This window comes from Pseudorca crassidens, chromosome 10 (genome assembly GCF_039906515.1).
Source record: "Pseudorca crassidens isolate mPseCra1 chromosome 10, mPseCra1.hap1, whole genome shotgun sequence".
NCBI classification, from domain to species: Eukaryota; Metazoa; Chordata; class Mammalia; order Artiodactyla; family Delphinidae; genus Pseudorca; species Pseudorca crassidens.
The window spans coordinates 41,564,937-41,625,884 of NC_090305.1; the positions used below are offsets into that span (position 1 = coordinate 41,564,937).

General features: G+C 41.2%; 1 protein-coding gene and 1 long non-coding RNA gene across 3 annotated transcripts; one reads left to right on the forward strand and one right to left on the reverse strand.

Moving 5' to 3' along the window:
* The first annotated feature begins 22,282 nt into the window (after positions 1 to 22,282).
* LOC137232152 (uncharacterized) lies at positions 22,283 to 30,739 on the forward strand. Of its 2 annotated transcripts, XR_010946886.1 has the most exons (4): positions 22,283 to 22,374; positions 23,170 to 23,334; positions 29,562 to 29,680; positions 30,608 to 30,739. It is a non-coding gene; the product is annotated as an uncharacterized lncRNA (long non-coding RNA). The 2 variants fall into 2 exon arrangements; XR_010946885.1 differs by lacking the exon at positions 22,283 to 22,374 and having other exon boundaries at positions 22,969 to 23,334.
* Positions 30,740 to 41,429: 10,690 nt separating this feature from the next.
* Positions 41,430 to 59,249, reverse strand: KLHL31 (kelch like family member 31). The gene is made up of 3 exons (XM_067753433.1): positions 59,082 to 59,249; positions 47,781 to 48,985; positions 41,430 to 46,070 (listed from the first exon to the last, which is right to left on the reverse strand). The coding sequence occupies exons 2-3, from the start codon at positions 48,950 to 48,952 to the stop codon at positions 45,338 to 45,340; spliced, it is 1,905 nt and encodes a 634-aa protein (XP_067609534.1). The 5' UTR covers positions 48,953 to 48,985; positions 59,082 to 59,249; the 3' UTR covers positions 41,430 to 45,337.
* Positions 59,250 to 60,948: the final 1,699 nt, after the last annotated feature.

Consider the following 60,948-nt stretch of genomic DNA (forward strand, 5'->3'; position numbering starts at 1 on the left):
TTTCCCCTTGTGATGAGAACTCTTAAGATTTACTCTTGTAATTTTCATATACAACATACAGCAGTGTTAATTATGTTTATTGTGTGGTACATTGCATCCCTAGTACATACTTATAACTGAAAGTTTGTAACTTTTAAACACCTTCATCCAATCCAGCTTCCCCCATATTACCCACCCCACCTCCGGTAACCACAAATCTGATCCCTTTTTCTACCAGTTTGTTTGTTCGTTTTTGAAGTATAATTGATAAACAACATAGTACACAACATAGTGATTCAATATTTCTATATCATTACAAAATGATCAGCACAGGACCAGTGTTTGATGTAGCCTTCCCCTGTTGACTCTGGGGCAGGCTCAGCTCACCTGTTCGGACCTCTGCTAGCCTAGAGTTAATTTAATTTCAGAGGCATCCTGGTCCACCTTGACAGCTTCCTATCTTCACATATCAGGGAACTGGGGATGGTTAAAACTTCAGTTTCTTGCCTCCCAGAAGACCCTGAACTCACCCAGGTCGACCCACTGTCTCCTCCCTGTCTCCCCAGTTTTATATAACAAAGCTCTCAGCCTTGACTGAGACACAAAATTTGGGTTCCATCCTAATCCCAGGACAATGCCTGCTTTCTTGCCCTGTGTTTGCCAAAAATGTTCACCCATGTGACTACCCCAGGGCAGAAGCAGGCTCACCTCTCTGGTTTACAAATTATTTGAAAACTATTCATTAGTGCACACTTTCAACCCTGGACAAAGCTTTGTGCCAGCTTCTGTGTTAAGGAGATACTGTTTTCCTTGGAAGCTCTGATTTCAAAACAATAACAGATAAAGATGGAGAAAGGTTTTCCCCCTCTGTGAGCCTGGAAAGGAACATGAAGTATTCTATTCCCCCTTCTCCCAGCCTCTGGTAACCATCATGCTACTCTCTGTCCCTGTGAATTTGACTACTTGAGGTACCACATATAAGAGGAATCATACAATATATGTTCTTTTGTGACTGGCTTATTTTGCTTAGCATAATGTCCCCAAGGTTCATCCATGTTGTAGTATGTGTCAGAATTTGCTTCCTTTTAAAGGCTGAATTATATCCTACTGTATGTGTATATCACATTTTGTTTATCCATTCATCCATTGATTGGACGATGCTTGGGTTGCTTCCACCTTTTGGCTATTGTGAATAATGGTGCTATGAATGTGGTTGTACAAACATCTCTTTGAGACACTGCTTTCAGTTCTTTGAGGTATATTCCCAGAAGTGGAATTACTGGGTGATAATTCTATTTTTGATTTTTTGAGGAACTGCCATACTGTTTTCTATAGCAGCTGCATCATTTTACATTTCCAACAATAGTGCACAAGGGGTTTTTTAATATTATTGATACAAACTTTTATGTACATCTATTTGATTTTTAAATATTATAATTTATATGAATTAAGCTAATTCATATAAATTAATTCTAATTCACTGTACATTATATTTACTTGATTCAAACCTTGTATTGATTAAAAATATACTATAAAAAATAAAAATATACTATAATTTATACTAAAAATTAATTTTCAGAAATATGGCATCTAAAAAGCCAAATGGTACAGTGTTTAGGAAAAGAAGAAAGAATGCATGCAGAAATGGATTAAATTATACTTGTTACAAGTTTGGCTAGAAAACAGCTTTTCAACCATTGAAAGCAATCAAGTCTCTAAATATCGACATTATTAGAACAATCATCAAATTCAGAGTTAACTAAAGAATCTCTTTTGAAATATGAAGACAAACCCGGAAATGCTAGACGTTTCATAAACTGGTAAACCAGAAAGTGAGCATGAAAGTGTCATTTGTAATAAATTTTGATAGTGCTCTGAATTGGCCACCAATTTCCAGTAAAAGAAGAATGATTTTAATAGGACTTGTATTTTGGGGATGATGGTAGCATTCGGTATCTTGCTTGTGGTTGTGGTTATGCAACCATATGCTTTCATGAAAACCTATGGAATTGTACACTCAAAAGACTGAGCATTTCCTTATCTCTCTGAGCCTTAGACTTTGCAACAGAGCAGCACGTAAAAAATTCTCTTTGGAGAGGATGACTGTGGTTAAGAAACAGAAATTGGTATGAAAAGATTATGGAGACAAGGAGACCAGTTGAAATCCAGTATAAGAGCCCTGTAGAAATTATTCACTCTGAATTCCTTTCAGTCCTTAGTTATTATGGACTTCTCCACTCTGCTCGACTTCTATTATGGCCTATTATCTAGCTGACATCTTGTTTCTTTATGGGGTCTTAAATGTTCCTCGCAAGTAATAGACCTAAGAAGTTAACTGGGTCCTCCAGAATTGCCTAACTTCACTGGAGGCTGGGAATTCCAGAGACTCGTAAGAACACATGTTTTCTCAAGGTTGGGCTTAATTACCTTTGAGTAAGACCTTGGCACAGGGACAGCCATATTCAGGGTGCATGTCAGAGCAAAGGCTTCTAGTCTTCGGAGATTTTCGCCCCCATCTCAGTGATGTTTTTCATTATACTCTTGGCAAGCTGGCTTGATTTCTAAATCACATGGAGTTCCCCTAAGACTTTGTAGATTCTGAGATGCATGTTTTCCTCCAAAGCAACTAACAGTAGTCAACTATTATTATTATCACCCTATGTTTCCATAGTACAGTTCACAGGTGGAGTATAGGAATCCTTGTTTAGAGGATTATGATAACCCAGGGTTGGAAGAAGCTTTAGGGCCTTGTTATTGAAAATGTGGTGCACAATTCAGTAGCTGTGTCACCTGGAGGTCTGGGAGAAATGCAGAATCTCAGGCCCAACCCCAGGCCTACTAAATCAGAATGCATGTTGTAACACTGCCCCCGCCCCTCCCCCATCTGTGTGCTCATTAAAATTGGAGAAGCATGATTGTGGTGGTCGCCTGGCCTAGTCACTTACCTGGTACCCAGCTCTGCCTCAGCAGCCCTGCAAAGAGCTCAAGCGAGGTTAATTCATTGTATTCTTTACCTTACAATAGTATTTATATAATACTTGTATAATATAGCGCTTGTACAATATAATATGGATATTGAACAAGGTAAAACACTGACTAGTTTGGCTGTCAGTTATCATGTCAATAAATGTGTTTTAGCAGAAGTTTGATAAGCACTTAAAGTATTCGTTGGGAATGATTAGATGTCAATTGTATTGCATTGCTAGGAAGCATCTGCTTAAGCATTTTCAGGTGGAGGATAATCTCAGCGTAACAAACAAGAGCGAAGACTTCTTGTGCAGTTGCTTTACCTTTTACCCTTGTGAATCCTGTGGTCATGTAGGGAGGCAAATATTAACAATGAGTCATACTTGTCAGTGATATTCCTGAGACTAGTCCTAGGACTTGTACGTAATGTTTAGATGTACGTAATGTACGTAATATTTAGAGTTTTAGAAATATGTAATTCTTGATGCCTTCATCCTAAGTGACTATATAAATGGTTCAAATTACTCAAATTTAAGCAACATATTAATTTGACCTTATTCCAGTTTCTCAAAATTTCAGGATTTTTTTTTTTTTCATTTCTGCCTGCCTTAATTTAAAGTTATTTATGCCATTCCCCTGACAAGCTGTGTATTTATATTGAGGTCATCTTTCTAAGTATGGTTCCACAATCCCCAATTCAAACCACTGAATAGAGGTGTTAGGAACTCAGAACTTTTCAAACTTAGATGATACTGTTTATTATGTAATATTCCAAGCAGGGTCTGGGGCAGCACCCCTTAATCAAACATTAATATTTCTGCAATATATGAAATAAACAGTCACACTAATTCATATAAATAAAGGCTCTAAATATCTTCACCTCAGGTCAGATAAAGTTTCTGCCACAGAATTGGCTACATTTTTTTTTCCTGTTTTCATAGTTTTTAGTTGTTTGTCTTGTTTTTACATTTTGCAATTGTGGATAAAGAAAGACGGATCTGTTTATAATAACAAAATGAGAGGAAATTTTAGGAGTACTTTAGTTCACCTTTTGCCTGCAAGTAGGAAGGACTTAGCAAAAATTGATGTGAATAGGTGTTTATCAAAACTAAGATTTCTTAGAATAGTCTATAACTTTCTCAGTGTTTAATAATCAACATAGTCATAATATCATGAGGCCAGGGCTGACCCTCTAACTGTTGATGTCAATTCTCATCCCTCTCTCTTTCTAAAAGAGCCTTAATTTTATCCAGTGTGCCAAACTAAAATTACTTGCTTTACTAGACTATCTATGTTGCAGTTACAGGAGCCATGGGACCCTGTAGTGTTCCATGAGATATAAGCGGAGGGTTTCTGCGGAAGCTTTTGTTTTCCTGACTGTTTTCCAGCCCCTTCCTACTTCCCCTTTCCTTCTTCTCCTTGTCTAGAATACAGGTGTAATACCTGGAGGTACAGCAGCCATAGTGCAACAAAGGGGTGACAGCATGAAGACAAGTAAAAAACAGAAAAAGCCTGTTGAGCCTGCGTAGCAGCCTTGGCCTGCCCCAGACTTCTTGTTGCATGCGGCAAACTTAGTATTTAAGCTGCTGTTTTTGAGTTTCTGTTATTTGTAGCTAAACACATTTCTAAATGCTACATTATATCGCTATCTTTTTCTCCTCCTATTTTTATGTCAAATTATTTATTATAATTATTATATTATTATATAAAATCATATATTATTATAAGTAATAATATTATTTATTTTATATAAAATTGACTCTACGTGCACTTGAGGCATGATAATTATAGCTCTGTAATATGTCCATATCCATTATTACTTACCTTACCAAGTAGAAACACCTTTAATTTGTGTTGGTTTTCAAGGTTCCTTTAATCTATGAAGAAGTACACACAATGCTTTTCTCATCAGTAGCTTTTGTGCCATTCCTTATCTTAAGCTTGTGTTTACTCAGGTAAAATGATGCCCCTCTTCTAATATAAATCACTATCAAATGAATAACTGTAGAAGTTGAGACAAAAAGTTTAGAATGATTTTTTTAAAATAATTTTTCTAAATAACTTTAGAATATTAAAAAAAATTTTTGATAGGCAAATTCATATTTGTTTCCCTTCATTTTTTTTTCTCTTCTTAGGCAATATTTACAACAAATCTTAGTTAATAATTGGTCAGTTTAGTATTCGATTCAGGTCAAATCAGTACATTATAATTCAATCCATTCCATTCGACTCCCTTTCAGACTTTCAGGTTCTTTTCTTAAAATGTTCTGTTCTTATCTTAGAGATTCTCTTCCTGCTACCATCTCTTTGACATTTGAAACGTTTATTTTAAGGTGCCTTTCAGATGTCCTATTGTGTGAAGTTTACTGAGTGTGATTCCTCATATCTGTGTGGCTGCTGACTCTCTTCTTGTCTGTTCATTTCCTATGAGTCTATCTTCAGAGGTAATCGTGACCTCTGTTTGGGTCCTATTTGATCTTAGGAATGTAGAAGAATCTTCACAGATTGGTCTCTTGTCGCCTTAGCTGTAATTCTGCTACAGACTGAATGTTTGTGTCCCCCTAAAATTCAAATGTTGAAATCCTAATCCCCAATGTGATGGTATTTGGAGGTGGAGCCTTTGGAAGGTGATTAGGTCATGAGGGTAGAGTCCTCATGAATGGAATTAGTGCCCTTATAAAAAAAGACCCCATCGTGTGAGGTTCTAGTGAGAAGACAGCTGTCTATGAACCAGGAAGTGGGTTCTCACCAGACACTGAATCTCTTGGTGCCTTGATCTTGGACTTCCCAGAACTGTGAGAAATAAATTTCTGTTGTTTATAAGCCACCCAGTCTATGGTATTCTGTTCTAGCAGTCTGAACAGACTAAGACAGTTTCCATGGTGTTCGTTGTTTCAATGTAAGTTTTCCCCTTTGTCTCTTGGTTGGAGGCTTTCATATTGTGGAGAGAGAGATTCAGAGAACTTGGGTCAGCACCTGTGCAGTAATTCAGGCTGGGAACTCTAATTGTAAGACTCTTTCTGCTCGTGGGCTGGAGCAGGCTGCTGCTTCCATTCCATACTCAGGGGCTGGTGGGCAATTCAGTCTTTAAAAAGAATTGAATTTGTTGTCACTGTTTCAGCCTCAGACTACTTCACTTGAAATATGGACTTCTAACAGCTCTGAAAATTAAAAACCTGCACACTGGGCCCATAGTGCTGCATGACAACCATTCGCTGGATTTGCTGGAAAGCTCCCTTTCCAGTTTGCAAATGTCTCTCTACTCTCTTTTTGACTCCAACTGCCAGAGCCTTCATTTGTCACTGACCATGTGTGTGGGTGTGTTCTTCTCATGGTCAACTTCAGAAGAGAGTAAACTGTTTCTTGCAACTCCATCTCTATCAGTAGTTGGAAACCAAAGGTAGCTGAAGACAATGGCATGTTTAACAAGAAGTGATAGGATAATGATTAATGGAAATAAAGAATATTTTATGCACTTAATTTTCAGACAAAATGTGTCTCTTTCAAAAGAATACAACTGGACCAGTTGACTTTTTTTTTTTTTTTTTTTTGCCACACAGCATGGCATGCGGATATCGATATGTGGGATCTCAGTTCCCTGACCAGGGGTGGAACCCGAGCCCTCTGCAGTGGAAGTGCAGATTCTCAACCACTGGACTGCCAGGGCAGTCCCAGTTAACTCATTTTGATTATCATCCTGGCTCCTGTGGACACTTGAGTTTTTCTGCCTCGGGCAAGGTGGACCTTAGAGGAACTGTGTGGCCTTGAGCAACTTAGAATCCATCTGAGCCTCAATCTCATCATCTGGGAAACCAGAACAATAAAACTGTCTCGTGTAGAAACGAAAATCAGCTGAGATTGGGGAGGAAAGCATTGTGTGAACCATAAAGTGTTATTGAAGCATATCATTTATATGTAGGGTTAACCATTTCCCTTCTCTAATTTTCTATTTTCTATCACAGAAGTTCTTTCTTAGCACTTCTAAATGAATGAAAAATTCTCTTTGCCTAAAAGTTATTTAAGAACATGAGCCAAATAAATAAACTCTTCTCCACAGACCCCATTCATGTTGTCATTCTCCGTAAATATGGAAGCTTGACTTCAAAAACAGCCCTTAGTCACACTTTTGTGTAGTCCCCTCCATTTCGATACCTGTAGCTTATTTTGATATATAGGACATGGGAGAAGTGACACTGTGTGACTTCTGAACCCTGGTCATGAGAAGCCCGGAAGCTTTTGCCTGTCTCTTGGAATTCTTGGGTTGGGAGAAGCCTTAGTAGCCATGTAGGAAGTCTGACTCCTGTGATCCTACCATGCTGTGAGGAAGCCCAACCGGCCATGTGGAAAGGCTCTTGGAGAAAGAGAGATGCTTGGCCAGCCCCCAGCTGTTCTAGCTGTCCTAACTCAGGCACCAGACATGTGAGGGAAGACATCTTCATCTGACTACAAGCCTCTGAGACACCCCAAGTGAAAATTTTCCTGAGGGGCTTAGTTTATCAATATGCTATAAGAAATAATAAGAAGTTTTTAAACCACTAAGTTTTGGTGGTAGTCTGTTAGATAATAATAGGTAACATGAACACTACATTAATCTACAAATTTAATGAGATCCAAATAAAAGGACCAACAAGATATTTGGAGCTAGACAAGCTGATTCCAAAGTTTACATGGAAAAATCAGTTAGTAAGAATACCAGGATAGGGACTTCCCTGGTTAAGTGGTTAAGAATCCGCCTGCCAATGCAGGGGACACGGGTTTGAGCCCTTGTCTGGGAGGATCCCACATGCCGCGGAGCAACTAAGCTGGTGCACCACAACTGCTGAACCTGCACTCTAGAGCCTGCGAGCCACAACTACTGAGTCCGCGTGCCACAACTACTGAAACCTGCGTGCCTAGAGCCCGTGCTCCACAACAAGAGAAGCCACTGCAATGAGAAGCCCGCTCACTGCAGTGAAGAGTAGGCCCCGCTCTCCGCAACTAGAGAAAGCCCGCGTGCAGCAACAAAGACCCAACACAGCCCAAAATAAATAAATAAATACATGAAATTAAAAAAAAGAATAACCAAGATAATTCTGAAAAAGACAAAACAATAAAACAATGAAGGGGGAGGGCAGAGTGGAGGTGGTTAGCCCTATCAGATGTTATAACATTTTAAAATGTAATAATTAAAGCAGTTTGGTACTAAAAACTGCTGAGAGGTAGGAACTCTAGATCAACGATGGGAGACAGAAACTCTAGGACACGTAGAATTTAGGATGTGATAACAACAATACTTCAAATCAAGAGGGAAAAGGCAGTTATTTAATAAATGGTGTCTGTAAACCTGAATGGTCATCTGGAAAAAGATAAAGTTATATCCATACCTTACATCGTATACCCAAATAAATTCCAGATGAATCAGACATTTAAACATAAAGAAAAAACAAACTATTAAAACACCAAAAGATTCCATGGGAGAATCTTCTTTTATATTCTTTGAGTGGAAAGGTCAGAAGCTATACAATAAAATTCAACTACATAAAAAATCTGTACGGCAGATGCTACCATAAAGAAAAACAAATGATAATAAGCTAGGGAAAAATATTTGCAAGACGTTTCCCAATTAAAGGCTGAATTCCCTAATATGTAAGACACATCTTCAAAGAAATACACCAACAATTAAATAAGAATGAACAAAAAGAGAGTGCACAGAAAAGGAAATACAAATGGCTCTTAGGTCCATGAAAATAGGCTCAGCCTCACCATGAGAGAAATGCGAATTCGATCTACCTAGAGAAACCATTTTTCCTTATCAGATTGGCTTAGATCCAAAAGTTCAATAGCACCCTGTGTTGGCAAAGGTGTGAGCAAATAGGATCTTGGAGTTTAAATGGGAACAACTTCTATATCATGGGATGAATTTTGCAAATCTATAAAAATTGCAAATGTATATGTCCTTTGACCCAGAACTGTACTTTTACTTCCGTGTAAGTAAATCTACTTCATAGATTTACTTCCGTGTATGTTTATCACAGCAAAAAATGGGAAATAACCTAAATGTTTATCAATAGGGGACTGATTCAATAATGGAATACTCTGTGGCACAGTAAAAATAGGGAAAGTCTTGAATAGGGAACAATATCCCCGATATTGTGTGTGTGTGTGTGTGTGTGTGTGTGTGTGTGTGTAAAATGCAAGGTATAGAACGTTGTGTATTCTACAGAACTTGTATGAAGGGAGGAAAACTATGTATACACACATGCATTTGCATGCATATGAGTAAATGTTTCTGTAGACATGCTCAAGAAGCTGATATCATTGGGTGCCTTTGGGTAGAGGAACTGAGTTCCTGCAGGTCAGAGCTGGGAGAGAAACATCACTTTTGTACCTTTTGAATGTATCACACTTTATAAAATTAAATAAAATTAAAAGTATCTATCTTAAAGATTTAAATTACATAAAGTTCAAGAACAGAAATTGTGATGATAGAGGTCAGAATAGTTTCATTCTGGGGAGATATTTACTGGGAAGGGTCAATGAGCAGAGATGTCCTCTATCTTGAATTGGATGGTGGTTATATAGGTCAGCGCAGGTGGAAAAATTCATCCACCCCACATTTAATATCTGTGCACTTTACAGTATGTATATTATACCTCACTACATTTAAAAAATGTATAATTGGAATAATGGGAAAGGAAATGGAAATATACAACCAAATTGTAATCTGTAGAGTCCCTTGTTACTCTAGTCTTAGTTTGAGTTACAGGTATTTCCACTCACTTGGCTTTTAGTTTTGTAGAGTTTCATGTGAGAATGTATATATATGCATAGAAACATCAACGCAGAGGGAGGTTGTGGCCATTTGTAGTCTTATTTCCTATTAAAAATAACCCTCATTGACCTCACTTGAGTGGCCGGTTATTCCATTTTCCTACAATCATGTTGAGTGGCGAGTGACTCACGGCTAAGTGTATGTTCAGGTGTGAATAGACCAAGTCACATGCTTTTAAGAATTTGATATTGGACTTTGCTTCCATATAGAATGAATTTCTAAACATTAGCTCGGTGCAGCTTTGAGTAGTTTACAATGAGTCAGCAAGAGCTTAAATGGGAGAGTGTGAACCAATGACAAATGCCTTTTGAAAGGCAGCTTTGGTCTGGATCAGATCACTACCTGCTTCTGCCCTGCAATCTTTATCTTTGCTTTTAGTGTAACAAATACATTTTCCTGCATTGAATATGTTTTCCTAGTAACAGTGGTGAGGTGTGACAAGGCAACACGTTTGGAGCAATGTTTGGGTCCTATCAGGCACCAGTGACAAAAATGTCTGATGGTGCTGAGTCACTGTGATCAGGTGATTCTCTGTGAAAAGGATATTGAGAGCTTGACTTTCACTTCCTTTCCTTTGCTGAAGGAAGCATTGTCACATGATCACTTTCATTCACTAAAACTCACTTTTCCAGGTGCTTCTCCCTCTTATGTAATAAAACAGCAAAGCACCTCCCCTCAAACCCCTTCTCGCCCCCGAGACTGTGCCCCTGGGGAAAACCGATTGGCCTTGCTACCTAGAAGCCTCTGGACTAGATGTGCCTGGGAACCTTAAGCAGGGATGATGTGTAAGAGTTGGGATTGATGTTCAGGCATCGAAGCACAGACATAGAGAACAGACTTGTGGTTGCCAAGGGGGAGGGGACGGGGGGGCGGGAAGGACTGGGAGTTTGGGATTAGCAGATGCAAACTAGTATATATAGGATGGATAAACAACAAGGTCCTACTGTATAGCATAGGGAACTCTATTCAATATCCTGGGATAAACCATAATGGAAAAGAATATGAAAAAGAATATTATGTATAACGAGTCACTTTGCTGTACAGCAGAAATTAACACAACATTGTAAATCAACTATACTTCAATAAAATTAAAAAAAAACAGATTTAGATTACTGAGCAAAGGAGAGAGAGAGAGAGAGAGAGAGAGTGTGTGTGTGTGTGTGTGTTGTGTGTGTGTGTTTGTGTATCTGTGTGTTCTTAACCTCACTAGAAGGTGGTTAAGAAGCTTATTCAAGGTTCAGCACAGTAGAGGTATTTCAAGTTGCATTAGAGAGAAAATTACAAAAAATAATCTTTAGGAGCCAGACAACCTTTTGGAACACCAGTAAGAGAGCTCCAGTATAGGTGAGGTGAAGTTCCTCTTTGTGATAACATCAAGGTCCACTCCGCAAGGTTGGTTATTTGCGGTAGAAGTGAGGTGACAACGGGGCTGGAAGGATCAATAGAGACCATCTTTCTTGGGGCAGGGTTAGTAGTCATCCTGCAGGAGGCAACGCTAAGAACACCAAAGAACATCCTGAGTGATGGGCATCCTCTCAGGATAAAAGAGGGGCTCATGGGAGTCCACTGAGTGGAACCCCACGTCTCAGTGGAACACTTGTGTTTGTCACTCTGTCCTTGGTGGCCGCTGTTGCACTGGACTGTCCTTATCTGCCTGTTCCATTGGATTGGGAGCTCCTTGACTGAGGGGGTCGTAGTGAATTCATCTCTGTACCCCTAGTGTTCACAGTAAATGTTTTATTGAATTAGTGAATGCATCCATCTATCCTCTACTTTTTATCAAAACTCTGAGATGTGATGAAAAACATCAGTGTCTCTCCTTGGGTTTTGGATCCCTCTGTAGGGTCTTTGCTTCTACACTCACATGATCCTACACAGAGTAAGCACAACATAAGTGTAAACTAGGCCTGCCACAATTACTACTATTTCTAGGTTTGCCTTCAATCTTTGCATGTAAAATTTTAACTGATTCTGGTGTTTTTCTCTCATCACGTGCCCCTGGTTCCTCCCTTTCCACTGTAAGCATATACAGGTGGCCGTTTGCATAATAGTATGAAGTTTTTTTTCTATGATTCCCCTCTATTTTCTGCTCAAAGGTTTATGTTTCTCAGTTTTCCTGTTTCTCCTGCACATTTTTCTAATGACTGAGGTCATGAAAGCAGACATTGGGAGCTGATTTCATATCTGTAGCTCTGGTTAGACACAATCTCAGGGAATTTGTAGCCAGTTTATATTCTCTTCTTACTTAAAAAAAATCCCTCCCTTGACCTCACTTCCGTGTCCAGTTGCCATTTCATTTTCCACAACCATTTTGACAATATGTCTGGGGTGAAGAAATTTACATTTCCACCCTCTTTTCCTCTCTGCCCACCACTTATCAGAACACATTGCTTTCTCTAAAGCCCTGATGTTTTTCTTCTGACCTTGATCCAGTGGGCTGTTTTCATACCCCTCTTTCACGCTTACTTAATCGGTTTCACATTGTTAAAAAAAACAAACAAAATAAAACAAAACCCCCAAACCCAAAGTCTTCCCGCTCTTGAGACAGTCTCCCCATCCTGACATCTGTAACCCTGAGCCCATGTGCATTATTTGGACCTGTCTGGAGATTTTTATGGTCACGCTTGCTGTTAGCATCCTTCCACATCCCAGGTGAGTCCACCACTCTCCTCTCTCTATAGGTCCACGTGTGTGTGATCTCCTCCCAGCTCTGCATCTTTATCCCACTCAAGACACTCTTAACGCCACATAGTTCCTTGGTTTTCTAAACCTATGTTATTTTTTTCTCTTATTGATTTTTTTAATTGAAGTATACTTGATTTACAATGTTATGGTAGTTTCTGCTGTACAGCAAAGTGATTCAGTTATACATATACATATTCTTTTTTTATATTCTTTTCCATTATGGTTTATTACAGCGTATTGAATATGAGAGCAAGGTCTTGAACAGATATTTGTATACATTATTTATTCACAATAGGCAAAAGGTGGAAGCAACCCAGATGTCCATCAACAGATAAATGGATGAAACAAACCGTGGTCTAGCCATAAAATGGAATATTATTCAGTCCAGAAAGGAAAGAAACTCTGATACGTTCTACAACACGGATGAATCTTGAGGACATCATGCTACTTGAAATCAGTCAGCCACAGAAAGACAAAAACAAATGCTGTATGATTCCATTTACCTGCGGTACCTAATGCAGTCAATTTCAGAGGCTGAAAGTAGCATGGTGGTTGCCATGCAAGTTATGCTTTAACAGGGACAGAGTTTCAGTTTTGCAAGATGAAAACGTTGCCGAGAAGGATGGTGGTGATGACTGTACAACAGTATGAATGTGCTTAATGCCACTGAACTGTACACTTTAAAATGGTTAAGATGTTAAATTTCATTGTTATGTGTATTTTACCACAATAAAAAAAAATTGAAAGAAAAATAAAGGTCTGGTCTAAAATGACTAATGTTGCCTGAGGCCCCACCAAACAGAAGGCCTCCCTCTGTAGCCTCTTGGGATCTGACTCCTGGACCAAGCTGCCCTATTAAGCAGTTAATTATTTCTGGCTTTTTCATCTTTTAATACAACAGTTTTACTGTCTCTGATAATTACTCTGTCTCGATAACTTTTTTTTTATTGGAATATAGTTGCTTTACAATGTTGTGTTAGTTTCTACTGTACAGCAAAATGAATCAGCTATACGTATACATATACTCCCTCTTTTTTGGATTTCTTTCCCATTTCGGTCACCACAGAGCATTGAGTAGAGTTCCCTGTGCTATACAACAGGTTCTCATTAGTTATCTATTTTATACATAGTATCAGTAGTGTATATGTGTCAATCCCAATCTCCCAGTTCATCCCACCCCACCCCCCTTTCCCCCTTGGTATCCATACGTTTGTTCTCTATGTCTTCTAAACCTATTTTAAAACCTACACCTTCAAGGAGAAATTTACCTCCATAAAGTTTCCCTTCTCTGATGGCTCCCTCAGGGTCTGTGTGAACACTGTTTTCTTTGTATAATACTAACTTATCAATACGTGTATACTTTTGGATAAATATTTGTAGGCTTTTGTTTTTTCATGAATGCATATTGCTCCCTTAGACCCTTTTTTCTATTTGTGTTTTTTCCAAAATGCATAGTATGGTCTCCCATACACAGTGGACACAAGCTAAATGTTGGTTAAAGTGGATAATAATTAAAAATGTAATATTTACTCGTGTCAGAGGGAGTAAATATTTAACTTAATATGACTCTGTGACAATTTGTCCAGACACTGCCACTTCTTGCTTGCAAAGAATTTATGTCTGTTGCTAACTTATTGCTTCTCTGGTCTTCTTTTCCTGCCTGGCTTAGATGTAGAGTATGGGGCTTATGAAGTAGACCAAGACATAGTTCCTGAGGGTTTTGTTACCCAGATCATATGCCAACCTATCATCAGGGCCAAGTACTCACTCACCAGGCTGGATGCTTGTGAAAGAGGTGATGAGGTTTATCTGGGAGAGACAGAACCCATAGAAGCCTCTAGTGCCAGATTTATGGGGTTGAAGTTCAGGTTTTGCTGTATTCTAGCTGTGTGGTTTAGGCCAAGCTACTTAACTTCTCTGTGCCTCAGTTTCCTGTGCCATAAAATTGGGGTGATGATAATTGTATTGATCTCCTAGGGTTGTTACGAGGATTAAGTGACAATATATGTGATGGTGTAAGCGCTGTAAGTACTAGCTACCACTGCCACAACTGTTTTATAAGTTTGCCTTGAATCTTTGTATGTGTATGTGGATTCAGATTCTGCACATATAGATTCATGAAAATGAGTTGTTAGGTTTATTCACCCTTAAGAAATAGATTCTGGAAGGTCAGGATAGCACACAGCAAGTTTTACTGCCAAGGCAACACCAACTCCAGAAGGGGCTGAGAAGAGCGAACACTAGTTCCTGTTCTACAAGTGCTCTGCACTCTTCAAGACTGTCGACGTCAAGATCGAGAAAGGCTAAAGAACCAGTCCAGATTAAAGGGACCAAAGAGGTGTGACACCTACAAGCAATTCACGATCCATGTTGGCTCCTGAATTGCTATAAAGGATATTACTAGGAAAATTGGAAGAATCTGAATACAAGCTGAATGATAGATAATTAGTATTGTATCAATGTCAGATTTCTAATTTTGATAAATGTAATGTGTGTGTGTGTGTAAGTGTGTGGACACATGGGGAAAGAGAAAAAAGAGAGTGAGATGAGGAGAGAGAGACTGGGAAAGTGAATGTGGCAAAATATTAACATTTGATGAATCTGGATTATATAGCCTTTTTGTCCAATTTTTGCAACTTTTCCATAAATTTGAAATTATTTCAAACAAAAAAGTGAAAAAAAATTAGTTCTATGATTTGGAGACCCAGTTTTCTGATTTGAAAGATGGATGAATTTTACTTTATGCTCTTTGGGAATGATGATAATATTTTCTGAGCTGCATATTGGGAAATTTTGCTGGAGAAATCTCTTTAAAAGTTTTATAAGAAGAACAAAAAAAATCCCCCAAAGTTAGCAGAAGAAAAGAAATCATAAAGATTAGATCAGAAATAAATGAAAAATAACTGAAGGAAATAATAGGAAAGATCAATACAGCTGAAAGCTGGTTCTTTGAGAAGATAAACAAAATTGATAAACCACTAGCCAGACTCATCAGGAAAAAAAGGGAAAAGACTCAAATCAGAATTAGAAATGAAAAAGGAGAAGTAACAACTGACACTGCAGAAATACAAAAGATCATGAGAGATTACTACAAGGAACTATTCGCCAATAAAATGGACAACCTGGAAGAAATGGACAAATTCTTAGAAAAGTACAACCTTCCAAGACTGAACCAGGAAGAAATAGAAAATGTTAACAGACCAATCACAAGCACTGAAATTGAAACTGTGATTAAAAATCTTTCAACAAACAAACGTCCAGGACCAGATGGCTTCGCAGGTGAATTCTATCAAACATTTAGAGAAGAGGTAACACCCATCCTTCTCAAACTCTTCTAAAAAATTGCAGAGGAAGGAGCACTCTCAAACTCATTCTACGAGGCCACCATCACCCTGATACCAAAACCAGACAAAGATACTACAAAAAAAGAAAATTACAGACCAATATCACTGATGAATATAGATGCAGAAATCCTCAACAAAATACTAACAAACAGAATCCAACAACACATTAAAAGGATCATACACCATGATCAAGTGGGATTTATCCCAGGAATGCAAGGATTCTTCAATATACACAAATCAATCAGTGTGATACACCATATTAACAAGTTGAAGAGTAAAAACCATATGATCATCTCAATAGATGCAGAAAAAGATTTTGACAAAATTCAACACCCATTTATGATAAAAACTCTCCAGAAAGTGGGCATAGAGGGAACCTACCTCAACATAATAAAGGTCATGTATGACAAACCTACAGCAAACATCATTCTCAATGGTGAAAAACTGAAAGCATTTCCTCTAAGATCAGGAACAAGAGAAGCATGTCCACTCTCGCCACTCTTATTCCACATAGTTTTGGAAGTCCTAGCCATGGCAATCAGGGAAGAAAAGAAATAAAAGGAATCCAAATTGGAAAAGAAGAAGTGAAGCTGTCACTGTTTGCGGATGACATGATACTATACATAGAGAATCCTAATGATGCTAATAAAACATAATTCTCAAAAAAAAAAAGTTTTACAAATCCTCTAAAGATGACATTAAGGCACATTAACAGATATACTCCTTTTGAAAAGAAACATTTGAGCTATGGATTGAAACACAGCAGATATGTTTAAATCCATGAGTTCATAAAAAATAAAGAACTCCTGGTCACCTACAGAGGACTCTGAGAATTAGTAAATAAAAGGAGAAGATCAAGTGTTTATCCTACCTTTCTTGTACTAAATGTATCATGGAGTAACCAAATAGTTGACAAGAGGAAGTTTCTGTATTATAGAAGTATTCCTGCTAGTAAGTGAAAAAAGGAATGAGAGTTAGAATATTTGTAAGCTCTAATGAAATAATGAACTTGGCAAAAATATCTAAGAAAGACAACTGGGCATTATATATCTGCTAATGAAAAGTCCTGGGCATTATATATCTGCTGTATCCAGTCTGTTAAGTGATCAAGTCTGTAACCAACTACCCACTGGAGAGTGAGAACACAGGAAATGCAGGGGCCAGCAAACAGATTAAAAGACACCATGTGGATGCAGTCAGGAAAATCCAGAATGGGGGAAATTCTCCAGGACAAAGCAACCCAGCGTCTTCACCATATAAATGGCAAGGAAGGGAAAGAGTGTGTAGTAGACGCTGTCAGTGCTTACACCTGTCTTTTGTACCTTTCACTGTGCTCAACCTGAATTCCAGTTGTCACTAGCTCCTCTGTGCCAAAGAGCTTTTCCCCCTGACCCATGGAAGCCTGCTCTGCCCACTTTTGGAAGGTCAGGAGTGCCAGGAAATCAATGCCCCCAGAAGCAGCCTTTAATCAATGACTAAATAAAGTGGGTGAATAAATACCCTGCTTTTTCAACTCTCAGGGAGGTAATTCCGAGGGGCTTACGTGTGTGTGTGTGTGTGTGTGTGTGTGTGTGTGTGTGTGTGTGTTAATACCTTTTCCCTGAAAGGATTAAGCTTCAGTCATGCACTGGTAAATGGTTAAATGGCATTGTTGGTTTATGTTTAATACCCTTTGTTGGTTGCCTTCTCTTCCTTACTTCACAGTGTCCCCTGAACTTCCTAAATAAACTACGTGTACTTGAACCCTTGTCTTACGGTCTCTTTCTGGAGAAACTCAAACTATGGCAGAGGAAGAGCTTGAGATTAAAAGAGACTTAAGAGGCAGGGAAATTTGAACACTGACTGAATATTTGATACTATTTAAGAATTATTGGGTTGTTTTTTTTTTTTAGGTGGCATAATGCTGTTATGCTTGTATTTAAAATTAAGAGTAAATAATAAATGTATACAGATAAAATGTTATGATATCTGGCATTTGATTCAAATAATATGGGGTGGAGTTGTGGTTGGGGATATGGTACAAGACTGACAATGAGCTGATAATTATTAAAACTGGGTGATGGGTATGTGAGGGCTCCTTATACTATGCTGTATACTTTTGTATATGTTAGAAATTTTCCCTAATTGAGTGCAAAGAAAGGTCCCTGGGGGTTGTTTATAACTCTACTTAGTGCTTGATACTGCCTTGTATGGAGTAAGCCAAGAAGCACTCAAAACATTATTGTTGAAATTAACATGTTGTGTCTTACGTTGGACCCACCAAGGCAAATGTTGTTGATGTTAATACTTTTAACTGATATACCAGAAATCTTATTTAGATTAGGAAAAAAAGTCATTTTATCAATTAGCACAATGTCAGCTTTTAAAAGTTTCTTACTAGCTCTACCACTAATTAAAGTATTTCTTTAGCTTGTGATTATTCATCATCTGTGGCTTGAAGTTATTTTTGAATTGTGAATGTGTTTATTATAATGCTTATATACTTTTTTCTTTTTTTGCTGAAATGCTGGAATTTCTGGGCTATTTTGATGATTCAGTGGGACAGGATATGGGACAGAATACTTAAAGTAGGACTCAGAAAATCTAAGATTGTGAGTGCTGGATCTTAAGGGCTATCTGTTTCTGAAATTTGCAAGGTGACTGCTTTTGTAGGGACCAAAACCTGATAAAACTAACACTTTATTGGGAAAACCTTTTAAATGAAAGAATAGTGTGTTAAGTGGAGGGGTAGGGTGTATCTGAAGTCTTTGAAGCCTGTAAACAGAAACTTGCAAGCAATTCCTACAGAAATTTTCTATCTTAAAAAAATTATAGATGTGGATATATATATAAGTCCCTAAAAAATCCTATCGCTTCCCAGGAATTCACACAGGCTGAGATTTGCATTTTTGTAGGATTTTCTAGTAATATGACAGTCCTTGTTTTCAAGCTATCAGGTAGGAAAATAGTAATTCAATTTGATATAATATTAAATATAAATATCATAATAAGATATGATTTAATTTTAAGAAGACTCACTAGAAGATTTTGAAGTGCAAAGGAATCTTTTTGGAATGTGCTTCAAATAGGTAAAGTTTAAACTTGAAAAAGTAAAAAGTTAAATATTTTATATTTATAAAAAGTCAAACTGTTTTTTTCCACACCTGGTTAAGAAGTTGGTACCAATACTAAATAGTTTCATATGGTAGACAATTTTTTGTTGGATTTATTCCTAGTTCTACTTCATGTACTTACGTTTGTTTTCCACCTATAGGTAACTTATGTTATCAAGCTCTATTTTATAAAACCTTCTTAGTGGCTTATTATTCTTTATAGAAAATGGCATGGGAGTAACTAATTAGCCTACTAGTTAAATTTTAAAACTATAACCAACTAGATAAAGATTGAACATAAAGTTGTGCGCATGGATTGCTATCCTCACATTAACAATCATAGAATTTATTTTCTTTTTTACAGTGTTATTTATTTATTTATTATTTATGTATTTAGGCTGCACCGTGCAGCATGTGGGATCTTAGTTCCCTGACCAGGGATCCAACCCATTCCCCCTGCACTGGGAGTGTGGAGTCTTAACCACTGGACCACCAGGGAAGTCCCAGAATTTATTTTCTAAGATATTTCAGAGAACCAAATTCTCATCCACATCATCAGCTAAATTCAGTCAAATTCACTACTTGGACTTGGCTGTTCAGTCTGTATGATTAAATCTTAATAAGTTTGCTATTTCTTGGAATCCATCTCTGAATGATGGATTTAAAGCTTTTGTTAACAAAGAGTCAAAGAGATTTATTATAGGCGCTAAATAAGTAATTTAATTTCTTTAAGTCATTAAGAGACATTTTGGTTCCCCAAAAGACTCTGAATTGGCTAAACATGATAATAATAATAACATATTAATATTATTAATAATAAGAAGAATGACTATAAACTTCCTTTCAGCTCAGTATATAAAAAATCAGCTAAGATAGTAGTTAATTCTGACTTCATTAAATTGTAATTCCCATTAATTCACATCTTTCTTTCACAATAAAATTTTATCTGCAGAATTTCAGTTTTGATCCTGATGCAGAATTATGCTGACTTCTACTGCTCATCTTCCTTCAGCCTTTCTGCTCGATGCCTTCCTCAACCCTCTGTCAAGTTTTCAACTGAGTCCGTGGTAAGTGTACAAAAGCACATTCTACCCCTGCAGTGGGATGTGAGGGCACAGAAGTGCCCCTGAGCAAACGTACTCCATCCTCTGCCCACTTCTCGCTGCCTTATCAACTTGTTCTTAAATTTCATGCACTCTTGGACCCACTAACAGAAACTCTAAGAAGGTGAGTACATTTCGGGGAGAGGCCAGGCCCCTTGCAGTGTAGTGTGTAGAGCCTGGCGTGTACCTGCTCCCAGCCTGGAGCTCTGCAAGCCTGTCAGCAACCCAGGAGAGCAGAAATATCTATTTTATACATTAGGAAATTGAGGCTCAGAGAAGGCACTGGGCTCCTTAGCTGTGGGCTGTCAGCCTGTCGAAGCTAAACCCTTTTATCTACGCTACTACTTCCTGTATGAACTAGTAAGACTCACAGGGACTCGGCAGAAAGCGGAGACTTGAGGGACTGGGCCACCAACCACTGTGTGCTGACCTGGCCTTAAGCACAAGGGAAATAAAGCAGTTATGGGAACCTGGGGGTGAAAGTCGAGGAATTACCACAATAAAGGGGGGCGGGGTGCTAAAAGAAGCTGGGGAAATAATTTTCCCAGCTTCACATTTCCCCCTTACAGCCAGGCCAAGTTGGAGCTTGTTTTATAGTAGACTCAGGCAGCAGACGGGTCTGTAGAGCAAAGATATTTTTATTGAAAATGTAAGTATGACTCTGAGGGAACAGAGTCTTTTTCCAAATCCAGGGTCTTTTATGTGCTCTGTAAAGGAGTGTGCATGCTTGGGTGGGAATTATTTGCCACAGGTTTTCATGTTTTGTTTTATTTTTCCTCTTCATGTTGTTCAACGTCTCTTTTTCCTTTGCCCTACCCAAAGATATCAGTTAAAGAGGCCAAGAAAATGCCCTCTTTTATCCTAGTTAAACATTTCAGATGGGAATATGGCTCTGTTAGGTGGGAGAGTGATACCAGACACAGGCAAGCTCTCTCTCACCCTCCACTCCTGCAGGGTATTGTGCTCGGATGGTCAAACGAGAGAAGGCAGGTGATGGGCCTGCAAAGCTTTTTACTGGTTTTTCTCCATTTATCCTTTTTCTGAGTTCCAGTTCAGCATGCTCTAGTCAAGGATCATTTGTTTAAAGGACTGAAAAACTGAATCTAGCTCAAGTAAAGGGAGGATTTACTGGAAGGATTTGAGGAAGTGTCCTGAACTTCATTTGCAGGAAGTGGGAAACTCTCCCTCTCTTGTGCTGTCTCCTGATTGAGGTTACAACTGCTCTCTGCTAGCTCCTAGGACTCTTGCAGTAATGCTCCCCTAGTGGCTACAGTGCTATAATAGCTACACAACCACTGGAGTTTATTTTTGAAGAACGGTGTTTGTTTAGCCAAGGTGTTGCAAGTTGTTTCAAGGGATGCAGTAAAATGCTTGCAGTAAAAGTCTTGTTCATTCACATTCATTTGAAAAAATGTAATGAATCTATGCTGTGTAACTTGTTTCCTGCAAGATGGAAGCTGTCAGATCAAGACTAGGTAGTCAAACAGAGAGTGATGGGATGTCAGAATTCCAAAGAGGTTGGGAGTTGTTGTTGGAGGTGGTCAAAGAATCTGTTCCGCCACAAGGCGTGTGGCTTCCAGCCAGCATAGCTCATAGTTCCTTCCCCTATAATTCCCTTGTCTATTTCCTGATGCCTTCTTACAATGTCTCAGTGTAACGGGGGTGGGGTGGTGGTGGTGGTGGGGTGGGGTGGGGATGTGGAGCCTAAGGCACTTCTGCTCACCCTTTTAACATCCATATAGTACCTTCTGTGATACATGGCAGGTTGTAAGGGTTGGACGTGCTGATTTGGTTCTTATCCTTTGAAAGTTTTAAAGTCACCTCTTCATCTTGTCTCAAATATTGGACCAGAGGTCAGAGTCCAGAACATCTGACTCAGATGGTAAACTAGTGGGTTTTAAATAGGTACAGGAAGGGCACTGGATCTAAATAGATCTAGAATGAGATACTAAAAGTAAGGAAATGAGGGGCAAATTTGGATTCATTTAAAAGGAATAAAACATAAATGGAGTATTATTCAGGGGGGTTGAGAATGAAAAAAACTTGCTTTGTTCTCTGGTAAATGACAGGTTGGTCACCTCTCCTGCTGTGACTCTGGCCCTGTTATGCTATCCCCACTCCTGCTGTAACTTCCAGAAGGTGGGACTCCATGAGTCATGCACACCTCCAGAGTGCTTGGTCAGGGTGACACTGTAGGTACTAGGATGGTCAGTGCTTTTGGCACTGAAAGGCCAAGAGCTGCCTTTGGTCAGATTAGACCAAGAACATTCAGGGGCACAGAGATATGGAAGCTGTTTTCTTCTTTCCTAGAAGAGGATGTTGCAATAGATGACAACAAATATTTGGGTGAATCCCTGCATCTAGGCTTGGATGACGTTCATGCCACCTGGCAGGTAGGTGGGAAAAGTTTTGTTAGTCCCAAGTGTTCTTTCATCGCCCCACAACCAGACAGAGCCTTTTAGTTTTAAGACACAAGGGGACCAACATTCCCAGTCCATTTGTGAATGACCCAGAGAAAGAGGTAGGAGAAAGGAAGATGGCACATTTAAACCACCCTGGAGGAATCCCTGAAGCCCCATTAGTATCTCAACTGCTTGGTCTAATTGAGGGGTGTGTGGTACAGTGTTCTTTTTTACCTGAAATGAATTGATTGGTTAGTGAATTGGCTGATTGATGGGCACTGGGGATCTAAACATGAAAATTATATGATCATACCACTTAAGGAGCTCAGAATTTAGTGGAGAATATGGAGAAATATTTATGATATTGTTTGATGAGGGCAACAATAAAGCAAGTCCAAGATAGAAGGAATCTTCCGGGCTTTGTGTTAGACAAGACGCCTCTGGGAGGCCCTCTTACCTGCAGGCTAGTATGGGCTCAACTCCAGCTCCAGCTCTTCTAAATGAGGCCTGATTCTAAAGATCACAGATTATCTCATATCTGGAGCCAGGCCCACTGTCTAAAATTTCCCTGTGGTTACCAAGTTACTGGTCTGGTCCCTACAGGCCCATTAATTATTATCCACCTCACGTGGCTACTTCTGGAGCAGACACTGGACAGGTAGTGTTGGGAACAGTACAGCATGTGTTTGTCCCAAATAATCTTTGAAACAGGTCCTTTCCCAGATTGGCCGCTGCTGGGGAACCAGTACCTTTGCTTCCTGATTTCTATTACACGCCTTCCTGCAGCCCTGTCTCCCAGGGCTGGCTGGACAAAGAGTTCAAAGGACAAGACACCAACATGGAGAGACCTGAAGCTCAAGAGATGAGCAGTAAATACTCAGCACATCGTAACCATGGATCATCTAGCAGCACATGAAAATAGATGACCCTGGAGGGCTGCAGTTATTTTGGGTAAATATGCTATCTCTGACACTGAGTAGTTCTTTCTGTGCTAGTATTTGGGGAAAAACAATCCTTGCTATATGGAAAAGTATAAAAGACATTCTGTTGAGAAGATGAAAAACATGCTTCTGTTTTAGACAAAGCTTGTGACAGTTCAAGGATTGCTTATCTTTTGGCCCAACTGAGCTTCAGTGGCTTAAAAATAAAATAAGAAAAATAAATACAGGTATTCTTGCCTTCTCATTCTACTTAAAGGCACATTTCCCAAGCTTCCCTTCTCCACCTGGAAATAGGAATTGAGAAATATTCAAGAGATCCTACATAAGACTACAGTTTCAATAACCTGAAGACAAATCCTGTTCTTAGAAGTAAACGCTTGGTTCTAAGAAGCTCTCTGAATACTGGGTAGCACTTAAGAAACTACAGTCGCTGGCTCAGATAACATAATAACATAAAAACTACCATGTATTAGGTGCTTATTATAGTCAGGCTAGCTTCTAAATGCCATATATATATATATATATATATATATATATATATATATATATATATATTCTCCTAGGACATAAAAGATTAGCAGCCCCTTCAGGTTCTGGTATATTCTAAGTTGGGTTAACCCAGAAACTGTCATGGAAAGACAGATTCAGCAAAAAGGCAACAGCCAATATAGTACATCGAAGTCCCTGTGGCTTAGTGGTAGAGATTGGACATTGTGCCCTTAGGGGAAAAATAATGAGGTCAGAGCGGACTGGGCTAGATCAGGTCTGGCATTTTCGCCGCAGAGCCTAGATTCAAAGATGATCTGATGCGAAGCCAGGCAGACAGTTCAGCCGAGGCACTCATCCGTAGGGCCCGGCCGGAAAGACAGTTTGGGTTGAGAATACGAGCACACCCGATCAAAGCCATAGGCTGGGGAGAGGGCTGTGGGAGCTGGGAGAGGAGCCTCAGCCCCTGGGACAAAATGGCAGGTGCTTTTTATAGAGCACTGGGTCTGAGGTGCTCTGGGGGGGACCCCGTGAAAGGCTCAGGGGTCTACAGCACTGTTTGGTGTGGTTTGGTGACCCTAGCAAAGGAGGGGACAAAGTACAAGAATGACAGTAGCAAGGAGAAGTGCCAGAAAGTGGTTATCAACAAGCATAAGAAGAGGATTTTATCCCCTTGTCAACTGAAAAAAGTGCACAACCTAAGAGTTGAGAATTATGTTTTATTTGGTGGACTTGCTGAGGACTTGAGCCCGGGAGGCAGCCTCTCAGATAGCTGTGAGGAACTGCTTCCAAGAGTAAGGGAGGAGGCGGGACATAGAGTTTTTGCAACAAAAACCAGGGAGTTGGAACATCAAAAGGTTACTGTTAATTAAAGAAAACCAGACATCTCAAGTTAAGGATTTTAGCACTTTTCCATGTGTGGGAAGGTACAAGAGTATGGGCTCACTGAAATGATTCCTTTGATATGCACCTTAGCTCTCTGGGGCCAGTATCCTCCTTTTTTCCATCCTGAAGCCCCTCAGGGTGCACTGTTGGGCGTGGCTGCAGTGGCTGAGGGCTTGATGGCTGCAACATCCTTGGTTTACTGATATGGCAGGGCGTCATTCTTCATCCACACCCTGCTTCAAGCCCTAGAAGGCTATCCCAGACTGTGATTCAGTCTTCTTTTCTATCAGTTCGGGGATTCTGATTCTTAATAGTATCCACTTTTGGCATCCCTATTCTTATGATTGCTAGGGGTTTTTGGTTGTTTAAACCCTGCCTGGCTTGTACCGATAGGCACAAATGCCAAGTGTTTACCACTAAGCTCATAGGCTTGTTAAAGAAATGGCAGTGCCAAGAGGTTGCAAGTTACTACTGGTAATCCATGAGTAGGGTGTTTGGTGCCTCGTGATATCCTTTATTTCCTAATTCCCTAAATCTAAAGGACTGGCAAGCTTCTTCTGTTAAGGGCCAGATGATAAATGTTTCAGGCTTTGCTGGCAACACCCAGTTCTGCCATGTAGTGTGAAACAGTGGTAGATAATAAAACAAATAGGGGTGACTGTGTTTCAATAAAACTTTATTCACAAAACAGGCAGCCATCAGATTGGCACGTGGGCCCCCATTGCTGACCCATGATATAAATAAACAGACAAAACAAACAGGTAAATTTAACTTTCATACTCTCCACAAGCAATTTTTTGTTATTGTTTTTTCCTAAAGGATGGGGAAAGGAGGAACCATTTTGCCTGCGTGGAACTATGTTACTGTCGTTTCCCTTCGATCTTACATTTGTAACTTTGGAAGCTAATAGCCTTAAACCAAACTTCATGCCTGCTTTTAAGATACAGAAGGGGCTGGAATATATTATTCCAGGCTTTCTTTAAAGAGAGGGGCCCCGTTTGCTACTTTCCCTCCCAGCTGGTGAAGTTCTTTGCACACAGCCAGCCTCTGGCAAGAGTGGAGGAACTTCTCTGAGGTGGCCTCTATTTTCTTTCTCCCATGTCATGGCCAGCAATGACTAACTCAACAGCCTTTGTAATTTTACCTTCTGGGATGACTTATCTACGTACAGAGTTAATAATAGATTTAGAGACAAGGCAAATACCATTTCTTCTAAAACTGAAAAAAGTATCAAAACAGAACTCAAGTGAAAACTAGAAGAGAGTTATCCCTACCCAAATCAAGTCTGTTTGCCCTCCTCATATAAGGAATGAAGATACTCAGGCCAGTGGGCAGAACTTGATTGACTCTAAATTCTCTTTAGCAATTAGCAAATTCATCACCTGTTACTGTCAGCATTGCGTCCTCCCAAAAGAGATGTTGAAATCCTAACCCCTGGTACTTGGGAATGTGACCTTATTTGGAAAAAAGGTCTTTGGAGATGTAATCGAGGTAAGTTGAGGTCATTAAGGTGGCTCCAATCCAGCACCCTAAGGGAAGTTTGCACACAGAGACACACAGAGGAGAATGCCATGTGAAGCACAGGGACACATAGGGAGAAGACGGCCATGTGACAACAGAAGCAGAGTTTGGAGTCATGTAGCTACAAGCCAAGAAATGCCAAGGATGGCTGGTAACTTCCAGAAGCTGGGAGGGAAGCACGGATCAGGTGCTCCCTTGCAGCCCTCCAGAAGGAACCAACCTGCTGGCACCTTGATTTTGGCCTTCTTGCTTCCAGAACTGTGAAAGAATAAATTTCTATTGTTATAAGCCACCCAATTTGTGGTCATTTGTGAAGCCCTAGAAAACTAGTCCAACACCCATGGGCTGATATAAACTAATAACTCAGATAAATTCTGTGCAGGCTTACCCTCTGCTTATGTTTGCGAAACACCCTCTCTCTTCCTATTTAGATACCTCAGGAAAGGAATAAACTAATAATCCTGTCATCAAATGCAACGGGCTACATTCTGGTTTTATTTTTGATTTATCTTTCAGCTAAGCTGGGACTTTTAAAGCCAAATGGAAGTGAGCATTTTAATTCTCTCCTCTTTTTGTTATGTGAATTCAGGGCCCGAGCCAAAGGCAGTTTGGCAAACAGTAAGCCACTGGTAGTATGACTGCAAAACCTGATATGTCAGCTATTGTCCTCCTGTATTTGCAGCGTCTTTGGGTGCCATGAACTCATGCAATATAACAAAGAAGTGTATTGTCTAAACTCTTCTGAATATATGGCTCGTGTTCACATAACTCCTTTTGTCTTGGTCTGTGCCTGTCAGAGGGGAATTCTCTGGTGTCTTTGTTTTCCTGTAGAGCTTTCCCCTCTAATTTGATCTGTGTTTGATGACATGGATAGAAAGAGCACCGTGCACCTGGCATAGCAGGATCGCAACAAGCACTGCTGAGTCGTTCTGCAGTGCTCCCCGCTTCCCAGGGGGGCCTGCCGGAGTCAAAGGAAGGAAATTTCCTGGGAAGAAGAATCCTAATAGCTAATACTTATCGAGTGATTCCTCCATGCCAAACATTCCTCTAGCAGGATGTGGTGGATAAACAGCAAGTTCTCTGTAAAGCACAGAGAACCGTATTCAATATCCTGTGATAAACCATTATGGAAAAGAATATGTAAAAAAAGAATATATATATGTATAACTGAATCACTTTGCTGTACAGCAGTAATTAACACAACATTGTAAATCAACTATACTTCAATATTAATTAATTTAAAGAGTAGGGTATGTAAACCATCATATTAAATGACTTAAAAAATTTATTTATTGGCTGCGTCGGGTCTTAGCTGCGGCACGCAGGATCTTTCGTTGCAGTGCGTGCGCTCTTTGCTTCGTTGCAGTGCGTATGGGGCTTCTCTCTAGTTGTGGCGCGCGGGCTTAGTTGCCCCGCTGCATGTGGGACCTTAGTTTCCCGACCAGGGATTGAACCGGTGTCCCCTGCATTGCAAGATGGATTCTTAACCACTGGACCACCAGGGAAGTCCCTTAAATGACTTTTAAAACGTAATAAATATTGATAAAATAAAATTTTAAAAAGCAGGATGTGGGACTCTTCTTTGAGTTGTGGGACCTGCCTGTGTAGTCCACTAGCCATATGCAACCTGCAAGTGTTGGGACAAACAACTACCCCCTTAGATTTTCCCAGCACCCTCCTGGGCTGTAGAACTCCATCCGACGACCTTTAGGTGAGTGCTTGCTCAGTCACAGAGCTGCTCTGGTCCCCTTGTCCCCTCTGTCTGTCTCCTTCTTTCTCCTCTTCCTCTTCTGAGTCTCCCTCATCCTCTGTCCCTCTGCCTCCCTTTTCTTCATCTTACTTGTCCCTTACGTTCTCCCCAACTGGCTCTCCCTTCCCCGTTCCCTCCCCCTTCATCAGGAGGAGGCCATGGCCTCCTTCCAGGAGTAGAGTTGAGGGCTTCTTGTCTCTCTTGGAGAATAGATCTCATCAGGCTGCCTCCTGCGGTCCTCCCAGCCCTGAGCCTCCTACCACTACTCTCTCTCTCTTTTTTCAATCCTCAAATTTTGATCTGTAATTTTAACTGTAAAAGTCAGAAAATACTGTCTGAGGAACACTGTGACATCAGAGCCTTAACCCTTTAATACAGTTTTCATATAAACTCTTAATCACCGGACAGTGGCTAAAATATATTTGCTTAATTGCTTATTTACCGGCACTGTGCCATTGGTTTAATACACATTATTGGCTTTGATTTCCATGTTAACCCCATTATCTCAGTCCTCAGATAAGGACTGAGACTTTAGGAAATTAAATGATAGGCCAAGTTCGCAGATATCATAAACGACAGAGCTGGAACCTACACTTATGTACCAGGGAAGGGGTGCCAGGGAACGAATTCCCATCCTCAGGGAACTGGCTACCTGGTGCAGGACGGAAAACCTGCAAAGGAAAAGAAGAGAACTTGACTGCTAGTATTATTGGGTATTGCATGAGCCATCAAGTGTGTGCCACATGTGTTATCTCAGTAATCCCTTTAATAACCCTGTAGTGACCATGCCATTATTAGTGTGGCCACCATAACTTCCCCCTTAGAGATGAGGGACCAGAGGCAGAAATGGGGCTCGAAAGTAGCAGGACGGAGATTCAGACTCAGGCAGGCTTCCTGGGGCTCTGGGTTCTTACCCACTTGTCTAAGCTGAGGAACCTATTTCTGGCATCTGGGATTGGGGAGGAGCGGCATTTGAGCTGAGTTTAGGGAGGAGAGGAGTTTCCGCAGGTGGAGATGGGGAAGGGTATTCTGTGCCCGGCATGGCTGGAGCAGAACGGAGCAGTGAGGTCCCCACAGCTGTGCAGACAACTGGGAGGAAGGTGGGAGCCCGGGCAGTCAGGCAGGCAGTGCTTTCTCCTTTATATTTTAGAGGCATGATTTATTATTTCCAGTTGAATATTGAAGAGAATGAACTTTACTGTTGAGCATTTGTAATGAATAAATATATCCTTATCTTTAAGGATAAGGATATATCAGAAGGTTATCCTTATCTCTTCTGAATGGCTATTAAAATAATCCGTTGGGAAGCATCACTGCCATTCCTCCTTGGCGCTCTGGGCACCATATGTGTCTAGGGATGGTCTGAAGGCAAGAGCTGGAGTTCAAGTCCAGATTCCGCCCTGTGACTTCATCTTCCTCATTCTTCTGCAAGTCTGGGGCAGTAACACGTGCCCCAGCTTATCCTGGAAAGACATTTGGCCTGGAGGCCAAAGAGAGAACAGATGTGCAAAGCTTCAGAAGAACGGTGCTGTGGAACTCTAAGGAATCAAATACCTTTATTATTCTGATGAATCTGTTCTTTTAATGCACGGCAGTCATTCACATCAGCCACAGGCAACTCAGTATAGAAATGTTTCGGCCTGGAGTAATCTGTAGAGCGCCCTGGTGTTTTCACATACGTGATCTAACTTCATCTTTACAATCGTCTTATGAGGTAAGCAGGATGGTTATGATTAATTGCCATTTTTACAGAAACTGAGGCCCAAACCATTTGTTTAGTAGATGCTGGATTTAGGTATAAAATGCCAGTTAGATTCCTTTCCAAAGACGATATAAGAGGCCATGAGGGGAAAACCCTCGCTAAATTTCTTGACAAAATTCAAGAGAGGGAAGCGTATAGGCTTTATAATGCTCTTTGAACACACTGCATGGTCCACAGGAACACTGAATTCCTAAATCTTTTTAAAAATTCATCTGGAAGTTTGCCTCTTTTGCTTTGACCCCTGCAGGTAGAATTTGCATCTCCTGTGGTGATGCCGTGAGGCTCTGCACACACCCTGGGGTTACACATATTGCATCATCCAACAATCACTTGTTCGCACGTCTGTCTCCAAGCCTCTCCCTCACCACACCCCGGCCCCCAGGGACAACCAGCCAAGGTCTAGTCATCTTGGATCTCCAGCACCTAGCAGGTTGCTAGAGGTAACAACAGCTCAACAAGTATCTTTACGTTTTTCACAAAAGGAAAACTTGTTGACTGCATGACATGTAGAGACATTTAAACAGTAAAGAATATCCTAAACAAAATAAAGGTTAAAAAATGGAAAAATAAGAAACAAATGCAAATGTCAAATCCTCTCATCTATGAATTAGTGATTATAAAAATATTATAGGACTAAGGTTAGCTGGGGGTGGTGTTGTCATTCGGGTCTGTGTGTGTGTTGTTTTTAAAAACAATAAAAAAATTTTGAGGTAAGTATCAACCTACTTTTACGGATTTCTAATGACAGCTCATAGGATGTAGAAATGATCTCTATTCTTTTGAATGTTTCCATCTGGTCATGTCGAAGTTCAGTGATGGCTTAAGTGATAATAGACCCTTTACTTTATTTTAATTAATTAATTTTTTCTCTGCAACAAGAGAAGCCACCGCAATGAGAAGCCTGCACACCGCAACAAGGAGGAGCCCCCCCTCGCGGCATCTAGAGAAAGCCCTCGCGCGTGCAGCAACAAAGACCCAGCGCAGCCAAAAATAAATAAATAAATAAATTAGACCTTTTATTTTAAACAAAATACAGTATTTATCTGACTTATTCTCTACAGGGTCCAGTGAAGTGGAAATAATGTATGCATAAGAATTACGTAACAACCACCTATATATATTTGAAAAACACTACCTTAGGAATTATAATTTTATCAGCAGATGTAGCCTCAGTTAAAAAATAGTAGTTAAGCTAAAAACAGATGACTCAAAATGACTTTTAAAGAGAGAGAATGCAGGAAAATTTCCCATAGCCATGGGTATGCAGGGGTCAGATGCCTTGAAAGCAGAATCCAACCTGCATGTGACCTGCATTCCAGACTCCTTAACCTTCCTCTTCCCCCAGGGACCTGATGGCTCAGGGGGATGCACTGATCCTCTTGGACCTATGCCCAAGGCTGCTTTTTGAATAGAAGGGCATTAGGTCTCAACTTAGCCCTCAAAACAACACACATTTATTCTAGTTCTGTAAGTTAGAGGTGTGGCTTTGCTCTTTGGTTTCTCTGCATCAAAGTGCTGACGGGCTGGGCACTTATAGACAGACTCATTCCAGGCTCATTCAGGTTGTTGGCAAAACTCAGTTCCTTGCGGCTGTAGGACTGAGGTCCTTGTTTTGTTGCCAGCTGTCAGCCAGGGGCTGGCTGTAGCTTCTAGAGGTCTTTTTTCAATCTTTGCACTTGGACACCTACACCTCAACAGTGCAGTGAATCCTTCTCCCACTTGGAAGTTCCCTGACTTCCTCTTCTGGCTGCATCTCTCTGGCTCCAGCTGGAGAAATTTCTCTGGCTTTAAGGTCTGAAGTAACTAGGTTGGGTCCGTCTGGTGAGTCCAGGATAGTCCTCACCTCAAGATCCATAACCTTAATGACTTCCATGAAGTCCCTTTTGCCACGTGACATGACATATACACAGGATCCAGACAGTAGGGTGTGGCCATTAATCAGCCCACTGTAGGATCACTTGAGAAAATTGGAAATTTAATCAGCTTCAGCTGATTTTTGTCTGGTTCAGCCATTTCCTTTTCTTAGTCTATTGAGCTTTTTTTCAGTTGATGAAGCTGCCAACCAGCTCTCTTGAGCTTTTTTTCCCGTGGGAGATAGTCCATCTAGCTCTCCAAGAAGGAAGTTGTTCATTGTAATTCTTTCTCCAGATCTTCAGTCATCTTCCAGTTGGAGTTGTGTCTCCAGTTCATGCTGCTGATGCTTTCCTATGTTTTAGGAAGCTTTTTCCCTAAGAGGTAAATTACTTCCTCGACTGGTTTTCTGCCAAGTTTCACTGCATGTTCTTGACACAGTTCAGGTGGTATCTGAAGTTTCAGTTGAAGTTCTTGGCTTTCACTTTTAGGTTGTGAATTTTTAAATGTTAAGATATTTGCTCAGTTTGGAAACTTTTCATTTGACCTGTAAGCTCCTCATCCATTGGATTTTATTCAAATAATTTAAAATAATTCCTGGTCTTCTCTTTTAAACCCTTTTAAGGAAACGTTTAAGTTACAGCATCAATGAGTTTCTTCAAAGTGACTTCTGACTGACAGTTTAGGCAGCCACGTGTGGTTCACTATTTTCATCTCATTCGAAGTTGCGATCATCCATAATCTTCTCTAAACAGAGCAGACAAATGTATCACCTTCAGTATAGTTTCAGTTAGAGATTTTAACTGGTTGCTTTGTCATTCACAACCTGTTTCATTCTCATGGTTTGAGTTTTCAAGGGTTTTTTTTTTTTTCTGTTCTTTAATTCCCACACTTTCTTCCATCTCATAACTTCTAGGATAAGCAGTTCTTTGGTTTTTAAAATTTTTTTAATTTTTGGCTGTGATGGGTACTCGTTGTTGCGCACGGGCTTTTCTCTAGTTGCGGCGAGCAGGGGCTTCTCTTGTTGTGGAGCATGGGCTCTAGGCATGCGGGCTTCAGTAGCTGTGGCTCGCGGGCTCTAGAGCACAGGCTCAGTAGTTGTGGAGCATGGGATTAGTTGCTCTGCAGCATGTGGGATCTTCCCGGACCAGGGATCGAACCCGTGTCCCCTACATTGGCAGGTGGATTCTTAACCATTGTGCCACCGGCGAAATCCCACAGATAAGCAGTTTTAGGCTTTCCTGAAGATGAGTGTTTTCATCCAAACCACCCATCATTTCTCTCCAAAGTTGTTCTACGTTCTTCTGAGATGCCTTTAAGATAATTTTGGTGTGTGTTACTAGGCATTGGAGAATTTTGATGCGTCTTCAAGTGACTGTGCGTCTGTCCTTGAAGGCGAGCAACATCACTCCATGAAATGAAAGGTTAGGAGCCTCGCTTTTCCATCATTTGTCAGGAACCTCTACTTATCCTCAAGGGAAGAGATGGACACGTTCAGATTTTTGTCGAGTGCTTGTAACTTCAGAGGGCCAACCTCCACTAGAGGTGACTCAGGCCTTCTTGGTCTTGTAGGCGGTCTGATCTTCTCTCTGATTTTACCATAGTCTTAATCCCTGGCACAAAACCTTTTGGCTCACTCTTTTCCCCTCCTTAAAGTATGTGGGCTCTTTAGTATAAAGAGCAGATACCAGAATTACTGGGAAACTCACAGAGAATTGGGCATCGTCCCCAGCATTCGGACAACACAGGCAGAGCACCACACAGCTGTTCCAGGGCTGCTGGAAAGACATTTCTGTGGCAGTCAGCAGGCCCTCTCTGGCTCCAGAGAACACTGCAGCTCTGTCTCTGGTTGCCAGCGACCTGTGAGCCACAATTGATGGCATGGAATCCTGCAGAGTTCTGACCCAAACAAGTGCCTGATATCCAGGGCAGACCATCAGTGGGGCTGGGAGATGGGGAGGCCAAGTTCTGTAAAACAGGGCTCTCTAACTCTGCTCTGCGTGAGCAAAGAGAAAATGCACGAAGAGAAAGTGGAATGATTTGCGTGGTGCATTGGGGAAAAACGCAAATGGCTGACTGCAGCCAGAGAAGCACTGGCCTCCGTAGACCCTGCCTGGCGAACCTACAGCAAAATCCCTACTGCTAAATGCCAATGGCAAACCTGGGAGGCATCAAAGCAGGGCTGGGTCATAACCCATTCTCTGCACAGGAGTGTGGCAGGGCCTACGGTGGCATTTTCTGCAGCAGGGGACTCGTGTGCTCTATCCCTGTTCACCTGCTCACTCTTCTCCTGATTTAAAGTTTTCTCCTGCAGCTCAGAACCCTGGTCTACCTCTGGACATCACAGGGACCTCTCATCCCTGAGGATTCCCTATCTTGTCTGTGTTTGGTCAGTGCAGGCAGGGACAGGGGACTGAAGGGCTTCACCAAAGGCACTAACTTATAGAGCTGGCTTTCAACTGGAAGAATTCAGGAGAAATTGAAGTGTTCAATATTTCATGGATTTTCGGTGGAGCCAGCTTGTCGCCGTTCCATCCAAGCATTCCTGGATGGTGAGGCTCTCCTCCAGTGGCCCTGCCACCTTTAGCACGTGGCTCCCACGCTTGCCTGGGTTGGTCTGCAGTCCACTGCATCACCTTCAGAAGTGTGCCTCCATGGAGAGCTTCTGAAGAGTGGGCAGGTCCTTCTTCCAGCTGAATTTGCTGACTTCTTTTTTATTTTTTTTTATACATGCCACATTCCTAGTATCTCTGGAAGATATCCTAGTATCTCAAGCCCAGAGTTTTATTGTCCATCACCGAGGACTGTGCCATGAGTCCTGACTTGTCCTCAGTATCTTTATCCATGAGGGAAATGAGAGAACCATCAGTGGAGGCCTGTCTGGGGACTCTGAAGGGCTCCAGGGTTCAGGCTGCAGGTGGCCTGCTCCCAGGAGTCCTTCTATCTATGGCTCATTCTTGAACCAGAAAAAGCCACCTGGGTGTCAGTGGGTGGGCTCCAACGTTCTCACGTTTCTCCATGTGGCCAGGAACATGGCTGCCCTCAAGATGTATTTAAAGAAATGAACATTACCTAGTAACTCATTCAGGTGTCATGTAAGTCAAGGGGATGAAATCAGAGCGGCTCAATCTCAGAATGCAATCATGTAACAACATGATGAGACATATCTCTGTCTCTATAATCTCCATCTCTATCTCTTAGTTCTCTCCGGCTGGGGATGCTGTAATAAAATACCATAGACCAGGTGGCTTAAACATAAACAAATATTTTTATTTCTCACAGTTCTGGAGGCTGGGAAGTCCGATATCAGGGTGCCAGTGTGGTTGGGTTCTGGGTGAAGGTCCTCTTCCTGGTCTACTGATGGCATCTTCTCATTTGTGTCCTCCATGGTGGAGAGGGAGGGCTAACTCTTCCTCTTCTTACAAGGACAGTAATCCCATCATAGGGCTCCACCCTTATGACCTAATGACCCCCCAAAGGCCCCCACTTTCAAATACCATCATATTAGGGCTTCAACATATGAATTTTGAGGGGACACATTCAGGCTATAACAATATAACTATGTTTATATAAATAACTATATATAGGACTAGTTTCAGCATTCAGCTGGTATTTATTTAGTGATAAATAGATATAGATCTATCTATAAAATTCAATAAAATCTATATATTCATATATGTACACATTATTTGATAGAATATATAAGTATATAAACATAGTCTATAATTATATATAATTATATATTATTATACTATATTATATTACTTATAGTAAGCACTAAATAAACACTTACCAGCTAACTGCTGAAACTAGTCCTAACCTGCTTTTAAAGATTTGGCAATTATAGAGAGAAAGTATGCAATTAAAAAAAATTAATGGAGAAATAACTATAGAAATATTATCAATCTTCTGAGAAATTTAAAAATAAATAGGTAGGGACTTTCCTGGTGGCGCAGTGGTTAAGAATCCGCCTGCCAATGCAGGGGACACGGGTTCAAGCCCTGGTCCAGGAAGATCCCACATGCCGCGGAGCAACTAAGCCTGTGCACCACAACTACTGAAGCCCACACGCCTGGAGCCCGTGCTCCGCAACAAGAGAAGCCACCACAAAGAGGAAGCCTGCTCACAGCAACAAAGACCCAACGCAGCCAAAAAAAAAAAAAAAAAAGGTAAATATAGAGTAAGGCTTGGTTGGATAATTCCTTTAGCCTGTGATGTTTCTCAGCAATTGAATTCTTGGCTTCCAGCTAGTTTGGAGGAGTCCTCGTTGTCATGGTTGTGTACTTTGTTGTGCTTCCCTCTTCTTGGGGCAAGGGAAAGTGCTTTGAATATAGTAGACGTGCAATAACTATTGATTAAATAAATGATACTGGAATAGGAATCTAGCAAGTGGTAAGTCATGATGGTTTTGCTATTTCATTCATTCACTTAGTTATTTACTCAACACAAAGTACTTATCCCCTGCTGCACACCAGGCATCGTTCTAGACACTGGACATTTACGGCAGTGAATAAGACAGACAAGTTCCTTGCTCTGAAGGAACATATTCTAAAAAGAGTGGCAAAGCATCAACAAACCAGTGAAAAAATATCTAGAATGGTAGCTGTGGTGTGGTGGTATGAGTCCAGGGAGAGCTGGAGTCCAGGCGGTGTGGGGAGAGGCCACCTGGCAGGAGCTGGAGGCTCAGAATTATAGCCACGGCCAGGAAAGGACAGGAGAGAAATACCCCAGCCACTCTCTTCTGGCCTCTGACCTCTCTGAGGTCTCCTATTGGATAAATACAACCTCTTGGCTGAAGAATCTGAGTCTGGATGATGCAATCCCTGGGGGTCAGCCTCCCGGAGCACAGAGCAGGGCAGAGAAAGAGTATGATCAGGGGCCAAATGTAGTCAATTAGAAAGATTTTACCACGTCTGAGCACCTTGAGGGCAGGCTCTAAGTTGGGTTTACTTTTCTCTTCCCCATAGGACCAAGGAACACAAAACTTGGCAAGAAGCACATGCTTATTAATTTCATTGTGCTTCAAAAACAGAAATATAGATCAATGGAACAGGATAGAAAGCCCAGAGGTAAATCCACGCACCTATGGTCAACTAATCTATGACAAAAGAGGCAAGGATATACAATGGAGAAAAGACAGTCACTTCAATAAGTGGTGCTGGGAAAACTGGACAGCTACATGTAAAAGAATGAAATTGAACATTCCCTAACATGATACACAAAAATAAACTCAAAATGGATTAGAGACCTAAATGTAAGACTGGACACTATAAAACTCTTAGAGGAAAACATAGGCAGGACACTCTATGACATAAGTCACAGCAAGATCCTTTTTGACCCATCTCCTAGAGTAAGGGAAATAAAAACAAAAATAAACAAATGGGACCTAATGAAACTTAAAAGCTTTTGCACAACAAAGGAAACTATAAACAAGACGAAAGACAACCCTCAGAATGGGAGAAAATATTTGCACATGAAGCAACTGACAAAATATTAATCTCCAAAATATACAAGCAGCTCATGCAGCTCAATATCAAAAAAAACAACAACAACCCAGGCTTCCCTGGTGGCGCAGTGGTTGAGAGTCCGCCTGCCGATGCAGGGGACACGGGTTCGTGCCCCAGTCCGGGAGGATCCCACATGCCGCGGAGTGGCTGGGCCCGTGCACCATGGCCGCTGAGCCTGCGCGTCTGGAGCCTGTTCTCCGCAGCGGGAGAGGCCACAGCAGTGAGAGGCCTGCATACCGCAAAAAAAAAAAAAGAAACCAAAAAACCAAAAACCAAAAACCAAACAACCCAATCCAAAAATGGGCAGAAGACCTAAATACACATTTCTCCCAAGAAGACATACAGATGGCCAAGAAGCACATGAAAAGCTGCTCGACATCACTAATCATTAGAGAAATGCAAATCAAAACTACAATGAGGTATCACCTCACACCAGTTAGAATAGGCATCATCAGAAAATCTACAAGCAACAAATGCTGGAGAGGGTGTAGAGAAAAGGGGACCTTCTTGCACTGTTTGTGGGAATGTAAACTGATACACTCACTATAGAGAACACTATGGAGGTTCCTTAAAAAACTAAAAAAAGGGCTTCCCTGGTGGCGCAGTGGTTGACAGTCCGCCTGCTGATGCAGGGGACACGGGTTCGTGCCCCGGTCTGGGAAGATCCCACATGCCGCGGAGCGGCTGGGCCCGTGAGCCATGGCCGCTGAGCCTGTGCGTCTGGAGCCTGTGCTCCGCAACGGGAGAGGCCACAACAGTGAGAGGCCCGCATACTGCAAAAAAAAAACCCAAAACAGACAAACAAAAAACAAAAAAAAGAATTACCATATGACCCAGCAATCCCACTACTGGGCATATACCCAGAGAAAACCATAATTTAAAAAGACACATGCACCCCAGTGTTCATTGCAGCACTATTTACAATAGCCAAGTCATGGAAGCAACCTAAGCGCCCATCGACAGACGAATGGATAAAGAAGATGTGGTACATATATGCAATGGAATATTACTCAGCCATAAAAAGGAACAAAATTGGGTAATTTGTAGAGACGTGGATGGACCTAGAGACTGTCATACAGAGTGAAGTAAGTCAGAAAGAGAAAAACAAATGTCGTATATTAATGCATATATGTGGAACCTAGAAAAATGGTAGAGATGAACCGGTTTGCAGGGCAGAAATAGAGACACATATGTAGAGAACAAACGTATAGACATCCAGGGGGGAAAGTGGCAGGAGGATGGTGGTGTGATGAATTGGGAGATTGGGATTGACATATATACACTAATATGTATAAAATGGATAACTAATAAGAACCTGCTGTATAAAAAAATAAAATAAAATTCAAAAACAATTTAATTGTGCTTTGTATGGTTGGCTCTGCCTGATCTAAATGTGTGTTTCAGGCATCGGTCACCCCATGGGGGTTCTGGTTCCTCACTATCCCTGGGGGAACACAGCATCACGTTCACGATGTATTACAGCAATGTGCCTGGTGCACAGTTATGCCAGTGAACATTTGCTAAACAAGGATTCTCTGGGCATGAAGAATTTTCTTTGTTACCCATATGCAGAATTGTGATAGAACGAAACATTTCTCAACTTCAAGCCTGCAATAAATGGAAAAGTTTCATAAAGGTTAGGGAAGAAAACTTGGGGGACAGACTATAATCATTTCAGTTTCCTTCTCCCTCTGTCCCTGAGGAATCCTCTCTTGCTGTGGTGATTAAGAATCGATGCATGGAGGGGAGAGAGATAAATTAGGAGTTTAGGACTAGAAGATACACACTACTATATATAAAATAGATAAAAAACAAAGACCTACTGTATAACACAGGGAACTATATTCAATATCTTATAATAACCTATGTTGGAAAAGAATCTGAAAAAGAATATATATATTTTTATATATGCATATATATATGTGTAACTGAATTACTTTGCTACACCTGAAACTAACACAAAAAGGAAAAAAAAAAAGAATCGAAGCATGTATTCCCTTTCTTAGACTCTCCATGATGTGCTCTCTTTTCCCAAAACCATCGTGCATTGGGAACCTTCTTGTATGGCTGGAATAAGAGGAATTTAGTCACAGATGTGGACTTTACAGTCCATATTGTCTTAGAAGAGGTAAAATCAAGAAGAGTGTAGAGCATTTCTAGAAGTAGAGGGACAGGGAGACCCAGGGGGGCAGAGGTGTGTGTGGGGGGCTTGTGATATTAGACGGGCTTCCTTGAGTTCATTAGAACCGGATTTATGCAGATACCCAAGGCTTACAGAACCCATTTAATGTATGCTGTAGACCTGTAAGGGCCCTGAATTGAGAAAAGGCTGCAAGAGTTGTCTGGGCTTGTCCTTCAGAAGGGGAAAGGCAAGATATAACAGGGGAGCTGAGTGCAAGACTTATGACCTGGGCAAGGGTTTGGCGGTGGGGGAGAGCCCCGCATAGTGTGAGCGGATCCCTAGGGGTGTGGTGGAGGAAGGTGGTTCTCCAGGCAAGCTCCTTGCTCCGTGGACAGCCAGGGAGGGAGATGAGAACTACGGATTCCAGAATGTAATCCTTCATCGTGCAGAGACAATCCTCAATGAAAATTTTTCTTTTTCCTCCCGGTGTCACATGAAGACATCCTTCCCCAGCTCCCTTGCATCTGGGTAGGGCCGTATGCCTACTTCCGGCCAAAGTGATGTAGATGCAATTGACATAAATCACCTCCATACCTGGCCCACCTGCTCAGTTTCCCCCTCTCATTGAGGGGGAAGGGTATCCCCAACATGGAAAGAGAATTGCTGAATGTGGAGCCTGTGGCGATAACCTAAACATGAGCACAAAGCAAAGACAGCCAGATAAAGGGCGTCCAAGTTCTCCAATCGTGTCACTGGACACTTCCCTCCTTTGGGTACACGTTGAAATGCTTTGGAAGGGGGTGCAGTGGGAGAAATGTTTGTTAGTATAATCAAGGTCTTGCTTCTTCCATTTTGGTATATCACCCCTTCTGGGCTAAATAATGGTAATTTACAAGGGCCTTCTTTCTGAAGATTGCAATCGCTTCTATAGCCATGATTGAACAACAAGGCAAAGTCCGAATGGGAGGTCAGTATGAGTCAGCCTGACTTTATAAGGCATTTCTCTGAAAGGGATAAGGAAAGAAGACCCATGGGATCTTTAGGCTAACCTGAGGCTAATGTGCCTGTCCAAAGGTTCAGGAAAAGTGCCTTCTCTTCCGCGCCACTCCCTAAAGAGCAGGTTTGGTTTGAAACTGGGTGGAAGGTTGGTGCTGGCATAAGGAGTAATGCGTCTGATACCCAGGTTCATAGACCAGCCTGCGAATGTGGCTAGAAAGGAGAGCAAAGGGGCTGAGCAGGCTGTTTCCAGAGTCACGGGTTGGATCTCTCCCCCTCAAGGCCTGTTCCCTTTCCTGAAATGGACCTTCACTGCACTTCCATACCACCTTGATGGAGGAAAGCCAAGAGGAGTGTTCGAATGTCTTTTCACCTCTAGTCTTTCTACCAAGCTTGCCAAGTACAGCATGTGCAAAATGGTTGTTCCTTTGACACACAAGGGAATTATTTCAGTGGGATGAAATAGCTTCATCTATGTTATGAGTTGGATAGATGGTATGTGAATGCGGGGGCGGGGGGTGGTGCTAACCTGTAGGGAAGCTTGGAATTCTGTGAGAGTTCAAAGAAAACACAAAGAAACTCTGGGGCCCCTGGCTGGGATGCTCAAAACTGGGAACGTGGCTTCTGTTTCGGTTTGGAGGCCAATCCACTCTCTTTACGTGGTCACACAGCTTGGAGAGCCTTAAGAACAAGTATTTCTGCCATTTAGAATTTTCTAGAAATGACCAAGATAGTTTCAACTGAGTTTTAATACTTTACTGCTAACTCAGATCAAAGGTTGAGCATCTCATGTTGGTTCCATATCATTTGCTCATCTGGACGGTGAGGTGGAAGAGAAAGGCTGTGAGGGCTGGTCTGCATAACAACACAATTTCATTTTCTAAAAAGTGGTTTCGTTGCAAATGATGATGAACCTGAGTCTGCGCCAGGCTGGCTGTGGTCAGGGTGGAACTGAGATAAGAAACCACACTTAATCCATGACTTCTACATCGTCAGGACTGAGAGACAGACCTAGGCTTCTGTCTGAGTTACAGAGCAAGTCACTTTATCCCTTTTTATTTTTCACTAGTCTTCAAGTTATTGGAACAGCTTTTCAGTTATTTGTCGTTTCCTTTTTTTGTTGTGTTTTGTTGAGCTGAGTCATCAGGAAAACTAAATAGAGAAAAAAAGAGAAAGAAACCAACACCCCAACCATCACAGAAAGAACACTTCAAAACTACCCATATCTGATCACTGACAAAGCGCTTATTGAACGCAGCTTTATTGATAGAGAGGAGTTACAAACACGACATACCTTTTAGTTTGTTGTTCCTTATAGAGCACAAGAATGTCTTAAGCAAACAAAGAAATTTTGGGCCAAAATTTGCTAAATAATACAAAGATTTTTAGGAGTATTCAAGACAAATATTTTATTTCAAGTTCCCTGAGAGGGACATTTAAATGGTCTTGACCCTCTCAATGTGCTGGAGGGTAAATTGTTAATATTTTAGAATCTTTAATTCTCATAATTACCATGGAGGAGTGTTTAGGAAACTAGTCTATAGTTTTTAAAATATGAAAAGAAATACTGAAAAATAATTCCTTTGAATGCTGCCTTGTGCTAGAGAATATATCCAACAGTGGCTGGGGTGGGAATCTAGCTCATTCAGAGAAGAGTCATTCAGAGTGGATGACATAAATTCACTTCTTTGTAACTCAGGGAAAACATTAATTAAATGAAGTGATTTTAGTTTCTTTTATCTAGTAACTTTGTTGAATTCGGAAGCTATCTGGCCAGGATAACCAGCAAAATGTGGACCTCTTAACACTTACATGTTTCCAAGCAAACCTCTATCTACATGCATGTTTGTAAAATACACTTACTATAATTGCTGCTCTGCCTTAAGTCACAGACCCAGTCAGTACATTCTCTCATTCTTCTTACCTCAATTATACCTCCTCACTCATAACAGTCCACTACCATCTAATCCTTGTTTAGAATTATATTCATCTGTACCATCCCTGACCTCCTTATTCATAACCATTCTTACAACATAGGAAGTAAAAATAAAACTCATCCAATGCCACTGAAAGCAACTAGTGCAGGAGGGTCAACAACTTGGCACCAGGAACCTAACTAAAAACGGACAGACTACAGGCTGGCTCCCTGGAAATTTTATGTCAGGTCTCTGGCCCACTCCGAAAAAGAGAGCTTGAGTTTTATTATTTCAGCTGCTGGGTAACCTGCTATTTCTCTGATACATTGAACCCATGCTTTTATTTCATCCCAGGACTCTGGTATTACAAAAATAACAAGTCCTCTGCTTTCGGAAAAATAAAAGGAGGTATCGGCTTGGCTCCTAAGACTTGGGAGCGTGACTGAATGTAAGCTTACAACGTAATGAAAATGAAGTAATTTTCCAGTTGGAAAACATGGGGAAGTCGTCAAGTTTTCTAGAGGCACCTGCTTCAGTAGTTGGGTTAAAGAGTGTGTTTCACTGACACGTGGAAGATGACAGGCATTATTTTGATGCTGCATATTTTCATGTCTTTCAGTGGTCTGTGCAGGATGTTCCAGGAGGCAAAACCTTCACCCACCCTTAGGTTCCACGCTCCCTTCCAATTTGTTATGTCAGAAATTCTGGAATTCCAAATTCCTATCGGTCTTTGTTTATTGACCTAATGGTTGAAGCAGGAGATACAGCAGCAATGCACCCAGGAACCTGGGTAGCCCCAATATTTGTATACTGTGAGTCTTCAGATAACCAATGTAGAAACTACGTTAAATGGTCATTTCAAATGCTTTATCCATTCTAACACATCTCCAGGGTCACCTCTAGAAAGCCACTGCCGAGTTTTTGTGCACCGTATTTTACAAAGCTCTGATAGATGAAAAATCCCCTAGTTTCAGCGTCTTTCCTCATTCATCCATGATAAAATATTACAGTTGATTGATTCTTATTTCATTGCAGCCTTAAGCCCCCCACTTATACTTCTAGGATCTCGGTGGGAGATACACCTCTTGGTGAGCATCAAGAGATTATGTCTATTTGCCCACTTATGACCTGTAATCCATAATACATCACTTTTTGTCTCTCAAAATTAACGGTATGCTATAGGCTTCTCGATTGTATGAAAATATATGTTTATACCAAACTAAAAGATGTTACAGTCACCCTCGCATAGGCTTTGGAAGTTGTGTCCTAAACAACTTATTACAAATGAAAAGCTAATTTTACCCAGGTGCTGCAAGGACAAAAGTCTATCTATAGGTTGTACATTGTGACTTAAGAGCTCAGTGATATAACCAGCTCCATACACTGGTTTCTCACACAGGTTTATTTTTCAGCCTGGGCCGATAAAGAATCAAGGAGCAGATCTGCTCTGTACTTGGAGAAGCTCCTCCTGCCCTGTGTGGGGTTAGGAAACAGCCCAGTGTTTTTACATTAATAACGTTTTGTTCTCAACCCGCAATGTTCTAGCCTTTACCCGAGTGTTACCATTAAATACCCAGAGATTGAACTTTCCATAAGGGGCAATGATATAAAATTGTTCCACAAAGTGTACTACTATATGAACCACTTTTCACAGTTCGAATAAAATATTTTCAATATAAATATTGTAACTCTAGCCATAACCTATCTACACACAGTGGGAGAGGACAGGGTTCATGAAAACCCGGTTATACTGTCATAGATGTCATGTTTCACCATTTAAATAGTTTGTCTTATTTCTCAAAATCCATTTGCACACAACCCATAATTTATAGGCCTTTCCTCTCCAAAACAAGTGAACTATCAAAGAATAAAAGGATAAATTAGAAGAAAGGAAAATATGTATCATTTACTGCCATCATTCCCTTGCTTCCAAACTTGGCGAACATATAAGAAAAATGATATGGAGCTGATATAGTTTAATTTGCAAAGCTAATTTGGAGCAGATGAAATTTTAAAAATATATAATCAAATGGGCATATATTATCTTAACATTTCTATAGAAAATGAACGTGTTAGATTTTTAATTGAGAAATCAGGATTGAAATCAATTGGTAAACAATAGAATTTACCAACAGGGGGACCCATTCATCCTGCTATTGCCAAATCCAGGAATTCCAAATGTTTCCTTCATTCTCACTCATCTAAAAGACTGGAAGAAATCAAGTTATTGTTATTGGTTGCATAACCTTCAGGCTGCATATGCTATATGTTAAGGATCCTTACAGACAGAGTTTTATTTGGTGTTCTTCTGGGGGCTTACATGAAGGTCAAGGTTGCCTTCAACCATCTTGATGTAGTGTTTAGGGTGAGAGTACTACTTGCAATTCTTTTAATGGGGGACCAAAGTAAAATGTGAATACTTCTAGGAGAAACAAGAAAATGGTTTAAATTTGCCTATAAATTAGATGACTGATGTCAGTTCCTTCTCTGAGAGTAGGATTTTATGATAGGAAATACTTTTGGGGACCTGAGGCAGGGAGGAGGGTATCACCGCTAAACCAAAGGCATCAACCTGTCAGCCCCGGGGTGGAATCCCTATTACTTTCCCGTCAGTATTTGTCTTAAGCTTTATGATTTTCTCCTGGGATGCCTTTCGAAATCCTTTACTCAGGCATGTATAAGTAAAGAAACTGCATAGAAACACAGAATTAAATCTTAAGTCCTTATGGATGTAGACTGATTTCCATTTAAAAATGAAGCCTATAAAGGAATATTTTAAACTTCCTAAAGAAAAAAAAGAGAAAGGAAAATAAACTTTTGTACGAGAAATCTCTTACTCACACAGGCTTCGTGTGTATTAAAGTGCAGAAGCACAATCTCAAATGTGGGTGTAACCGCTCTATGTTTAGAAAGGATGCCGCGATGGTAGTGCCCACCGCGAGTTCTGTCTGCCACCCAGTGGCCGCTGAAATAAATGGCTTCTTTCCTTTGTTGGCTCCGGATCTGTATTTTGCTTAAAAAAAGAAAAAAAAAAAAAAAAAAAAAAAAAAATCGACAGAGAGGTAGATGATGCCACACCAGCAACTGAAAACCACCAAGGCAGATGCCTCGATGGATCTGAAAAGACTCCCCTGTAGTAAATGTTAGATAGTTTCCTTTCCTTTAGCTGAACCGCGATGCCTATCTTTTCTCCCCGCGAGCCCGCGGCTCCCCGGGTTCAGATGCTGACGGGCACGGAGGACACCGAGCTAGCGCGGGACTCTCGGGTCACGTGATTGGGCATGGCTAGGGTGCAGCACGACACGCCCACGGTGGCCTCGGGCAGTTCATCGTCCTCCGTCCACTCGTTGAGGTCGGGGCTGAAGCACTGGATGCATTTCTTGTACTTCCTCTCGCCCTCGTTCCAGCCGCCCAGCAGGTAGGCGCGGCCGTGCAGCGTCGAGGCGCCCGCCGTGCTCACGCCCACGGGCAGCGGCGCCGCGTAGCTCCACTGGCCGGTGGCCGGGCTGAAGCTCTCCACGGTTAGCACGTCCACGCGCTCGCCGCGCGGCCCCAGCTGGCTGCCGCCCATCACGTACACGCGCTCGCCCAGCGCCACCGTGCAATGCCAGCCCCGCGGCGTGCTGAGCGCCGGCAGCTCCTGCCACGCATCGCGGGCCGGGTCGTAGGCGCACACGGAGCGCGAGTAGGCGCCGCCGATGTAGCCGCCGGTCACCAGCACGCGGCCGTCGGCCACCGCGCTGGCGTGGCAACAGCGCGCCACCTCCAGGGGCGCCTTGGGCTGCCACTGGTTGGCGGACGGCACGTAGCACTCGAGCGAGGCCAGGCTGCCCTCGGCGTTGCGGCCGCCCACGGCGTACAGGAGCCCGTTGAACACGCTCAGGCTGAAGTGCGTCCGCTTCTGGTTCATGCTGGCCAGGTGGATCCAGGTGTTGAAGCGGGGATCGTATCTGGAAGTGGTAGAGCAAGCGTGACAGCCTTGTGGGCGGCAGCCGGGGAACCCAGGTGACGCCGCCAACCAGGACGTGGGAGGCTCGACACTATCCTTGCGAGGAGGCTGGGGACCCATCTCAGCTCCTCGCCTGGAGGCTGCTAATCCTCTCTCAACCAGTAAAAAAGTGTGACCCTTGGGAAAGGCAGGGCAGGCATAGGTGACTCCCCCTCCTCCCGTTTATAAAAGCAGCTACCGGGAGACCACCCCGCTGAGACCGACCTCCAGTCCTCTTTCCTTCATATTCAAATCCATCATCCCGTAGGATTTAGGGGATGCGCACGTGGAGGAAGGGTGGAAGCTGGGTATTTGTGGAATCGGAGAAGGGAATACGGCCACATTAAAGTCAATTCCACATATCTTCAGACACCAGCCACCCCTAGCTCATTCTCATGGCTTAATCAAGAAAGTTGACTGAGTTCCTACATTCTCACAAACCCCTTCTTGTTCACACACCTCTCCTGGCATTGCCGCTGTAAAGCTAAGTCACTAAGTCTTCTGTCATCTGTTTATAATGAGAACAATAGAACTCATGTCCCAGTGCATCAACAAAGCCTTAACTTTTGATGCTTCTCTATTTTCTAGCACTTATTAGTAGGTCTGACTTTTTAGTGTAGGGGTATATTTTTTTCAGTGTTCAGCATTACAATTATTATACCATAAGCACTGAAGTCAATAGCTCAAAAACAGTGACTTGAGTACAAGTAGTTATCAGCAGGAGGAAAATAAGGCACCCATAGTAAACTAACTAACACTTTCCATAGTTCCAAGTATTGTAAACACAGAACTGACTCTGTTTGATGTTCATTCATATTTGTCTCATTTCACCTCCAAATCAAAACTTAACCATAGCTATAAATTAAGGGCTAAAAATCAATTGTTTGGATTCATTTAAATGACACACATGTACATATAATGCAACAATAAAGAATATTTTTTATGATTTACTAGATGAATTTTCAGATCTTGTTCATTAGTTATGTTTGCCTTTGAACCACTACCATGATAGAAGCATGACTTTCTGAACATTTCATGTATATGGAGGTTTAATTTTTTATTATAAATATACAAAAATAATATGCATTTCAATTCCACTTTCTGCAGGATTTATCATGCTTTTACTCTTGTTTACATGTATCAAAAATATTGATGGTATTCAGTCTTTAAAGAAATATTTAAAATTAATTAGCTGCCACATTTTTAATGATCTCATTCTAGTTGCCAGTTATAAATCTGAAGTCATCAGTAACAGTCCACTTAAAAAGAAATTTTGTATCATTTTAATCTTTCTTACCATTTAATGTTAAAAACTAAATTTTCACCCAGTTTCTGTCAAAAAGGCAGGGTATTGTGGAGAGCACCCTGACCAGAAATGAGAAAATGTGAATTCTACTTACTAGTGGTGTCACTTCTCTGGGTGTCAAATTTCTCACATGTAAAATCAGAATCATCATATCTTCCGTGCTCGCTTCATTGGCTTACTTGGAAAATTATAATGCATGATATATGTGAGTGCACTTTATATAATGTGAAGTGTTATATACATGTAATGTGGCATTATTATTATTATTGATTTACTGAGCCAATGAATTAAGCTAATAGGCATGATTAATTTCATTCTATGTTCATAACATCGAACGATTTCTATTCCTAATAAAAGAGGCAGTACCTGCAGAAATTGCTGACTGCATGCTTGGCTTGATTCCTTGCATCATTCTGGTCTTCACCACCGGCCACATAAAGAAATCCATCCATCACAGCCACACACTGATTAAAACTCTTGGCTGGCATCTCTGTAAGCTTGCTCCATCCATTTTCAGGGTCTCTATACAAGACGTCTCTGCTAAGGGACTTCTCAGTAAGGCCTGGACGGCCCCCCACAGTGACAAGCACACGACAGCCCCCTCGGATTCTCGTGCGTCTAGACTGCAATGTGTTCTGATGATAGGGAAGTAAGTGGTAGTTCATAGCATCTACAAGAAGCTTGTGGCAATCAGCATCTTGCATCATTCTCGGTACTGACTGAACATAACTGACCAGGTCTTGTGCAGAGATGGTACCAAAGCGAATATTGCTCAAAAGATCGGCAGCATATTTCACTCTCTTTTGGTCAAATTCTAACCATTTCATTGCAATCTGGAATGCTACTATTTCAGAAGGCAACTGTAAGTCATCATCCATAAGAAGTTCATTAATTTGCTCAAATGTAAGTTTCATAAACTGATCTGATTCTGCAAATTCAAGGAAGTTATCCCGGATAAATTTTTGGGCTGCTGCCTTTGCATTTCTCAGGGAGTATGTTTCCGCAATGTTAGCAATGTACATGCAATTCTCAACACTCATTTCTTGTATCAGAAAGTCACTGCACATCTTGACAAGGGTATGGATCTGAAGATAAACAGCAGCAGAAATAATGCTTCCTATGGTATACAAGGAGAGAGTGAGCTTTCCAGTGTAGGCGTATGCAATGACCGTGGCCAGGCCCAGTGGTGCGATATCACTGAGATCCACCCTTTGGGTAGAGGGGTCTTTTTTTAGGATGTTGTAAAAGTACTCACTGCAAGAAGCCATCACTGACTTGTGAACGTCAAAGGATTTTGTTTTGGTGCCGATGACTAAGTCGCAAAGGAAGCTCTCCTGCCTCATTTTACTTAAACCTTCCAAGAGGTTGGGGCTGTAAGAAGCATCTGTTAATTCAGAAGAGATGCAGCTAAGGCCATTGCCTCCCTCTAGGAGCCCATTCAAAGCGTTGAGTTTGTTGAGGGGGCTGTCTTCTACAATGATGGTCATCTCATTGATGTTGCCTTTGTTCTTTCTGACAGTCTTCTTTTTGGGGGCCATGGTGGCAAACACACTGTCACAGGCAAGAACTTGCTAAAAAAAAAAAAAAAAAAAGAAACGGTTTTATTTTAATTGTGCATTAAACTTTGAAATACTACATTGAGAAACTTTCCTTTTTTTAATAAGATAGTAGTTTTTTAGTGGCATAACGTAGATTGATTAAAGTGTCGAAACTAGATTTAAAGACTTACGTTAAACTAGATGCACATCTTATTCACAGTTTACTTCAGCATCGATCATTGTAGACGATTCTAGAAACATTTATATTATCAAATGAGACCTCTCAATAGCTATATGGCCAAGTAATTTTATGTAGCAGAAATGACCCAATATTCTCTGATCTACCTGTACAGTTATTATGGAATAGTAGTTAATCGTCTTTTTAGGGGCTTAGTTTATGTTCAGGAAAAAGTGAATGACAACTACCCTGAAGTTTTTCTCTCTCAATAAAATATCATAACACTAAAATTCAGGAATCCGTGTTAAATGTAGAATATATATTAGAATAAACGTGGCTAACAATCAATGGATAAGGAATTGTAATGATAGTCAAGTACTTTCTACTCTACATAGTCACTAAAATAATTTCCAGTTGAATTTCTAAATGACTCACAAACACACACAAACTTACACAAGAACTAGAACAAAGTAGTTTTTAAAAAAATCTTAGAGTAGGAAAGACCCTCTTAAGCATAACATAAAATCCAGAAGCATAAAGGGGAAGACTGAAATATCTGAATATTAAAAAAATGAAAATGTATATCTATAAAACAGCACCAACTATTTAAAAGACAAGCAACAGACTGTGAAGACAAATATTTGTAACATTTTTGACAGATAAAAGGTTAAAGTGAAGTTAACACAGTATTTATTTTTATTTATTTTTTGGCCTTGCTGGGAGACTTGCCGGATCCTAGTTCCCCAACCAGGGATCGAACCTGGGACCCAGCAGTGAAAGCGCCAAGTCCTAACCACTGGACCGCCAGGGAATTCCCTAACGATATTTAAAGGGCTCATAAAGTTAAAAAGTCAAAGGTAATCCAAGTAGAAAGTGGACAAAGACTATGTCTAGGTAACAAGGTTGTTCACAGAAAATAAAATACAAACAGTTAATATTTTTAAAAAGCTAAACTAACAATAATCAGAGAACTGTCAACTGAAATCCAGAGAGCCTTTTTATTTTTTGTCGTCAAATTTTGCTTATCAAGTGGTTAAAATATTTTAAAATATTCAGAATATCAGATATTGGTGTGGTACTCTCCATACATTGTTGATGGGAGTATAACTGATACAGTCTTTTGAATAATAATTTAGCAGCCCATTAAGAATAAAAGCTATTTTTATGCTTTGACACTAAAGTTCTAAATCTACTAATGTGCCTCTTAGAAATATATTTATATAGATGCTGACATATTAAGGACAGTAACCACTTCCTATTATCAATGTTATAAATATTTGAACCCGTTTTTAAATCTATAGGAAGTGTAGATTTAGCTCTATTACGTAGCTCTGCACAGCTCTAATATTAAATGTAGCCTTGAAATATATTAAGTTTACCAAATAAATACGTGGCCCTTAAAGTATCACAGATTAAATTATTTTAGCCCTTCTCAATATATTGGGCATAGTCATCAGAAGATGCTACACTTAGACTTTTTTTTTTTTTTTTTGCAATACGCGGGCCTCTCACTGTTGTGGCCTCTCCCGTTGCGGAGCACAGGCTCCGGACGCGCAGGCTCAGCGGCCATGGCTCACGGGCCCAGCCGCTCCGCGGCATGTGGGATCTTCCCGGACTGGGGCACGAACCCGCGTTCCCTGCATCGGCAGGCAGACTCTCAACCACTGCGCCACCAGGGAAGCCCCACTTAGACTTTTAAATGGATTTTATCTATAGCCTTTCACTTTCTTGTGAAATTACTGGTGTTACTTTTTTCATTTTTATTTTTTATTGAAGTATAGTTGATTTACAGTGTCATCTTAGTTTCAGGTGTACAGCACAGTGATTCAGAATATATATATTCTTTTTCTGATTCTTTTCCCTTATAGGTTATTACAAAACATTGAGTATAGTTCCCTGTGTTACACAATAGGTCCTTGTTGGTTATCTATTTTATATAGAGTAGTGTGTATATGTTAATCCCAACCTCCTAATTTATCCCTCCCTCCCTTTTCGCCCTTTGGTAACCATAAGTTTGTTTCCTATGTCTGTGGATCTACTTCTGTTTTGTAAATAAGTTCATTTGTATCTTTTTTTTTTTTTTTTTTTTAGTTTCCACATAGAAGTGATATCACATGATGATACTTGTCTTTCTCTGTCTGGCTTACTTCACTTAGTATGATAATCACTAGGTTCATCCATTTTTTTTTTTTTTTTTCATTTTAAAAATAACAAAATCAGTATGTGTAGTTCAACAACTCACAGTTTGCTTTATATCATTCCAGATAATTGTATATGCTTATGCAAACTTATATTTGCATAGTTTGAGCAGTGGTGTGCTGGTAAATCAACTCTCCAGGGGGGGAAAATACCCCTTATTTGTAAGGTGCTAATTTCTTGAGTACAAATACACTCGTTGTGGTTGGTTTTAAGCTACCAACAACCAGTTTGCTAAATTCCTGAAAATGTAAATTGGTTCTCATGAGCTCCAGCATACCACTATAAGAGAACTTGTATCAAAACAAGTTTATGGGGCTTCCCTGGTGGCACAGTGGTTGAGAGTCCGCCTGCCGATGCAGTGGACACGGGTTCGTGCCCCGGTCCGGGAGGATCCCACATGCCGCGGAGCGGCTGGGCCCGTGAGCCATGGCCGCTGGGCCTGCGCGTCCGGAGCCTGTGCTCCGCAACAGGGGGAGGCCACAACAGTGAGAGGCCCGCATACTGCAAAAAAAAAAAAACAAGTTTATGCTATATTATTCAGCAGTTTGCTTTTTTCACGTGGATGTACTCATGTACATCTTTCCATATCAGCACATACATAAATTTATATCATTTTCCCTAACAGCTGCATAGATTCCCATAGTAAGGATATATAAAACTTGTTCAATTATTCTCTTGTAGGTGCACATTTAGATGTTTAGGTGTTTTATAGTTTTTGAGGGGTGGGGTGTGTGTGTGTGTGTGTGTGTGTGTGTGTGTGTTTTGTCTCACTGTTGAGTTCATCCTGAGAGGTAAAACTTAGCTTTGATCCCCCTTGAAAGTCTTCAGTTTAATTACTGGAATAGATGTTAAAAACTTTCTATTGTGTTTGTTCCTGTTCTTTTCCATGTGGAAGGAGAGTAGCAAGTAGGTAGGAAACAGAGAAGGTCTTTTGCTTTGCCAGGGCTTTTTTTCTTCCTCGTTAAGCTCTGTCATATTCACATTTGTTTTTGTTTACAAGACTGTAGCACATTTGTGCTTCCTCATTCTTTCTTGCAGGCAAAGCCACATGCATCCTTACCTTGTGAAACAGATTTTCAACCCACCATCATTTTTGTCTTCAAATGCATTTGACTTAGGTGGTAAGTGTCCCCTTGTTGGATTTTTCTGGGGAAAATTTTAAAAATTTTGTTCAGCAAGTAGTTATCAGACACCTATTGCTGTGTGGGCGGCACTGTACTGGGAATGATGGAGCAATACAATATGTAATTTGTGTTAAATAGATAAACAATGACAAGTACAAAATGACAACAAGAAAGTAGGGAATCACAGCAGAGTAACTTAAAAAAACAAAACAAAACAAAACAAAAACCCAGTAGATTCTACCAGTAGGAGTACAAATGTGTTTTTGGAAATAGCCCTGTCTATTTTCCTGGAGGAAGTCCTATGGGCAATTTTTTACTCATTTGGATGTCGGGCTTATAACCACTCATTGTTTTGGAGGAAATCCTGGGAATTAAACAATACGCTTGTAAATAATCCATGAGTCAAAGAAGAAATTAGACAGTATTTCAAACTGAATGAGAATGAAAATGAAAATACAATGTAAATACCAGCTCCACTATTTATCTGAGCTGTGAGTTTCCATAGATTACTAACCTCTTAGAGTCTCCACTCTACTGGCTTACCTCTAAAGTAAAGATAATAATGGTGCTTGCCTGTCGGGTGGTCCATGAAAGCTTAGTGAGAAATGTCTGTACAGCATTTAATAGGGTGTCTTGCAAAATGTGAATGTTCAAAAAATTTGAATTGCTTTCATTAAAATCAATAACCTTCTTAGATGTGTTTTAGGGAATGAAGGAAGTAACCTGTTTAAGCTTTGGGGTGAAACCAATCAGAGGAAGTGGCCACAGGATGGAGATTCAGTCATGGGGATCAAGAGTAGATTTCTGGAACAGTTAAACATTTCTAAGGGATTTTTGAAAATGCCAGGGAGAGAAATGGAACTCATGCAATGACATAGGCTGAAGAACAGATTATTTACTTTGCTATGAATGAGAAAGGTAAGCCTGGAAATTTAAGAAACTTGGGACATAGGTTATGTCAGGAAAATAACAGATTATATAGAACAGATTGAATCTATGAACCTGGACTTCAGATTTCAAATGAAAGGAACTGTTTTGTTGGAGTGGGGTTAGGATGGGAAGATTTGTAGATAACAGGAATCTTGCCTGTTCCAGGAATGAAAGGTTTTTAAGAGGAGTAGGTATAGGAGGGGGAAGGCCTTTAAAGCAGAGGAAATGCCTGTTATGGAAGCAGGGAGGGGTGACTCGGCACGGGATGTGCAGACGAAGAAGATTGCTGGAGTGAGGGAGACAGGTAGGCAGGTAACATGAGGATACAGAAAGGATGCTGGATACCAGGAAGGGTTTGAACTTGATGAGTTGCTATGCAATTGAGAAGGATTAAGGAACCTCCAGGAAGGAGAGGGCGCACTGAGGCCCTAGTGAAATCAGTCAAATTTCCTCCACGGCTTCCTTCTGTTACTTTCTGTTGCTGCCTTCTCTTTCCTCCATGGTCTGGCCTTCTTGCTGCCCCTGGTGTTCCCATGGAAACCCTCATGACCCTCTATCTGAATTCTCTTGCCCTTGTCCCATTTCTCCAGGGCCCTACTGGGTGACACATTAGCTAGTCTGACAGATGATCCAAGCTAATCCATCAGTGGGCAAATCTACTCTTTCTCCCAGATATGCGTGTTTTTTGGAGTTTTTTTGGTTTTTTTTTATCAGTGTACTCCAATGACTCACATGCAAATTTCTAACAGAGCTACCACTGTGGAACATATACGCATATTCTTTAAACTAATATTATATTATTATTTACATAATATTTTAACATTAATCAAATTACATTAATTTAATCTTATTAATTAATATTTTAAATATATATATTTTTTCTTAATAAGAGAGGGTTTTTAGAATCCTCAAAATCACTGTGTAAAGGTAACTGGCTTCTTTAGCTCTGAGATTCAGGAGACCATTTAAGAGAGTTTTGAAATCAGAGCCTGCAGACCACTTCCTGGTGGCCATATTTCCCCAGATATGCTCATAAATTCAGTCTTTCTCTACTAGAACTGCCATTACATCCTGTTCCTAGGTCTGCACCTCGAAGGTGAGGCTCTCCATCCACCTGCCCAGGTGTTCTCAGTCTGGGCCATATTCCTCCGATAACATGCTGCAGACCCCTCAGAGGAGTCTGGGGACCAGGCTCACTCCTTGGAAGCTGGGCCAGGCTCTGATGTTGTCCTCTAGGCTGCAGAGGTGTTCACTGCTCCCTACATCCCAAGAAATGCTCTTCCTCTGGCCCTGCTCTTCCATCTCCCAGGGAGGTGGGGCTCCGGCCATGGCTTTTCTCAATTTAAGGCAAGTATGGTAGGAGAGCTACAGGGTGTGCTCCAGTCCCTACTGCAGGGAAGACCAGCTCCTCTTCATGGATGATCAAAACCCAGAGGCTATGTTCTCACAAGGCAGACTGGGAAGCCTTTGATGACTCTCTAGGACCCTCACACTGAGGCCTTTCTGACATGTCACACTGGGCACACACACACACACACACACAAACACACACACACACACACACACACACACACCCCATGCCAACTGACCAACCAACCAGCATTTTTCTACAATCACACTTGAATGAAAAGCAAAGGCAGCCTTAAAGGAAAGAAGTTATAAGAGGGCAGCCTAAGGACTCATGAATGGAAGGAAAGGGGAACAGTTTAACTCACTTCCATTTACTCATCTGGTCACGGTGCTGGACTGCCAGGCTGATGGTGTGGGCTTGTAGAGGATGATTAGAAAAAAATGGAATATTCACAGAAACGTACTACTCAGCTCCAAGGTCATATGAGGACAAGTAGTCAAAGCAATCTGCACAGACGTCTCATTGTCTTTTCAATTATAACATATATAATTTTTACAGTTATACAAATGTTCACTATGCACCCCGGGTCATATTGTAACTGATCACAAATGGTGGTCACAGTGATACCAAAACGTGGCTACAAGGAAGAGGCAGTGGTTACAACGAGTTGCCTGTACATGTTCTTATACAATACAGAGTGTGACCTGGTGTTGAGCAATCCATTTCGAAAGCATATTCCATTCTTATTGATTCAATAAGCTGGGTGGGGCTTTCACTTACTCTTGTTGTTGTTTTCAAAGCTTTTTGTCTTTTTCTTTTCTTTTTTAATGAGTGAGGGCCTTGTGGCCAGAGGCTCAGGGAACCCCCTCCCCAGGCTTGGTAGCTGGGCAGTCGCTGTGATTTCCACACCCCAGGGAGGGCTTTGACTGGGGTCACGGTCAGTCTGCATGGGGTTTGCACGGTGAGGGGACCAGCCTATCTGAGCTGCCTGCAACTGGGACAGTTTCAGGACTGTTTCTCCGTTTTTCCTGAAGCACGAAGGGCATGATTCTCCCTCCCCAGCCAGGGGGCTCTAGTGAGTTGCCCCCTTGGGATCAAAAAAGAGCTTTACAGGTGCCCCGGGACCGTTAGTGGCCCTGCTGTAGCAGGACACGCTGGACAGCGCAGGTCGGATAAGCAGCTATCTGGAGGCACTGCAGTGCCCCCTGTCCCTTCCCCTTCTGGGTAAAAGAGGAGACTGCACAGAGTCCAGAAGGTTGTGGAAGGCTCCCCAGGCTATCGGAGCTATCCCTTCATTCTGTGGAGGGAGCTCAGAGAATTCTTCTCTGGTCGTGGACCCCACGCCTCCTTCCCTCCCCGCTCCATCCACTAGCGCCCAGAGCTGCCTCCCAGGTCCCCTGGAAGAGCTGCCTATTAGAAAGTGGGCAGAAGGGCAACAGAGGCACAATTCCATGCCCTCCTCCCACTGCCCACTGGCGGTCTTGGCTCTTGTGTCATTTCTATGATGATAGTGTCGTGTATTCAACACGTGATAACAGTGGGCAGGTAAGTGAGCTGTCAAATTTGCCGTGATCTTCTGTATTTGCCAATTTAAGCATGTGAATAATTAATTCCTAAATATAAATCACCAAGCATGAATCTAGACTATGTATTCAATGTAAGCTATTACTTTCATTTCTACCTAAAATAATAATTGTAGAGCTACATGTATAAATTGAGGAATAACTGTGTGCTGAGCCTAAGTAAATAATTGACATGATTTTATTTTTTAAAATTTAAGCATCGTGAAAATTCTAAAAGGCAGGTAATATTATGTTCATTTTACAAATGAAGAAATTAAGGTTCAGAGAGAGTTTTAAAAACATATCCAAGGTCACATGATGAGTATATAACGTGTAGTAGGGCAAAGATTCAAACCCAGATTGAACCCTGACCCCCTATATAGCCCTTATATCCAGGGCAGTCGCAGGTTAAAAAGTTAACTCCTTCCAACATGGGAAGATTGAGATTGGGTGAGGTGGAACTCAAATTTATAAAATCAAAGTTTGGATATGGAGAACATGAAATGGTTCTTTATAGCTCCAAACACTGAAATAAAAGAGCTGCCCTTTTAATTGTAAGACAGATTTGTTCGGGAACAATCAGAGCCTATGGGTTTCTTTATCCTATTAGGGGTTGTAAGTCTATGAAACTCTAGTAGTTTGGGTAAGCCAAAAACAGAAGTAGGTTCAAGGAGATCTTGTATGAATTTGTTGATCAGAGAACCAGACACCTCCTTTTCAGTGTTAGGTTGAATACGGAATTATCAATTTTTGTTTAAAGACAAATATTATCAATTTCTGATGGCTCAACTTAGCTAGAGGCCTGCTATCTATAACATATACACACTCTATACATAAAGCTAACTTCTATTTTCCAAACCTGGATACAGGATGTAAGGACCCTGTGCTAAGATTTTTGGTTTTGTTGAAAATTTTAGTAAAATAGCTCTTTCTTTTACTTGTCTTTTGTGTGTGTACGTTAAGGTTGCAGGAAGTGGGGTTAGAAGTCTAGTTTGTAAGACTAATGTCCCTTTGGTTGTCACAGAACTGAGAATGGGGTTTTGATGTTAATTTTGCTCTAACCATTTGAAAGACCTATGGCAAAACATTCAACTTTTTAGGATTTCAGTTTAATCATCTGTCAGATGAGATGTGTACCTTTCATTTGTAAAATTTTACAGAGAGTTAAAATTAAACAGCTGGCTTTTGCTGTCAGAATAGTCAAAGTCCGGTCTGTATCACTTCTCCCTCCTTCCCCTTGCCCCCCCAATATGGCCTTTTAGAACCCTAGCATCAACTCATGATCGGATATGGATAAACCAACAGAGACAGGGGATTCTCCATCTGCAAGTCATGCATTTGGGTCTGAGTTGCCAAATTTAGTAAATAAGAATATAGGATCTCCAGATAAATTTGAATTTTAGAAAAACCACCGATCTATTTTAGTATTTAAATATATCCCAGGGGATATTTGGGACATACTTATAATAAAAACTGGTTTGTGGTTTATCTGAAGTTCAGTGTACTTGGATGTCCTGTATTTTATCAGGCAACCCTTTTCTGGGTTGGGTTTCAGGTGAGCCCAGGAATTCCACGAACATTTCTGGAATATTATGTAAACATGTTGTGCATGTGTGTTTATGTGTATTTTTCTATAAAGTGGGCCCGGAGCTTTCAGAGATTCACAAAAAGGTCCATAACCCCAAATAGATCCAGAACCGTTGGACTGAAATGAGGCTGCCAAGACATGGTAACATAATTCTACCCTCTTCTACAAGGCGGCAAGTCCATGTGACAGGAACACACCTGTCCCTCCTGGCCTGAAACAGATTTCAGATGAAAACTCCTAGAACCAATTACAGAAAAGAACTGTCACTGTATAAGTAAGAGCATTCTCTTTCCTGCTGCCCTCCACCCTGGTCTCCTGGGAGAGACTGTACCCAGGGCAAGCTGGGAAGCCATGTGTGCCAAAGTGTCACTGTCACTCTCATGCCAGAATGAGCTGGGGTCCCAGAAGGTCTTCTTGCCAAGGGGGCGTCAGCTGCGTCCGCTCCCGGTCACCGCCACATTCCAGCCCCCCCGTGTGTCGGCTGGCAGCCTGACCCTGGAATAGAAACACCCAGCCTCTGCCTCTTGCCATTTTCAGTGAAGTCCAACTTTAGGGGGCTTTTCTACTTTACTGTTTCATTTCCAAAATGATTTCTAGCATAAAACATATGTCAGCATTGCTATAGGTACACATTTGGAACAAAAACTTGTTTCACAGTTAAATTAAAAGCTGTTCTTTTTTTGCAGGAGGGATTTTGTCAATAGGTTCTATTTCTGGGGATTCAAAGAGTTGTCTGATTTGTTTGCTACCCATTTCAACAAAACTGATTACATTTTATCTAAACTTATCAGATACAAAATGTTCCTGACGGTTCCTGACAAAAAATGGAGGTGAAACTCTAAACTTTATGAACAAACCCCAAGAATTTTATTTTCCCCCTCCCCTCTCCATAAAATAGAGGAAGAAAAACCTACATTAGGCTTTAGAGACTTAAAATTATTGTTAGAAATTACAAGTCACTTTACTTTCATAAGGCATCCTTAGCATGCATTTCTATTGCTATGACATTCTTCTCATCTATTGCATCCCTTGGATTTGAAGAAGATGTCTTCTGGCTCCAACAGGAGGATCTGACCCAGCTGTAGACCACTGTCAATGAGATCGCTCTACCACCGCGAACGCAGACGCCCCCCCCTCCACCATTCACACCCCAGGATTAGAAGACCAGAATTGGAGATTGAGGCGCCAGGTCCTTACCGTCCTGTGTGAGGGGCGTCCCCGACTTGTGATGGTGAAGTTCCAGCAGCAGATTCCTTTTGAGAAGCAATCTGTGCAGAGAGAGACAGGGAGAAGGAAAACCCGTTGGGGAACCACCAGCAGCCACCTGACGCGTCCCAGCAGCAGCAGTTTTTAGAGTGACCTCTTGTCTTCCCTCCGGCTGCAGCGCTGCCTGCCGAGCCTGCGCTCTGAGCCCTCCTCCCCCGCTTTGGCTTCAATTTCAGGCCACCCCGGGGCAGAGGGCGGAGCCCTGGTTGGTGGAGAGGGCTTGGGTTTCTTGACCTGCTCAGTATTTAAAAACAAGAAAGTCAAGAACTCAGTCAACCTGGGAGTGAGGAAAGAAAATTAACTAGGTGGGTATTTAATTGTTGGAAGCAGATTAGAGTGTGTGTACTTGGTAAGAGAAAGGGAAGGTTGTGGATAAAAATGAGCTACTAGAAAGGTTAATAGCCTGGTCACCTCAGGTCCTTTGAGAAGATTGGGTTTTTAATAGACTGTTCTTTAGAAAAGGAACTTGGGGTAGCTCACATATGGCACCAGTATCACTGGAGTCATCGTACAGTTCAACAGAGTAAGGTTCATGACCAGTCTCTATTATCCGGTGATCCACAGGGAGGCCTGAGATGAACACACGCTCCAGCACACATGCAGCTTGGGGAAATACTTTGGCAACACTTCCTGTGGAAAAAAAAAATGTAGAGGGTTATAACTGACCACAAGCTTTAAATAGGCACCAAGGGTGTGAAGTGGCTGCTAAAAAAGTTACCCTGATATTAGGCGGCAATAAAAGAAAAATAGATCATAGAAAATAAATGTTCTAATTATTCTTCATTAGTCAGGTCATGCATTCAGCATTGCTTGGCCGCTGTGGCATACTGAGAAGGTTTTCTGTATCCTGAAGGAAGTGGCTGGAAGGAAGCTGGGCATGTTGGGATCCTCTGCAGAAAAGGAGAACTAAGAGAGGACTTAGGAGAAGTGAGTCTCCTGGGTGCAAGGGTTTTGGGGGCTGTTGGGTAGCAAGGGGATTCAATTAAAATTTTTGTAGCTTAAGGTGTCAAAAATTAGGCCCATGGGTAGAAACTCCAGGGGAAAAAATTAAAAATAAGGAAAGAGAACTCTGATAACAAATGGGTTCTAGTGATGAAAACCTAGATGAACCAGTTCCCTATGATTAGAAGGGTGCACGTAAAAAAAGCTATAGCACTGAGGTGACACGGAGGAGATTCTTGCTCACATTGGATCATCTCTGGTGTCTTTCCAGCTCTAAAACTCTATGATTCTATATGTATTTGCCTCTAGCTCTCCTGACCCCTCTCAACTCATTGGATAACATCTTAGTTACCACTTCCATTTGAATTCCAGCCAGCTTTAAAAACAATTTTTAAAACTTTATGTTGGAGAATAGTTGATTAACAACGTTGTGTTAGTTTCAGGTGTACAGCAACCAGCCAGCTTTTTTGTAGGAAAAACTCTTTTGATTTTTTAAAATTTACTTCCACCCATAGATCTCCAGCCCAGAATGTGTTAGAAGTAAATCAAAGAAAGCTCTTTATTCTATGGTTGACATAAAGCTAATGGAGGACGACTCACTCCAAAATGATCCTTCTTATTTCTACCTCCTTTAGTCCAACAAAGGACCAGAGCACTCAACTCTACTCTTACTGTGATAAAAAGTCAGCCTTGGGGCTTCCCTGGTGGCGCAGTGGTTGAGAATCTGCCTGCTAATGCAGGGGACACGGGTTCGAGCCCTGGTCTGGGAGAATCCCATATGCCGTGGAGCAACTAGGCCCGTGAGCCACAACTACTGAGCCTGCGCGTCTGGAGCCTGTGCTCCGCAGCAAGAGAG

Excerpts from the sequence above, each read along its gene's own strand:
- KLHL31 (XM_067753433.1), bottom strand. The coding sequence starts at position 48,952 with ATGGCCCCCAAAAAGAAGACTGTCAGAAAGAACAAAGGCAACATCAAT. Across the intron at positions 46,071-47,780 it reads GCAGTCAGCAATTTCTGCAG|ATACGATCCCCGCTTCAACA; the intron begins GTACTGCCTCTT and ends TACCACTTCCAG.